Source organism: Polypterus senegalus, chromosome 15, assembly GCF_016835505.1.
Source record: "Polypterus senegalus isolate Bchr_013 chromosome 15, ASM1683550v1, whole genome shotgun sequence".
Taxonomy (NCBI): Eukaryota; Metazoa; Chordata; class Cladistia; order Polypteriformes; family Polypteridae; genus Polypterus; species Polypterus senegalus.
The window spans coordinates 36,735,174-36,807,262 of record NC_053168.1 but is presented as its reverse complement, the minus strand read 5'-3'; the positions used below and the strand labels follow the sequence as shown (position 1 = coordinate 36,807,262).

The 72,089-nt window shown below is 38.7% G+C and overlaps 1 protein-coding gene across 2 annotated transcripts; it reads left to right on the top strand.

The window, feature by feature from the left end:
• Window positions 1-12,171: 12,171 nt before the first annotated feature.
• LOC120515878 (fatty acid 2-hydroxylase-like) lies at window positions 12,172-69,576 on the top strand. 2 transcript variants are annotated; one of them, XM_039737232.1, is made up of 6 exons: window positions 12,172-12,634; window positions 53,809-53,951; window positions 57,867-57,973; window positions 62,496-62,668; window positions 67,384-67,636; window positions 69,374-69,576. In XM_039737232.1, exons 1-6 carry the CDS (start codon window positions 12,185-12,187, stop codon window positions 69,436-69,438), a joined length of 1,191 nt encoding a protein of 396 aa, XP_039593166.1. In that variant the 5' UTR covers window positions 12,172-12,184; the 3' UTR covers window positions 69,439-69,576. The 2 variants fall into 2 exon arrangements, with proteins under 2 accessions (XP_039593166.1, XP_039593165.1); XM_039737231.1 differs by having other exon boundaries at window positions 12,172-12,655.
• Window positions 69,577-72,089: the final 2,513 nt, after the last annotated feature.

Here is a 72,089-nt window from a genome sequence, read left to right as displayed (position 1 = left end):
CTTTACATGACTTAATTTTAAAATGACAATGCTAATTCTGTTTATTTACTGTAAAAGATAATATAATATTACATTTTGGTCATTGTGAATGACTCCATCTTCTCACAACCATGATATTAGGTTTGTAATAAACCTTGCAACTTGGACACATCATCAGAGATGAACATGGGGTTTCAGGTCTTTGATCATCAGACAATCTCACCCAGGTGGCACAGCAGGGGATGTTCAAGCCCCTACTGGCGCTTTTCCACTGCATAGTACGGCACAGCACGGTTCAGTACAGCTCACCTTGGTTCAGCTCAGTTCGGCTCGGTTTGTGTTTCGACTGCAGTTTAGTACCGCTTTAGAGTGGGCGGGATTATTCACGTGTCGTTATAGTTGCGCCACGTCGCCCCATCCAGCTCTCGCTGGATCCGCTCCTCGGCTGTACTTCTGTACTTCCTCAATAGACCACGAAACAGCCATTTTTGGTTAAAACAAAATGGTGCGTCCGAACCTTTGCTGGCTGTGCTAAAATCTAGCGGGTCTGTTGTGTCTCGTGTCGCAAGTTCAGTGACGCAGTAATGACGATTTTCTCCGGCCAATCAGTGGCCAGCAGAGTTTACACGGACGCTTTGGTAACGGTTCGGCACGCTTGGAACCTCGGCTGAGGTGGTACTAAAAAAAGGACCAGGTACCAGGTACTGTTCCCAGTGGAAAACCCCCCAAAAGTGAGCTGAACTGAACCGTGTCGTACCGTACTATGCAGTGAAAAAGCGCCATACTTCTTTCCAAGTAGCATGCTTCACAAAGGTTCATTCCTCCTAATCCAAAGCCACCAAGAAGACTTCCAAAACTATTAGAATCTTTTTGATGGCTCTTCTACTGTGAAGTTCAGTGAAGAGACATACCTGTGTAAAATCTGCAGCCTACTTCTATAGGCTGACACCATGCCTTCCATCCCTTGCTCTGACACTCTGGCACCAGTCCTTCATACCTGGCACACTTCCTTTCATGTGCTTTTTCAATCCGGCATTCCTTTGGACTGTTAGCTCCAGCAAAACTATCTGCTCAGTTGATTGAGATATAAGGACCAAACCTGGCTTATACATGGTTGCCACAATGGTATTGGAGAAATCCAACTGTCTGACTACAGCATCCTGGAACTGCCAGTCTTGTGCTGTTGTCAGCAGGTGTCTTGATGCCCTAGGCTGGTGATGTGGCTTCTCTCTAGCTTCAACAAAATCAATAGCCTGCTAAGCTGGCTATTGTTACTTAATTTGGATTCTTCTGCAAATGGCATCTGCCACTGCCCTTAGAACTTGGTTATGATGTAAACAATACCTCCCCTCTACCAATGCCTGTGGGCAGCAGCTAAAGGAATGTTCCAGGGACCCTCTTTTATGGCAGAGTGGGCATATTGGTGAAACTGTCAGACTCCAGCAAATGAGGTTTGAATGGCTAGGCTGGATTTTAAACAATGACTGAATAAGGAACTTAATTAACCTGGTTCAGAAAATGATTAGATGTAAAAATGCACATCCAAGGCATAACTACCTTCATCTCAGTCTGGGCCGGTTCTAGACAGGCATATATGAGGGGGCAGACAGAAATGTGAAGGGGGCACATGGTGGCGACGGAGGCGGAAAAGGGGTGGGGTGGTGGTGGTGGTGGGGGTGCTCTGGATTACTGTTTTTGTCATGTCATTGGACTGCACTTTGTCAGGCCTCTACCCTAAGACCTGTCCAACTTGGGTGTCCCACCTGAAGGCTAAGCTTCTGCTGGTGTAGCTCTTAGGGTCACTGAGGCACGCAAACCCCCTGACCACAATAAGGTGGCAATCCCTCAGGAGGAAAACTGAAAAATAAAACAGCAAAAAATAAAATAAAATATTCCTCATCAGATTATAACAACTAAAAACATAACATTTACCTTAATTGGATGGCCTAATTCTCAAATATATTTGCAAAATAAGGTAAGAATAAAATAAGACCTCTCAATATAACCAATATTTACAAAACTAAAATGGGTTGACATAGTAATTAAAAAAAAAATTCATCATGTCTTTTCCTACAATTCTCAAACTAATTTGTAGAACACAACAGATTTAGAAGAGAACATTTGAACTTTTTCTTGTTTTAAGCTTGTTTGTTTTGTAAGCACTGAACTCTCTGTTTGTAACTGAACAGCTCCGCTCTCCTTTCTCCTCAATCCACTCTACAACAACAGTCTCCTGTTTCCCTTTGCAAACACTCTTCCAAATTCATCATATCCAAGTTATTTGTTATGGACTTCTCATGGGCCAAGATCACCAAATTCCTCTTTCTTTTATGTAACATGGTGTGACGATAGGGGGTTAGGACCCGTGACAAAGTGGAGAAGGAAGTCTCACACGATGCTGAAGACACACCAATTACCAGGGCTGTTACATACAATTTATGCAACTCAGGAAAGGCTTCCTTGTACTCCTGCAGGAGTTTACACACAGTGGACAGGTCTGTTTCCTTTGAACATTTTTGAGCAGCATCTGTTTTGCCACAAGAACTTCATTTTCAGACTTACAACATCTGCTACAGTGCCAGCCATCACAGCCAGAGGGTGCAACAGGGTGGGATCTAGAAATGCTAGATTTGGGTGCAAGACTAGATATGGCTCTCATCAGGTCAATATTCTTGTGTGAAAATCTAGTTTCCATTTCTGAAATGGCCCTGTCAAGGATGTTGAGCAGGGATCTTTTCAGAGACTGATGGGGGGAAATGGTAGGGTCACCAGAGTCTGTATGGCCCAAAGTTGAGAGCACAACACTTTGACCCAGGTGTTTGCTCATTGTTCTCCTTCTCTTTGTTGGATGTGACTCATCCTCAGCAGGAGATGACACTCCCAACAGTCATCCTCACGGATGTTTTAAGGAGTCCAGTGCTGCACTAACAACCTCAGAAGCACTGCACAGATCAACTGACTGAGACTGTAGAATAGCATTTGCTGGTTTCAAGACACCAAGCACCCGCACTGGGAACTTTCCAATCTCAAAGAAGTGATGCCTCTTAATTTGGCATAGCAGGCCTGATGCCTCGGTGCACAGGTCAACTGCAGCATCATCATCCTCTGTCATCTCAGAGGATACTAAGGATTTGTTCTTGATTGTCCACAGTGCACCTTGTCACCTCATAGTGGCTTGTCCATCTGATCTCAAGCAGCCTTTTTAGACAAGGTGCATCATGTTTATTGAGCACATAGTGGTGGTGAAAAAGTTGTAGAGTGAACTAGATAGGCTAAAAATCTTTTTGCACATGGGTCACTCTGCATGGCATGCACAAGCACTAAGTGCAGTTGGTGGTTGTAGCAGTGGATGTATGGGACATATCTGTCAAGCTCTTTTGGAGCAGAGCTTGTACCCACCTCTAACCCCACTCATCACAGAAGCCCATCATAACACTGGCTAAGTATACTGTCAGCACTGTAGCCAGCATCAGAAAGGTGTAACAGGATCTCAGAGGTGATGTACTCTGCATCAAGTTGTTGCAAGTCAAGCAACCCAATAAGATGCTCCTCTGGCATGGAATTTCTGACAAACCGTATTATCACAGACACATTTTCCACATTGCACCTATCCCTGGTCCCATCACTTTTGAGGCAAAACCCTGCGGAATCAGCACTTTCATATTTTTCCTGACCTCTCCAAGCACCATGTCAGCCAGTGTTTGGATAATTTCATTTTGGATATCCTTAGATGTGTATTTTGCATTTTTGGGATACCCTTAGCAATGCTTGCTAGCTTCTCATCCTTCTCTAAGGTATATTCCATCAGTTTTAGAAAAATACCTGAAGCAATGTCATCATCATTACCCACTGCATCATGTCTCAAGGTTTCTGCAGTCCCACGGAGCCCCAACTCATTTACACAGAGAAACCTTATAGCACTACCAATACTCTTGACATAGTAATGTTTTTTCAAGTTGTGTTTTACCAACCAACATTGAATCCACAGTCCCCTGTGGCCTCTCTGCTTTATGCTCAGTCCAGATGGTTGAAGCATGCACATGGTTGTGGCTGGACACATGCCTCTGTAGCCCCTTGTCTCGATCAAGTGCTGCTTTCCAGTTGTTAAAACCAGTTAAGGTAAAACTACATCCCTCTCATTAACAGTGCTGCCATATTTCGACAGGGGAAACAGAAGCATGCATCCCGCACAACAGAGTACTCCAGCCATGGTCGTGTGCGGTACCAGGCAGGATTGAATGATCTTAATGTTGTACCACCAAATACACGTTTGGGGTAACTACCCAGTATTGGCTGGGATGGTGTATTGCCATTTAAGTCACTGGGTAGCTGAGTGGGTTGCTTTGGGGCAGCAATTGTTGGCAGAGGTACAGGAGAAGCAGTGCCTGTTGATGCCACAGGAGTAGACATGCTAGCTGCTGTCTCTGATGTACCAGCAGCAGCATCATTGCTACTGCTATTGGTACAGGCAGGAGCAGCCACACTTTTAAAAGCTTGGAAAAAAGGATGCATCTCACAGCATTAACTTTCCCTTTGTGAGCTGCTGGAAGCTGGGGAGGAAAGTGAATAATCTTTACTAAAATCGCTGGGATTACATCAGTATATGAAACGAGAAAACTGTTGAGTGCAGAGTTGAAAGCTGGGGTGGGGCTTTGTGTCAGGGTCTGACAGACAGACACAGGTCATCCAGTCGGCTCTATGTAGCAGACAGGCTCAGAGTGGTGCTTGTGGGATCGAGAAAGAAACACTTCTCTACCAGACTGAAATTGTGAGAAGAACACTGGACTAGTCCCCCATTGACTGTACAAATATAGATGTATTTTTTAGTTGTTGTTAATTATCTCACGAGTCGCTATGATTGATGACAGAGATTTGCTGCTTCCTCAAAGCCTCCGCCGTTGCGCAGCTCATTTTGCTCTGCCCTGCCTACTGAGAAACCTGACACCGGGTCATTTGCATACTAACAGTGATTGGATGTTTAGCTGGGGGGAGGGTGAGTGGGGGATCTCTGCCGAGTTCTGTGTGAGCCTGCAGACAAAAAAAGCACGGAGGGTATGGCGTTATTTCAGTGCCACTATTCTGAGCGCACGTAAAAAAATATTGCAAGTGCAAGTGTTGCATTTTGAGGAGAAATTTATTTTGAGCGTACAAAAGCTGAATTTGAGTGAACAAAATTCATTGCTGCGTGCAAAAAATGTATTTCAGTGTTTGCGCTTATCCATACACACACACACAATAGCACCCCTCTCGCTCAGTTTTTCATTTTCGCTTGCTGCAATGTGTTCTAACTCACAACATTCTCTGCTGCAAGCGCTCAACTCTCTGTACACCGTTATAAGTGTGCCACAAAACCAACCAATCACAGACTTGGTTTCAAAAATTCTGATTGGCTCTTACGGTCTCCAATCAGCTCGCTAGCTGCTGCATTCCGGAAACAGTCCGAAATGTAGCTAAATCCAGCTAAACTCAATTAAACCCCAATTTTAAAATAAAATAATTAAAGATATTATCCGCAAATTGGGGTTTTAATTGGGGAATAATCCGGACAAAGAGCTAACAAGAGGTGAAACCTATCATCTCATTTGTGCCTTTTCCAGTGGATTTTTCAGCTACTGTAGTAAATCTTGTCCATATTCAGTTTGTGGCAATCTATTATTTTCTTTCTAAACCTCTAAAAGTTTGATTTAAGGGGGCAGGACGTTTATTTAAAGGGGCATTGCCCCCTTTTGCCCCAGTGTAGAGCCGGCCCTGATCTCAGTAATCTTTGTTATCAAATTCATGTTCCCTGTGTTCCACTGAAACTCAAGCATTTATTGTAATTCTACTATTGCTTCTGACAGTACTGCAACAACTGGACTTTTATTCACAACTATATTAATTTCCTATGCAATTTATATATAAAAACAAGCCACAAACATCTGTTTAATGATTTGATTTTATGTATGTTATGTATTATATTTTAGTATACAGTATGTTATATTATACAATGTTTAATTAAAATATTTTTTGATCAAGTCTTTGTCTTTTATTACCACATTTACTCTTTTGCACAATCTATCAAAAGCATTTTGGGCTGCATTTTAATTTATGAAAAGTGCTGTATAAATAGTTATTATTATTAAAGCATTTGTTAATTTCTATTCTGCTGCAAAATGAATTCATATTTACCCTTCTTATAATCATACAATGTTCATATTTTATTTATTTCTAGAACTCAATGTTATAATGATCTTACCCTCTATGGTATTACAAGAATGCTCAGGCTGAGTAATTCTGCATTGTTGTGGTTATATTTTTGTTAACGAAATAAACAAAAATAAGATTTCCGCTTGTTCCATTTAGTGCAATAGCCAAGTTAAATCTGACCCTAAACCCTACACCTTAGGAAGGCAATCAGCTGGGTTGTTAATTTACTTAACTCCCCTGATGCTCAACTGAAAGTTTTAAACATACCCAGTTATTCATAAAACAGGCTAATGTTATGTCAATACTTTTCCTACAAAAACCTTAGATACAAAGGATTCAGAAAGTATTCAGACTGATTAACTTTCAGCACAGTTTACTGTGTTATAGATTTTATTTTAAACAGATAAATATGCCTTTTTTGCCCATTAATCTATGCTCGATAATCCATAATGACAAATCAAAACACATTTTCAGAAAATGTATTCAACTCTATTAGAAATTAAAAACTGAAATCCCTCATTAATGTATGTATCATTATGATAGTAGAGAGTTCCCAAGCCTACATTTATGAAAAATTCCAAAATTGCCCACTAGAAGGAGAAAACTGTCAAACCCAGTTAATAATATTGGCAAATATGGTTTCTTTATTAAAAAAAATATTTATTTTTCACAAAAATGCTATGAATAAAAAGTAAGTGCAGTGGAGCACAAAAGACAAAAAGGAGATGTCTAAAACACAAGGCAATCTAAGCGAACAAAATCCCAACACAGAATCCAGAAAGTGAAGCCACAAACACGCCATGAAATCAAAAATAAATCACAAAAAGCACAAGAAAATCTCAAAGAAACACTTACCAACTCCCAAGTGCATTTGAATGAGCCACAAGGGACTGTAGGCTGCCTCTGCCTTTATAGGGCTGAGGGCAGTCCTTTGTGGTGATGGGCTGGTGGCTCTGCCTCTTAGGGATCCACCCACAAAACACATGGCACATAACACAAGATACATAAACACAAATAAACTAAAGAGTCAATCTACTATATAATGAAACTCTAAGATCTGTGTGTGTATCCTGTCCCTTAGAGCACTATGATTGGTCAGTATGGCTTTGGTGACACAATCAAAAGAGCAAAATCAAGTGTTACATACATGAGGATGAGACACAACATAGGAGGCATGGTGAAAGAGTTGCCTTCAAAGACCGGTTGTTTAAAAGTGGACAGGAGGCAAGAGTCAGGTCAGGTCAGGTTGGAGAGCATGCAATAGTAAAGCGTGTTGCCAGACCCACCACACAACAAAACAGCTTAGGATCCCAGTTGGCGCACCCCCCAGACAGATACGGGGTCCACTCCTACCCTCTGGAAATAACTATCTATCTGCCGCAGCCAGGTGTTACATGGGCGTCCCGTGGACTGTTCCAGCCACTCGGGTTCTCAGCAATAAGGATTCTGTGAGACGGACCACCCTTGGTGAATCATGCTACATGTGGTTGTAGTGCCATAACTTATGCTCCCTCATAATGCAGGTAATGTGCATCATTTTGACTCTGTAAGCAACTGCTTGTTTGACACAAGGTCAAACCAGCACTACCCAAGGATAATCCAAAGTGACACAGAACCAAAGGAGTCCAGTCCAGTCTCAGGTCACTGGATAGCATCCATGTCTCATAACCATATACCAAAACATGAAGCACCAGGACTCTGAAGTCTTGGACCTTTGTCCTTTTGCAAAGATATTGAGAGTGCCACAAACCCCTTTTCAGTGACCTCATGACCCCCCACGCTCTCTCAATCTATTTGATGACTTCATGGGAAAAGTCACCAGAGACGTGAATGTTGCTACCGAGGTAAGTAAACGTTTGACATGGCCGACTCTCACTCATCACAGAGATCAAGAGATCATTAAAGACCTGGATCTTGGTTTTTATCCAGGGCACTTGCAAGCCCAGACCCTCTGACTCCTCACTTAGTCTCTTGAGAACCCCGATCAGAGTCTCCATTGACTCCACAAAGATCACAGCATCGTCTGTAAAGTCAAGATCACTGAATCTTTCTTCACCAACAGACGCCCCACAGCTGCTGGACCCCATGACCCTGCCCAAATTACTAAATACAGAATAATACACATACAAACTGTCACGCATGTGCTTTGGAAAATCTCCTTATGGGCTCTGTCGAGGTACGTAACAGGATGTGAGGGGGTGCTATCACTAACATTGTCCTTATCTCCCTGCAGCACAAAGAAAAACGCTAAGTGAGGGCACCTAGCTAGCCCTGCCCCTTCTAGTTCCCCGGCCATAAAAACCCTGGCTGGAGCTCCTGCACAAACTGACCTTAATCCACAGCTAGAGCCGAGCCTTATAATTTGTTGTTGGAAGCCTGACCACAAGGGCAATAATGCCTGTGAACAAATCAGCTCTGGTACAGACAGACTCACAAGTCCCCAAAGCACACACTGTTTATTTTTCTTCTTATTTCCAGCTCCACATACAATGCCCACAATGCTCTCACAAATAATATTCAGTCCTTTTCTCTTTCTCTATTCTTCTCTTCCGCCACCTCCACTCCTCCCGCACAAACTCTGTCCTCTGCCTCCTGACATCTTCCAGCATTACTTCCGGGTGTGGTGGAAGTGCTGCTTGGGAACTCAGATCTTCTTCTGGCAGCATTTCCGGGTGTGGTGGAAGTGCTGCAGACGAAGGCTGTGAAGCTGTCTAAGGTCCCCCTGTCAGTGGCCATGGGCTCCAGCAGGGTTGAACTTCCAAGCTTCAAGCCCATGGCCCTGATGCCATTTAGGGGGGCTGTCCTCTAGTGTTCCGGGGGAGGTACTACTGTTGACATGTTCTCTCCCCCGGTCCTCTCATCAGAAAGACGTCCTGACTGGGCAAGGCCCCCAGCCACATTGCCTCTCCATCAGCTGAGGCTTGTAGGGCGAAGCGGCCCGTCATGCGAGGGCTGTCTCTCGAGAAGGAGCGCCAATAAAGCCCAGTCCATGGTTCTGCCCAGAAAAACAAATGCAAGAAGCTCTGTTTGTAATCTAATCTAACAGTTCATGCTAGCAGGCTTAATTAACACTCTGTTTTACAGGTATAGCTAAGAAAGTTCTATTTCATGTTAACTTACAGGAGGTAAAAGACTATATCATAATCTAAGTAACTATGAAAAACTGACATTCTATTGAAATTAAACAGACACTTAAGTGGATTTAACATTAACATTAACTTTCTAAGATTGACTTTAACACTACCTGTCTATTCATTAGATAGCACCTTTCCTATCTATCTATCTATCTATCTATCTATCTATCTATCTATCTATCTATCTATCTATCTATCTATCTATCTTTCTAAAAGGGTCAACATTTAAAAAAATAACATTTGCTTTCTTATCTTAACCCACTATACATAAATACCTGGGCAGTGCCAGGTATCTCAGCCAGTACTTTATATGCAGGAAAAATAAAAAAAATAAAAAATAAAATGAAGATAAAGTGCATTTGCTGATATTCAGTCTCTAGTAACTGACTAGTGTCCCACCCAGTTTTGGTTCCTGATGCTGTCAGAAAAGGCCCCAATTCTACAACCATATGGTTTAAGATACAGGATGTGTGGACATATATGTCCAAGGCAACATATAAGTCATATGTCATGAACTGAAACATTTAAGAAGTTTGTAACACTATATACACCAAATTAGTTGTAGATGGAGATATGGTACAGTATATTCTGTGTTTGAAAACCACCAAGAACTAGATGGGATGTGAAAAATGTTGATAGTGTTCCCATTAGAACATGAGAACATTAGGAAACTGTGACAAGAACAGGCCATTTAGCACAATATGCTCATCCAATCTATTCACCAAGATTGTCCAGAGTAACATCAAGTAGAGATCTGAAGATCCGTAAAGTCTTGCTCTCCACCACAATACGTAGTAATTTATTCCATGTGCCTCTTATTCTTTGCTTGAAGAAAAACTTTCTAACATTTGTACAATGTCTGCCCTTAACAAGTTTCTAACTGTAGTTTCCATGTTCTTGCTGCAAAATGTATTTTAAAGTAATGACTGGAATCAATTCTAGTAATTCCTTTCATAATTTTAAAAACCTCAGTCATTTCCCCTTTTAATCTCCATTTGCTTAAACTGACAAGATTCAACTCCTTCAATCTCTCCTCATAGCTCATACCTCTTACTGCTGTAATCACCCCAGTTGTTCTACCGAGGACTTTCTCTACCACTGTCTTTTTGTGTAATATGGAAACCAAAACTACATTTATAAAACTGGTCTAACCTCCCTTGACTTGTACTCTACACATTGTGATGTATGACCTAACATCTTGCAATTCCTCTTGAACGCTCCTGTCCACTGTCTGGATGTAGGTAGTGATGGATCCTCTATGAATTTCAGGTCCTTCTCATTAAGTGTGCTTTCAAGTTTCAAACCTCCCATTCTGTATTCAAATCTAACATTTTATTTTGTACGTGTAATATTTTACACTTACTTATATTAAATTTCACTTGCCACAAATCTGTCCAAGCTTGTATGCTGTCTAAGTCCCTTAGTAACCATTTAACTAATTCTACATTATCTGCCCTTCCATCTAGTTTGGTATCCTCTGCAAACGTAACCAGCTTTTTGATTATGTTCATGTCCAGATCATTTATGTATATGAAAAAGAGAAGCAGCAACAGCACTGATTTCTGAGAAACACTACTAACCTAATTCTGAAATATTTCCCCTCATCATAACCCACTGGTTCCTAAGTATGAACAATTTTCTGCCCACTTATAGATAACACCCTGAATTCCCCCTTCTTTTAGGTTGATCACTAACCTTGTACCATCACCCACTGCTTCCTGTGTTTAAGCCAATTCTGCGCCCATCTATACTCTACACCCTGAACTCCCACTTCATTTAGTTTGGTGTCCAACCTCTCATGTGGAAGCTCATCAAAAGCCTTCTGGAAGTTAAGATAAATAATATCATATGCCCCTCTCTATTCATATTCTTTTATTGCTTCCATCCATCCATTATCCAACCCGCTATAATCCTAACTACAAGGTCACAGGGTCTGCTGGAGCCAATCCCAGCCAACACAGGACGCAAGGCAGGAAACAAACCCTGGGCAGGGTGCCAGCCCACCGCTGTCTTTTATTGCTTCCGCTCAGAATTCCAGCATATTAATGAAATATGAATATTAATATATTAATGAAACACCATCTTCCTCATCTGAACCCATGTTAACTATTTGCGTACATCATTAACTAACTGGATTTCTGTGGCAGAAGGTATATAGCTAACGCCATTATGAAAAAAGTCAGGATTCAGTTTATTCCCATTTTTGTCGAATTTATGTCTTTTTGACAATTATTATAACAAATGGTTTCCTAAAAATAATTATTCTGAACTAATGTATACATAAGTTTGAAGGAATTCAAAATCCATTCGGACAAAGCACAAAGCAGGCAAGGCGCAGCCCTAAAAGGAACGCCAGTTCTCCGTCAAAGCTTCCTCGTGCACACATCCACACTTATTTAAAGATAAACAGGTAAAAATATAATCCAGTTCTGGTCGCTGAGTGTTGGGGCATAACCCCAAATCCATCGCAATTCGCATTAGCACTTGCAAGTACTGTAATGATTTCACTACACTGCACATGTGACAGCAATGACTCTACACACCTATTACAGTATATCTACAGTCATACCAGTCCGAATACGAATTACAGATTTTTGTATTACCTATCTGTAAAATGTAAGTTTGAATCCTAGGAGTAGACTTGTAGTAGTTTTACAGACCCCAAACCTTCTGTTTCGGATGGATGTGTCCAGAATTGTACAATATAAAACTAAATGAACGCCTTTAGCGGCTGAAGAAAAGTTGGGCGCAGTGCCCGTTGCAAAGCGCGTGAGACGCAGAGAAGCGCACTGAAGGTGACTCGAGGGGCGGGGAGATAGACAGAGAGACAGAGAGAGAGAGAGAGAGAGAGAGAGAGAGAGAGAGAGAGAGAGATAGAGATAGAGATGGGCAGCAAAGGTGACGGCGAACAGGTCAAAAGCGTCAGCTCGGAGGTGACTCGGCAAAACACGTCCGAGACGTGGAAGCTGGTGTGCCACCGTCAAGTGTCTGACGTAACTCCTTTAGTACGGCTCCAAGTTTCTGGAGAGGATGTAAGTGGTGTCCAACAAAGTGGAGCGCCTCACCATCAAAGCAGAAATGCCCTAACCTACCTGGGCAGCTACTGCATCGGGGAACTGGAAGAGAGTTGTGAAGACGATTCTCCACACCGTGCCATGCAAGAGGCGGCAGGGGTGCAGCTGAAGGCGATGCATATAACGGACCAAGAGCAGCGGGGAGAAGAGCCAAACTGCGGCGTGGAGGGAGCACAGGACAGAGGACGGAGTTTGATGTCAAACTTGGGGCACAGGACGCGGAGTGTAAACCGGCGTCTCCCTGAGGCCGAAGGCTTGCGGGTAACGAAGGATGACAACCCGGTACCGTTTTAAGTATTGCACCTGCACGCGTCTGTTCTTTTTTGTGCCTGGTTTACTTTTTTGAGTGTTAGAGCACAGGCTTCTGTACTCGTGGGATGTAAGCTATAAAGGATGTCACTTTACCAATTTATTTATTAAACAAATATTTTTTTATTAAATGCTTTGCATATTCCAAAAATATATAACATAGACATTCTTACATTTTTATATAAAGACTGAAAAAGTATAAGAGTCAATACCAAACATATTTAAAACAAATGAAGCTGAAATCCTTAACAGAACAATAGCCTTGTTTTAACTTTTTTGTTTTGTCGAGATTGCTAACTTATAAATGTAATTTTTTAATTCAGTAAATCAGTGCGTTTAGGTCACTTTATGGAAATGCTTAATGATTTAGTTTGCCAGCAGCCAATGTGCCCTGTGCAGGTCATTTCATCTTTTTCTTAAATATCGTGCAGCGAGCGCCTTTCAAAACTAGATTACAGGATGCTGCATAAAATAACTCGGGCTACTTGAAATATAAGGCGTTCAGTTAATTATTTAAATGTCACCTGTCGTTGTATTTAATTATATACATTTTATTTTTTTTTCTGTTAGGTAGCTTACTATAGTTGAAACGTTTTAAACCAAAGTGTTATCCAAGATTTTTCTTGAGTCGGGATTATGCCTTTCATCCGGTAACATTACGCATAGTTTGGATATGTGTGCAAGTGCAATCGCCTATGAATTTGAATTAAAGCGGCGCAAACGAAATATTTGTACGTGAATGCATATGTTCTATGGCAAGATGTTGAGGTTAGGTAAAGTTACCACGTTGACATGAGGAGGTTACTATTACAGAGCAGAGAGTGTTATGTTAACACCTGACTGTGTATAATATAAAAGCAGTGTTCCCATACTGTACACAGAGGGTTTAATTTGCCTGGTAGCTTCTAGTTCTACACCTACAGTATATCAGATCTAAACAAAGTCATTAATGATGTTTAGTGGTCTCTATTACCTGCTGCTTTCCATACTTTTGAGCAGACTGCAAACTTTAAATTTATTGTATGTTGTCACCTGTTTTAAGTCTGTTGAGAAACAGAATTGTTTGAATCAGTTGCACACTTGTTGAGATCAGGGAGTGGATCAAGGTTATTATAGTTTTGCCTTTTTATATTAGTTTTTATTTCTATATTTTTTCTGACCTTTCTTGGAAATTCAGTTTAGTTTTAGTTTTCCTTCATTGTGTATTTTAGTTTTAGTTTAGTTTTTATTTCACAAATGTATTTCTATTTTATTTTTATATATATAAGTTTCAGTTTTAGTTTTATTAATTATGGTATGGAGCGCCTACGGAGTTACTTTTGTGTCACAATCAGACAGAACTGCACACTTAACAGATTTGGATACGAGTTTAATGTTAGTGGAAGCTTACTACACTGCCTAGTTTACTATCTGGTTTTGTTTTTGTCTAATAAAAACAAACATAATCAAAACTAGACATTGAATATGAACAATTTTACACAATTTTATAATTTTTTAAATATTTTCTCATGAAAATCACAAGGGCTTAGGAAGAACAGGACTCTTAGGCTTGAGTCAGTGTGCAGACCCCACCGAGCTGTATTGAGGGAAACAAAGAACAACAAGCATGTAGTGTCAAGGTTAGGGGTGGTAAGTCTTGAATAGCCCACCATAAGAACAGTAAACCCATAATGAGCAGAGCAGGAGCAGGTAATAGGAGTATGGACAGGCACAAAACAACAAAGACAGCGTCTGAGAGTAAGAAAACATATACATTATCTAAACCTGTTTATCTAGAGTAGGATTGCAGAACTTACAAGGGTTAAAGACTAACGGCAAGAATATTCATTCAAAAACTAAAACTAAAAATATTTTAGTAAATGATTATTTTATTTCAGTTTGCCTTTCCAGCTACTTTAATAGTTTTGTTTAGTTTTAGTTTTTAATTTTGGTTTTGTTAATTATTTTATTTCAGTTTACGAAAATGTTTTTTTAATAATAGTTTCAGTTTTGATTTTAGTTCTTGTTAACTATAATAACCTTGGAGTGGATTGGGCTCTACCAGCCCCGTCACCTTACCTAATAAAGTAAATTTAACAGCAAAAACAAAAGAAAAATGGGTTTAATTTGACGGAATCTGAGTTAATTTAACATGCTTCTTGATTTTCTAAACAAGCTTCTTCTAATATGCAAGGAACAGAACTGTGGGATTGTAGATTATAGCAGCAGGGCATACACAGCCGTCTGAGCAACCTTTTTAAAGTCCAAATAGAATCAGGACATTCACCTCAGAGGCCATGAGAAGAATTTGTGAACTCTCTCAAACTCTGAAAGATTAATACATGAGTGGTCCATAAAATACGATTGATTTTTTTAAGGAGTAATAATAAATAAGGAATGTTTGGGGGGATCGAACCAGTAGCTCACACACAATTGAAAGTTGTCACAATTTAATGTAATTGTTTAAATGTTCAAGGTCAACAGTGACTCTTAGATTTAGTAACTGATTAAGCGTTCTTTAATAGCAAGAATAACCTTCACCAAAAACTTCTTATAGTTGCCGAACAGGGGCCTCATTTATAAAGCTTGTTTATGTACAAAAAGAGGTTTGAAATGTGTGTATATAACTTTCCACGCAAATGTTGGGATAAACTGGGAAGTGACGACACCCTTGATCAAGTAGAGAAATGCAGCAAACCAGCAAAAGGCAACTAGCATGCATAATAATTCATATCACAAAGTCGTTATTATTATTATGAGCATTGATGTGACAAACATATTACACCTCAGACGTGTTGTATGTGATGTTCAGACTGCATTTTAGTTGCCCTTTAAATGGGGTCAATGCTGTGTATCTGCACCAGTGAACTTTTTTGGTTATTCGTCAGTTTATATTGACTATCTGTTGTCAATTCTCAGGTGACTGACTGACGCATGACGAATATCTCAGACATGTTCATCTCCATTTTGCCTGCTATGCTGGAAACCATTAACCCACAGACAAAGTGCTACATCCAGTTTTCGCATGGTGTGGGTGTGCATACATAAGACATAACATGTTTTTGCCAACAAAAAAGGCAATTTATACCTGTGTATGGTTCTCCTAACATATTCAGAGCAATTTAGTGCTCTCATATTGCAATAAGGGAACCTAATGAGAATGAAGTTACTTTTGTTAAGAGTGAGCAGTTTCATTGCATTAATGCACAAGTTATCTGTAATGCCAAGATGTGGCTGAGAAATGCTGTGTCTCCATGGTCTGGGTTAGCCTCTGATTAATTTATTTTGTGGCAAAGTAGTTTTGGCAGGTGGGAAGGTTCTGTTTGTGATGGCTGGCGTGTTGGTAAGGTAACTGGCTGAACCCTCAGTGCTTCATATGGTCTGTACTATTCATTGTAACAGCAATCACATCATTACATATGCCAGGTAATAATGGATAACTGCTCAGACGCTGGTGCCTTCTGCCTTTTTCGAAACCCCAGAACACAGAGGAAAGGCGCTATAATGCCATGCATAATCTTGTGTTCTTAGTTGTGGAGCACAGCCTGATACTCTTGAATGCAGGTGGGGTGGTCTTGATGCCTCAGGAAGTTCTGTGGCATTGTGATTGCATATGTATTAGGTTGATTAGCATGCTGCATAAAGTATATGGATATTTCAGGGCAGCGCGCGACATGAGTTCACATATGCATACTTACAAGATAATCTGATTTTTAAACTGTAGATTGCGTAGAAATGTGCGTATGTCAGGTTTTATAAATCAAAAAATTTTTGGCTTATGCATTTTCCTGTTTTTTAGTGTGCGCATGTTTTAACACTTGAATCCACGCAGAGTTTTATAAATGAGAACCCAGAGCTGGACATCGTTTATTAGGTGTTTTGTCCGATTCATATTTACAGAACTCTTTCATTTCATTTATAATTCCAAAATATCTTGCAATATGTTGCTTTAAGCATGTCAAAGCATTTCAGTTGGACTGAGGTCAAGACTCTGACTTTGCCATTTTCAAAATGTGGAATTGTTTTGATTAAAATACCCTGCTGCTGATTTATTTCCAATTTTCCCACCCACATATTATAGACAAACTGTTATTCTCCTCTGGAATTTCTTGATAAAACCAGGAATCTTTGGTTTTCTTAATGACAGCAAATTACCCAGGCCAAAATGGCAAAACAGCCCCTCACCACGATGCTCACTCCACTAGTCTTCACAGCAGAGAATAGGTTTCAGTGCTGATATGCAATGTCATGTTTTATTTAGACATAATATTGTGTATTTACCCAAGAGCTCGTCTGATCCTTCTATAGAATTATGTTGCATTATTGTTGTGATGTTTAGCAAACTTGAAAACTAAAAAGGGGCCTCAAAGGTTTTTCTTTTTTTTTGGAGAACTGTAGTTTCGTTCTTTTCAGGGCACTTCAAACCCATACCTGAATGGAACACTAATCTCTCCACGCAAATAAGCCCATTTTCTAGAGAGCTCCACACTTTTTCCATCCTTTTCCTTGAACATTGAAAAAATATACATCAAACCTTCCATCTTCCAAACTCGCTTATCTAGAGACTCATGGGGTAGCTGGAGCTTATTCAGGCAAGTGTTAAGTACAAAACTGAAATATCATCTGGATATGGGAAGAACATGCAAGCTGCAAGCAGGGAGCGCCCGGGACACAAACCCTGGTCTCCTTGCTGCGACTCAGTGGCTCTAACATTATGCCACCATATCGCCCCATTTAAACCATAAGTCTATTAAAATATGACAATGTATGCTGTTTTTGTTTAACCAGTTTTTTTCAAATGGTCAGTCTTTATCTGTTTATAATTAAGATTAAAATCGGAAAGATCTGATCACATTTCAGCAGCCATTTAAGAAGATACTCAGAAAATGCCTAAGGCAACATATTGTGTATATTGTAATCAAAAAGTTCTAATATGAAATTGAACAGATTTAGTATATTATACTACAAATGCCTAAAATACTCCAAAATACTCAATGATTACAAATATCTTTAGAAGAAGAAATATTTTTGAGAAACTCTACTGTTTCTGCAGTTATGATGCTTGTATATATTTTAATATTTCTGTGTGTGTGTATGTATATATATATATATATATATACTGTATATATATATATATACTGCTCAAAAAAATTAAAGGAACACTTTTTAATCAGAGTATAGTATCAAGTCAATGAAACTTATAGGATATTAATCTGGTCAGTTAAGTAGCAGAGGGGGCTGTTAATCAGTTTCTTTGGTGTTAATGGAATTAACAACAGATGCACTAGAGGGGCAACAATGAGATGACCCCCAAAACAGGAATGGTTTAACAGGTGGAGGCCACTGACATTTTTCCCTCCTCATCTTTTCTGACTGTTTCTTCACTAGTTTTGCATTTGGCTACAGTCAGTGTCACTAGTGGTAGCATGAGGCGATACCTGGACCCTACAGAGATTGCACAGGTAGTCCAACTTCTCCAGGATGGCACATCAATACGTGTCATTGCCAGAAGGTTTGCTGTGTCTCCCAGCACAGTCTCAAGGGCTTGGAGGAGATTCCAGGAGACAGGCAGTTACTCCAGGAGAGCTAGACAGGGCTGTAGAAGGTCCTTAACCCATCAGCAGGACTGGTATCTGCTCCTTTGGGCAAGGAGGAACAGGATGAGCACTGCCAGAACCCTACAAAATGACCTCCAGCAGGCCACTGGTGTGAATGTCTCTGAGAAAACAATCAGAAACAGACTTCATGAGGGTGGCCTGAGGGCCTGACACTGCCTGGCACCGTGGAGCTCAATTGTCATTTGCCATAGAATACCAGAATTGGCAGGTCCACCACTGGCACCCTGTGCTTTTCACAGTTAAGAGAAGGTTCACCCTGAGCACATGTGACAGACATGAAAGGATCTGGAGAAGCCGTGGAGAACGTTATACTGCCTGTAACATCATTCAGCATGACCGGTTTGGTGGTGGGTCAGTGATGGTCTGGGGTGTCATATCCATGGAGGGATGCACAGACCTCTACAGGCTAAACAACAGCACCTTGACTGCCATTAGGTATCAGGATGAAATCCTTGGACCCATTGTCAGACTCTGTGCTGGTACAATGGGTCTTGGGTTCCTCCTGGTGCACGACAATGCCCAGCCTCATGTGGTGAGAGTATGCAGGCAGTTCCTGGAGGATGAAGGAATTGATACCATTGACTGGCCTCCACGCTCACCTGACTTAAATCCAACAGAACACCTCTGGGACTTTATGTTTCGGTCCATACGACACCACCAGGTTACACCTCAGACTGTCCAGTAGCTCAATGATGCCCTGGTCCAGATCTGGGAGAAGATCCCCCGGGACACCATCCATCGTCTCATTAGGAGCATGCCATGATGTTGTCAGGAATGCATACAAGCACGTGGGGGCCATACAAACTACTGAGTACAATTTTGAGTTGTTGCAATGAAATTTCGGCAAAATGGACTAGCCTGCCGCATCATTTTTTCACTTTGATTTTTGGGTGTCTTTGAATTCAGTCCTCTGTAGGTTGATAATGTTCATTTCCATCAAACGATGTGGCATCCTTTCATTCCTAGCACATTACCCAGTCCATATCAGTATGGATATCCAGCAAGATTTTTTTCCCATTGAACTCTGATGTGTTGTCAAAGTGTTCCTTTAATTTTTTTGAGCAGTTTATATATTTATATAAAGTACTAACTGTGTAAGCCCATGCTGTAAAAAGCCCAGGGTCCTAGAAACTATTGAAATCGTCAGAAAAAAAACTGAAATATAGAGATGTCAGGTAATTGAAAGGGACTACTCTGGGCATCTCTATCCAAGGAGGATTCGTTTTGCCGACGTGCTCACATCGCTTGTGCATTAACGGCGGGAAGAAAAGTAAAAGGGATACCATTTTGCCAATGTTAGTGGTTAAGCGACTTTGTCTGACTTTGTCTTTCTTCGGTGGTTTCATTTTGCTGATGTGCTCGCCTCGCTTGTGTTATTAGCGGCTAAGTGAGTTTTCTGTTTCCTCGGAGGCGGAGCCCTTACCCCGACTCCACCTCTCACTTCCAGGCCGGACAGTCACACACAGTTCCACACTTAGACGTTTATATATACAGTGCATCCGGAACGTATTCACAGTGCATCACTTTTTCCACATTTTGTTATGTTACAGCCTTATTCCAAAATGGATTAAATTAATTTTTTTCCTCAGAATTCTACACACAACACCCCATAATGACAACGTGAAAAAAGTTTACTTGAGGTTTTTGCAAATTTATTAAAAATAAAAAAACTGAGAAATCACATGTACATAAGTATTCACAGCCTTTGCTCAATACTTTGTCGATGCACCTTTGTCAGCAATTACAGCCTCAAGTCTTTTTGAATATTATGCCATATTTTGTTTCTCATGGTCTGAGAGTCCTTCAGGTGCCTTTCGGCAAACTCCAGGCAGGCTGCCATGTGCCTTTTACTAAGGAGTGGCTTCCGTCTGGCCACTCTACCATACAGGCCTGATTGGTGGATCGCTGCAGAGATGGTTGTCCTTCTGGAAGGTTCTCCTCTCTCCACAGAGGACCTCTGGAGCTCTGACAGATTGACCATCGGGTTCTTGGTCACCTCCCTGACTAAGGCCCTTCACCCCCGATCGCTCAGTTTAGATGGCCGGCCAGCTCTAGGAAGAGTCCTGGTGGTTTCGAACTTCTTCCACTTACGGATGATGGAGGCCACTGTGCTCATTGGGACCTTCAAAGCAGCAGAAATTTTTGTGTAACCTTCCCCAGATTTGTGTCTAGAGACAATCCTGTCTCGGAGGTCAACAGACAATTCCTTTGACTTCATGCTTGGTTTGTGCTCTGACATGAACTGTCAACTGTGGGACCTTATATAGACAGGTGTGTGCCTATCCAAATCATGTCCAATTAACTGAATTTACCACAGGTGGACTCCAATGAAGCTGCAGAAACATCTCAAGGATGATCAGGGGAAACAGGATGCACCTGAGCTCAATTTTGAGCTTCATGGCAAAGGCTGTGAATACTTATGTACATGTGCTTTCTCAATTTTTTTACTTTTAATAAATTTGCAAATATCTCACCTAAACTTTTTTCATGTTGTCATTATGGGGTGTTGTGTGTAGAATTATGAGGAAAAAAATGAATTTAATCCATTTTGGAATAAGGCTGTAACATAAGAAAATGTGGAACAAGTGATGCGCTGTGAATACTTTCTGGATGCACTGTAAGATAATGCAAAGCTGGCTGATTCATTCACTCACTCACTCATCAACAAAAACACCTTTTCCCATTTAGTTAGAAAACTGAAATTTGTTAGGATTGTGCATTTATGTTAGTTGGTATTCGTTAAGAAAGGACATTTCACTATATCAATATTTACCCCCCCCCAATAGAAAAACTAAATGCTGTATGCTAAAATGCTTTACTTAACATAATTAAATGTTTGTGAGGTTATCGAAAATTAGCCAATCCATGTTTTTTTATTTGTCAATAATTACTACTGTTACACCAATGTATATGCCCAGTGCTGTGCTTTGAGGTGGCCTTATGCAAACGAAGAGCACAGAAGAAGTGCTTGATGGGTATGTGAATAGCAGCATTAGCGAATAGAGTGGATGGATAACTGTAAAGGATAAAAGAGTCATGATAATATTTGCCGTGTATTGTCAGGTATGAAATGGAACGAGAAAGTCTGGTGAGGCTCAAAGAAGTTGCAAACCGTAATGGTTAGCAAGTGTGCTATGAAGCTGCCAGTGAGGCTGCCAGCCGCTGTGGCTGCGAGTGTTGGCACTGCCTCACTTGAAGCATAGGTGAAGGAGAGAGAAGCAGAGGCAGAAGCGGTATCTTTGGATCTAACACAAGCTAGGACCAACAGCTTAAGTTAAACTTAAAGGGATCCCCACAAGTTACTCCATTGTAATATGCAGCACATCTAAGGGGTAACCCTGTATGTTTAGTAAGCCTTATAGTACAGACAGCTATTTTCTTCCACTTCAAGCACTACAGAAAACAACCTCAAAAAAAAGTTCATTGCATGGGCTGTCTAAATGTGCAGCCAGTAAACGTCATTGCTGTTTGTAATAAGTTAAAGTACAACACTATTTAGTATTTGCACTTCATTGTCTGCCTATGGCTATACCAAAAATAAACAAATACAAGCTTGAACATACAACTGATGAAAAACACTAAATACTTGTGTGAACAACATAAACAAGTGAAAAACATACATAATTATAATACTAATTGTACTGATTACCCATTTCAATTCAAAAGAATAGCTTCCTGTAAAATCGTGTTTTGAAATGACCACCAACAAAAGCAAGTCACTAGAAAAAACAGAAACTGATCTAATGCAGGAATACTTTAATCATTCCCAATTGTGTATAGCATGTTTAAGAGTAATCAGGTCAAGTGAGCTAATCCATCCATCCATTATCCAACCCGCTATATCCTAACTACAGGGTTACGGGGTGTTATTATTTAATATTTGACTGACATTTTTATCCAAGGCAACTTACAACATTTGGGAGATACAATTGACTGCATTTCTTTTGATGTTCCAATTGATGCACAGACAGGTGAAGTGGCTTCTCTTGGTCACTCTGTGCCAATAGCAGGACCTGAACCCACAACCTCAAGTTTTGGAGTAATAGGTCCAAAGCCTTAATCACTACACCACACTGTCTTCCAATAATATTAGCCCTTGGAAGCAAAAAAAAAAAAGTAAAAACCTACAAATATTGTATACAGAAAATTACTTAGTTACATAGAGTTCTGATACATTAACTGATGTATGATGTAACTGATGTTAACTAAAGTTAGCTGATGTTACAATAACTGAGGCCCATTTCCCGACTGGAGCTAAGCAACACAGCAGTATGTTTATAAGTTCGATTTTCATTGTGACCTTTCTTATGTAAATATCAAATAGAGCTTTGCTTATGTTATGATGCAGTATTATTTGTTGAGTTATTGATTTTTTTGAGCTTCAATAATTTCACTTACCAGTTTCTCTAATTTCCCTCCACCTTCTGAATGTCATATTTGTTGCTGCTCAAATGCTGTAGCTGCTTGCTCTTTTGCAAGATCATAAGGAGATAGAACCAATTCCTGGAGTTTAGGTACAAGATATCAATCAACACTGGACCATGTAAAAAATGAATTTACATAAACATTCTCAGCTCTTTATTTTTATCCTATTTACTTATTCATACAATTCTACCAGAAGAAGGTATCTTAAAAGGGTTATGTAGATTTGAGTCATTAAACATACTACCTAATTCAAAAGAGAAACATTTCACAATTTCCCCACAGATCTGATTACCTTGCCTAATGCGGTTATACTAATAAAATTCATTGGCACACTTCCACAATGGCAGCAAAGCATGAAGTATGAAGTATAAGGTCTGTGCTGATTTCACTTTTAATTGTGAATTTACTTATTTGGAGCTTTATCAGTAGTCTTCTTCTCTATAATTCAAATTTCAGTATGGAGTTGCACTGTGGCATAGAGGTAAAGTTGCAGGAGACAGGGCTTGAATAATGGCATTGTCATGGTTTGCATGAGGTTTGCACATTCTTCTTGTGTCTGCATGAATTTTTGTTTGTGTACTTCATTTTTCCTCCTACATAAGAAAAACATGCGGATTAGGTTGGTTAGCAAATCGTCATAGGTCTGCTGTAACTGAATACATCTGATAATGGACTGCTCCTCCCTATTTCTCCTTGGGATTAATAAAGTATCTATCTATCTATCTATCTATCTATCTATCTATCTATCTATCTATCTATCTATCTATCTATCTATCATATAGTGCCTTTCATATCTATCTATCTATCTATCTATCTATCTATCTATCTATCTATTATATAGTGCCTTTCATATCTATCTATCTATCTATCTATCTATCTATCTATCTATCTATCTATCTATCTATCTATCTATCATATAGTGCCTTTCATATCTATCTATCTATCTATCTATCTATCTATCTATCTATCTATCTATCTATCTATCTATCTATCTATTATATAGTGCCTTTCATATCTATCTATCTATCTATCTATCTATCTATCTATCTATCTATCTATCTATTAGGATTGAAGTTAGACTTGAGCCTAATGTCAGAATAAGGCATGGCTCCCAGACCTTGAAATGTAATTAGCAAGGATGAGCGACTTGATAGATTAATTTATTTACGAAGAAGATATGATTGTTGGGGCATTCTCTATGTGACAAAAGTTATGACCATTTGCTATGTAGGTAAAGTTGTTACTAAAGGTAGAACGTTATTATGATGACATGTTATACTAAAATGGTTTGTGGAAATTGTCAAGACTAAAGTTGAATGTTTTTGTTGCCTAAAATCTAAATTGTCTTGAAAACCTGTTTTGTTGTATTCTGCATTTTTACATGTCACAGTACATTTTATAACTTCATAAATCAACTCTGATATTACTGTGATAGGAAGAAGTATCTGTTTCCTTCCTGATTTCCTCTACCTATAAATGTTTGACACTAAATTTTGATTGATATTCAACCAAAGTCTAATATTAGATAAATATACCTGAATGAGCAAAAAACGTTTCTTCTATGTTATTTTTTGTTTGAAGAAAAGTATCCAACACCAAGTGGCACTGTGTGAGAAAGTTATTTCTCCCTTACACTAAATAACTTGTTGCATCATCTTTACCTGCAGTGACTGCAATCAGTATAATGAATATCAGTATTTCACATCGCAAAGAAGGAACTTTAGTTTACTCTTCCTTGCAGAACTGCTTTACTTTAGAAACAATGGTAGGTTTTTAAGGATGAATTGCCAGTTTCAGGTTCTGCCACAGCATCTGTATTGGGTATGGAGTAAACTTTGACCAGGACAGTCCAAAGTTAATTTTGCTTCTTTTTATCCACTCTGTTGTTGACTAGATTTGTCTTTTGCATCCTTGTCTTGCTACATGTCTTAACTATGATCCAACATTAGCTTATAGACAGGTGACTGAACGTTCTTTTTAGGGATTTTCTGATGTTGAATTTTCTTACAAACTTCATTGTTCCTTTAGTTATAAAAAGTCATCTAGGTCCTTAGGCAGCAAAGCGTCCCCACAGTTACACAAAACCCCTTTCCATATTTCACTATTGGCATGATTGTCTGTGAAATTATACTGTGGAATAATATTTTGCTTTACATTGAAAAAATAGAATCCATGTTGTCCAAAAAGTAGGGATGCTCTCATTAATCGGCCACCAATCGAAATCGGATGATTTTCATTAAAAAAAAGACTTGATCAGTAAAAAGGCAGATCACAAACGTCAATATATTCAGCCCCTGCGTCTCTAAGCTTTACGGTAGCTTATTTGTAGTGCTCTTTTATGCAAAGTGGTACGGTACTTGAGCCAGTGCACACGTTTTGTATTTTTTTTCTTTAACAGCAAATTTCCTGCAGTGTAAACAAAGAGCAGCAAGTGGAAACTTGTTTTATCAGTGAACAAAAGGTGGTGATTGGTATATTAGCCAATACGTTAAAAAAAATGAAATAATAAACTGAAGAAAAAAAAATCAGAAAAGTTGTCCTGTGCAACTAGCCAAACGGCAAGTAAAGCTGCTTTAAGGAATTCAGACCTTTTTTTTGTCCTTTAAATTAAAACGGACACCACTTGAGTTTGGACAGCAGGCTTTTTTCAAATGCAGCAACTGCCACCTTTAATTGGAAAAAGATAAGATAAAGACAAATTTGAAATCGCTTCTTAGTAAACAATAGATTTGTACTGTGTTCATTATTTGTTGCTGTGTGTTATACAACATATGTTTAAATAGATAGATAGATAGATAGATAGATAGATAGATAGATAGATAGATAGATAGATAGATAGATAGATAGATATGAAAGGCACTATATAATAGATAGATAGATAGATAGATAGATAGATAGATAGATAGATAGATAGATAGATATGACAGGCACTATATAATAGATAGATAGATAGATAGATAGATAGATAGATAGATAGATAGATAGATAGACAGATAGAGAGATGTAAGGCACTATAGAATAGATAGATAGATAGATAGATAGATAGATAGATAGATAGATAGACATGAAAGGCACTATATAATAGATAGATAGATAGATAGATAGATAGATAGATAGATAGATAGATAGATAGTTTATTAATCCTAAGGGGAAATTCAATTTGGTAAGAAACAAGCACTACATAATTGAAATGGTAATCAGTAATTTATAATTACACCTCAAGAATTACTAAGAAGCATTTTTTTCTTTATGCCATATGTATTATGGATAAGTATTTTTGTACATATTTTATTAAAGTATGTATTTTAAGGAAATTGTATTTATTTTAGTATTTTATGGTCACTGAACAATAAGCCTACAGAATTTCATTTTGTTAATAGAAAGGATCAGTTAACACCTGTGGTCTATAGTTTCATCATAAAAATATTAGTATAGGATATAAAATTTCAATTTGTCTGGTTATGTGGGAGATTAGTGTGTAAAGTTTTTTAAAGGGATAAAGAAATAAGAAATTGGTATGGGAATCAGCTGATCAAGTAACATGAAATCGGAGTTTAGAGCATCCCTACTAAAAAGTTCAACTTTTGTCTAATCCATTCATAGAATATACTCCCAAAGGCTCAGGGATCATCCAGGCGCTTCCTATTAAATGATACAGTATTTATGGTCTATATGTTTCCCTGCCTTACTGCTCTCCAGTTAAGCCCATGTTTGCCCAGTTCTTTCTTATTGTTCAGCCACGAACACTGAACTTTGCTGAGGCAAAAGAAGCCTGCAGTTCTTTGGATGGTTTTAAGAATTCTTTGTGATTTCCAGGATGATTTTATTTTGCATCTTTGGAGTACTTTTTACCGGCTAATCATTCCTTGGAAGATTCATTACTGTTACAAGCATTTCTGTTTGGAGATTATGGTTCTCAGTGAGACTCGGTGAAGTCACTGTGCCTCAGAAATACTGTTGTAGCTCTTTTCTGACAAATACGTATCAAACTTTTTTCCCTAATCTGTTCAAGAACTTATTTTTATTGTGTCATTACATGCTTATTGAATCTTGTGCTTGCATTTTGACTCTGATGGTAATTTAAGTGTCAAAATAAAGTGTCTGGCTGTGTTCATTCTGCTGACTGTAATTAACTAGGGATGTAACTAGGGTGAAGTTACTTTTTCACAGTTAGAGTTGAATAACTTTGTCCAATAGATAAATTAAATAAGTAAAAAATGTCATGTGCAGTTTCAAGTACCCTGTATCTAATATTAGGTTTTGGTTGAAGAGGAAACCAAGAAGAAGGAAATACTTTTCCACAGGACTGTTGGACCCTGTGTTAGGATATAGCAGGTTGGAAAATGACTGACTGGCTGTTGATAAAAAAGGCAGAGAGTGAACTATATTTTTAAAAGATATATTTTAATTGTGATGTTTCCTAATGAGTATTAACTTATAAAGAACTCTAATTGCTCTGAATTCATCATGTAGACAATGTCTCTTTTTTAAGTTTCATTCCTATTCGTAGTACCTGAAAGCTTCACCATACAGACTTGCCCTCCATCCATTTTCACAAGCAGTTTGTTTTCACTAGTCCGTATCCCTCGTTCATAAGTCAGGCGAGGGATATTTGTCTTGTGGCTGTGCTCATTCATATGACATGTTTGAAATTTGCCTACTGTCCTTTTTACTCTCAAGGAGCAGTTGGTGTCTTTGGAGGTTGCTTGATATCTATAGATTTCCCACAGTACCACAAGAATTAACCCCCAAAATCTTGCAGAGAAACCTAATGTATGTCAGTTTTTATTCATTCAGGTAAAAGAAAGATACAGATTTTCTGATATAAGATGCTGATATTCTAAAGGATCTTGCTATTATTTCATGAGTGTTTAATGGAATCATTCTAGCCGACTATATCACTTCAGGTCACAGTCAAATTACTACTGTGTGTGGTTTCAGGGATCTGGAAAAGGTTGTTTTTCAAAATTGGCATGTTCAGCATAGAAGTGCAGTGCAATAACTTGGCACTGTAATTAGAGATTTAAATGGATGACTTAGCATCATTTTCCAAGTGACTTTGAAGGAGAATATGTTAAAGGAATATTTCACCCAAAATTCAAAATTTCATACTTGTTTTCTTGCCTTGAAACACCTCTCTGAATGCAGGAACCTGTGCTTTTCTGTTTCTTGTTAGGCTTTTCATTATTTTGAACATGAAGGTTTAAGGGTGCATAATGTAGCTTAGGGGTCCCAGTGCAAAAAAAAAGAAGAATTTGCTTTCAAAAGAGAAGAACAATTACACTTTACAAAGTGTTATATGTAGTTACAATCAGTTTTATAATTTGTTTATTGTATATAAAAAAACAAATTAATGCATTTTTTTCTTCGTCTTCTTCTTCTTCTTTCAGCTGCTCCCGTTAGGGGTTGCCACAGCAGGTCATCTTCTTCCATATCTTCCTGTCCTCTGCATCTTGCTCTGTTACACCCATCACCAGCATGTCCTCTCTCACCACATCCCTAAAGCTTCTCTTAGGCCTTCCTATTTTCCTTTTCCCTGGCAGCTCTATCCTTAGCATCCTTCTCACAATACAGTATACCCCGTATCCCTAACCCTGCACATATCCAAACCAACGCAATCTTGGCTCTCTGACTTTGTCTCCAAACCATCCAACCTGAGCTGACCCTCTAATGTATTCATTTTTAATTCTGTCCATCCTCATCACACCCAATGCAAATCTTAACATCTTTAACTCTGCCACCTCCAGCTCTGTCTCCTGCTTTCTGGCCAGTGCCACCGTCTCCAGCCCATATAACATAGCTGGTCTCACTACCGTCCTGTAGACGTTCCCTTTCACTTTTGCTGATACCCGTTTGTCACAAATCACTCCTGACACTTTTCTCCACCCATTCCACCCTGCCTGCACTCTCTTTTTCACCTCCCTCTCTTCCACAGTCCCCATTACTCTGTACTGTTGATTCCAAGTATTTATACTCATCTACATTCGCCATCTCTACTCCCCGCATCCTCAGCATTGCAGTGATCTCCCTCTCATTTACACATATGAATTCTGTCTTGTTCCTACTGATCTTTATTCCTCTCCTTTCTAGAGCATATCTCCATCTCTCCAGGGTTTTCTCGGCTTGCTCCCTACTCTCACTACAGATCACAATGTCATCACTAAACATCATAGTCCATGGGGACTTCTGTCTAATCTCATATGTCAACCTGTCCATCGCCATTGCAAATAATCCTACCTCCACGCTGAATGCATCTGTCATTCCTACCGCAGACCTCACCACTGTCACACTTCCCTCAAACATATCCTGTACAACTCTTACATATTTCTTTGCTACTCTTGACTTCCTCATACAGTATCACAAGTCCTCTCGAGGCACCCTGTCATATGCTTTCTCCAGGTCCAAAAAGATGCAGTGCAGCTCCTTCTGGCCTTCTCTATACTTCTCCATCAATGCCCCCAGTGCAAACATCACATCTTTGGTGCTCTTTCCTGGCATGAAATCATATCTTATTCTTAAATATTGGCACCAGGGCACTTCTTCTCCACTCCTCAGGCATCCTCTCACTTTCCAAGATTCTATTAAGCAATCTGGTTAAAACCTCCACTGCCATCTCTCCTAAACACCTCCAAGCTTCCACAGGTATGTCATCTGGACCAACAGCCTTTCAATTCTTCATCCTCTTCATAGCTGTCCTTACTTCCTTCTTGCTAATCCATTGCACTTCCTGATTCAGTATAGCCACATCATCCAACCTTCTCTCTCGCTTATCCTCTTCATTATTAGCCTCTCAAAAGTACTCTTTCCACCTGCTCAATACACTCTCCTCACTTGTGAGTATATTTCCATCTTTATCCTTTATCACCCTAACTTGCTGCACATCTTTCTTAACTCGATCCCTCTGTAGGTCCTTTTCTCCCTCCTTAGTGTCCAGCCTCTCATACAACTCATCACATGCCTTTTCTTTAGCCTTCGCCACCTCTCTCTTCACCTTGCACTTTATCTCCTTGTATTCTTGTCTTCTTTCTGCATCTCTCTGACTATCCCACTTCTTCTTTTCCATCCCCTTCCTCTGTGTACTCTCCTGTACTTCCCCATTTCACCACCATGTTTCCTTTTCCTCCTTCCTCTGTCCAAATGTCATGCCAAGTACCCTTCTTGTTGTCAACCTTACTACATCTGCTGTAGTTGCCCAGCTATCTGGCAACTCTTCACTGTCACCCAGTGCCTGTCTTACCTCCTCCCTCAACCTTGCAGTCTTCCTTTTTCAACTTCTACCATTTGATCCTTGGCTCTGCTCTCACTCGCCTCCTGCTGCCAAAACTTTGCAGTCTTCAATCTACTTCAGAGTGATGCTCCTGCATATGATATAATCTACCCTTATGTACTCACTCTGTCTGACACTTTTTTCATCTCCAAAACACTCTTGACATACTGTTCCTTAAGAATAACTCCTACCCCATTTCTCCTCCCATCCACATCATAACAGTGCAATTTGAATCCACCGCTGATCCACCTGGCCGTACTCCCCTTCCATTTAGTCACTTGCACACACAATATATCAACCTTCCTTCCTTCTTTCCATCATATCGGCTAACTCTGTCCCTTTACCAGTCATACTGCCAACATTCAAAGTTCCTACCCTCAGTTCCACTCTCTTTACCCTCCTTCTCTCCTCCTGCCTTTTTTCTCCTTCTTCAGCCAACAGTAGCCCAATTTCCGCCAGCACCCTGTTGGCTAACAGTACTGGTGGTGGCTGTTGTTACTCCAGGCCTTGACCGATCTGATATGGAAATCTGTATTGTTGTCTGCATATTGATCTGGCAAAGTATTACACCAGATGCCCTTACTGATGTAACCCTCCCCATTTATCCGGGTTTGGGACCGACACTAAGAAACACACTGGTTTGCGCAACCACAATGGCTGGGTTAAATGACTGCATTATTATGAAGAAAAATACCAGCCAACTCAAAGTGTGTATATAGTGAGAAATGGTTGGCAATATAATTACATACTTTTATATTACAGTTGAGCAATATCAATTGTTATGGGTAAAGAAGTTACCGTTCTTACTGTTTTGTAGGTCAGGGAATCAAAATCCCATTGCTGAATCATTGCAGACTTGTGTTTCTCTTTTTTGCATTATTCTGCTCTCTTTGAATATGCAAGTTTATATAAGATTAAGAATAAATGTTTGCCTCAAGGGATTTCTGCAAAGGTAGACATTTATGCAATTACTTATGCTGCAGCTGTGAACATAGAAAAGCTTATCATGCTATATTGGTTAATTATTTGCTAAGTTGACCCAGGAACTCTATTAATTAGTTTTTATAAGGCAATCAGGGCTTTTGCTTCATTTCGATGACCCAATAACTTGTTTTGAGTCCCACAACGTTGGTAAGAAGAAAGTACTTTGTCATTCAGTATTTAATGAAAATGTTCATTTGACAATGCATTTAATGTCTTTGAGCATTTTGTACACCTTAAATAGATTCCTGTTTAGCCTTCTCTGTTGATGATTATTTATCAGTTTTTCCATTTTCTAAACCTGTTTTTTCTAGTGCAGGGTTGTTAGAGACTTGTGTCTCTCCTGGAAGAATCGAGCACATGACAGGAGACAGCCTTGATGGAACTTCATACCCACATACACCCACTAGCATTAGAGCAACTCAGAGATGTTAGTTAACTCTACCCGCTGAGAAAACATTTAGTGGTAGTCATCATATTTTCAAATCTGAAGAGAGTTGCCCTATCCTTCATCACTTGTTATCTGTCTAATATGACTTTTTTTGTCCAGTGGTTACCAGAAGTGAGTGATACAGTCTCAGTGGAACACACTAGAATCTGAGCTCAATGTCCTTGATGTTGTTTAATTCATATTGAATAGTTTTATAATGTAACAAAACATATTATTCTGTTTTTTATTTGGAACTGCACATTGCTTGGAGGATAAAAACAACATAAACCTGCAAATTCTCTGTTGTCTACCTTTTATTCATTCTGTAATAAGAAGAGACTCGAGGCAGGGCAAGGTTTGGGGCAGCCACCTGTTTAATGTGGTTTCCTGGCTGCAAAAGCAAATGATTCATGTAGTCAAGTTTACACGACAGAGTCCAAAACAGAACTGCCTTCCAGAGGAAAGGCGGGAGGCTTTATAGGACGTTGGCCGGAAGTGACGTCGTCCTCGGGCCTGGGACCGGAAGTGATGTGTCCCGCTTCGAGGTGGTGGCTCCTGGTGGGATTTCCCGGGAAAGACCTGTAGGGAACTTAGAAAGAGCGCCAGTGTACAGGCAGATATAAAATCAGTCCTCTCTAAGCCCTTCAGCTACGTCCTATGCACACGTGTGTGCATAAAGTCTATATTCATTTATTAATTATCTACTGCTAATAAATTAATATATTAGTTCTCTGTATATAACGCTTTGCACTTTACTACATTCAAATTATTTTTTTCAAGTGTTTGCCAAATTTTGAAGATTGTCCATTTTTACTTGGTATGTTAAAAAGTGATGTTGCTTGACTACCAAATTGAAGCCATAGGGGCATACTGTACATATGACAAGCTGTCTCATTATGTCATTCCTGTTTTACCTGAGGCAGTTCCTATTTTCAAAATCATCTCTGGTCCTTCTCTTTTTGCCCTGTGACTTGATGATTTCAAACTTGTGGCAGAACAGATACACAGCGGTCCAACAACCCAGAGGAGCTGTTCTGATTAGTTATTACTTATTTTCTCCCTTTTGTTTGTCCCTGCCTTATGCTTAATTTTACCTAAGAAACATATTCATTGGTTTTATATTTTCTTTGGCTTTATTCTGTGGTTCAGTGATGCTTCAAAAGCATACACTTGCATCTTTAATGTGTTGTTGACCCAAAGGATAACCCTGTTTAATTGCCACAGGTCAAAGGTATTGATTTTCAAAAAGGTTGTGAAATACACATCTGTTCTGCCTTTCTCCTTTTTGTTTCCTCCTACTGCTTAAACATCTACAGTCCCTGAAGAAAATATTCAGACTCCTTTACTTTTATATGTTTTGTTATGTAGCAGTCTTCTGCTAAAAGCTTCTAAAGTCTGTTTTTACCCTTGTCAAGCAACACTTAATACAAACAAATGACAAAGCAAAAACAAGAATTTAGAAAGATTTCCAACTATATTAAAACTAAATGGATGTTGGGTAGATTTAATATCCTTAAAATCTCTTCTAAAACAATCAAGTCGTAGATTTGCCCCTTAGAGCACTACAGTAGACTTGATCCATTTCTCACAAAGATACTAAAGCCTTTTCCTTGCCTATATATTGCTTTTCGTATCATAAACCTAGTTGACCAAAATCAAATCTAATAAATCTAAACGTAGGTCTCAAACTTTTGCAGATTGGTCATTTTTAATTTACCATAGCCACAAATGCTGTATTTTTCACCTTTTTTATCTAATTATAACAATGAGAGGAGGTCTGTAAGATATCATAATATGATGCAGGTGCTGGCCAGTGAAGGACTCGTGATTACTTGTTTTAATGGCTTTCATATGTGAGAATGCTAGAGCTTGCATATATAAGTTGAACCAAATAGCACTAAGGTAAGCAGCCCCAACCTCCTTGATTGAGGAAATTTCCCTCTTGCCTAACTCCTGAATTTTCAGTGAGCATCAGGGCTCATTGGAAAGTCTATATGAAAATTAAGAGAGAACTTTACTTATCCCCAGAGGGAAATGTGTTTTTTTAGAGAAGCACATTAAATTTATATATACATAAATAGGTAGATAAGTAAGTCAGTAAATAAAAATATATACTCACTTTGGTCTGAACATATGTTAAGAAAAGAAATTTAAAAAGAAAGAAAACTTCTGACTTGGCAGTCCCAGCTCCAGTGAGGAATTATGCAGACATATTGCCATAGGTATAAAGGAGCCTCAGTGGTGTTAATTGACACACTTTTGCTGAATATTTTGTTGGCTGAAAGTCCTCGGTGTTAGTGTGTCAGAGAGAGGATGTGCAGTTTATTCATAATGGCACAAAGTTTTGCTTTAACTCCCTCCTTTGCTACGACCCCCAGGGAGTCCAGAGTGTGTCCTATAACTGTGCTAGCCCTTTTAATTAGACTGTTGACTCAGTGGGTCTTTCTTGAAGGGATGTTACCAGCTCAGCCCTCCACAGCGTAAAAAACTGCACTGGCCATCACAGAGAGATGTCACTTCCCATATCAAAAGAACACAGTCTCTTAAGGAAGAAGAGCCTGCTCTGGCCTTTCTTATATAGTTCATCTGTGTTCCAAGACCAGTCCAACCTGTTATCAATGTGGACCACCAAGTGTGGACCACCTCAACTTTCACTCCCCGAATCGTGACTGAAAATAGAGGCTCTTTGGTGCGATGAAATGTCAAAAACCAGTTCCTTGGATTTGCTGATGTTAAGATGCAGATAATTCTCTTTGCACTAAGAAACGAAGTTTTCAACCTGGGTTGTCTTGAAATGCAAATGACTATTCCTTTGTCACTGACAGGCCGCCATTGTTTAATAAACATCCATCCATCCTCTTCCTCTTATCTAAGGTCGGAACGCGGGAGCAGCAGCTTAAGCAGAGAAGCCCAGACTTCCCTCTCCCCAGCCACTTCTTCTAGCTCTTCCGGGAGAATCCCAAGGTGTTCCCAGGCCAGCCGGGAGACCTAGTCCCTCCAGCGTGTCCTGGGTCTTCCCCGGGGCCTCCTCCCGGTTGGACTTGCCCGGAACACCTGACCAGGGAGGCGTCCAGAAGGCATCCTGATCAGATGCCCGAGCCACCTCATCTGACTCCTCTCGATGCGGAGGAGCAGCGGCTCTACTCTGAGCCCCTCCCGGATGACTGAACTTCTCACCCTATCTTTAAGGGAAAGCCCAGACACCCTGCAGAGGAAACTCATTTCAGCTGCTTGTATTCGTGATCTTGTTCTTTTGGTCACTACCCATAGCTCATGACCATAGGTGAGGGTAGGAACGTAGATCGACTGGTAAATTGAGAGCTTTGCCTTATGGCTCAGCTCTTTTTTCACCACAACAGACCGATGCAGAGACCGCATCACTGCGGATGCCGCACTAATCTGCCTATCGATCTCACGCTCCATTCTACCCTCACTCGTGAGTAAGACCCCGAGATACTTAAACTCCTCCACTTGGGGCAGGATCTCTCCCCCAACCCTGAGAGGGCACTCCACCCTTTTCCGGCTGAGGACCATGCTCTCGGACTTGGAGGAGCTGATTCTCATCCCAGCCGCTTCACACTCAGCTGCGAACCGATCCAGAGAGAGCTGAAGATCACGGCCTGATGAAGCAAACAGGACATCATCTGCAAAAAGCAGTTTAATAAACACATGAGCTTCATTTCATCTGGTACAAAAATGCATCTTTCAGGCCATTCACTGTTAAATTGTCCACTCTGTGTTGATTTTTCCCTCTTTTAATTTAGAAAGTGAATTTTGTTATTATAACCAGGACCCTAAGCTACCGAATCAAAATGCAGACAGAATGGTATACAGGGTCACAGAGTGGCAAAATTTACCCTGCATTCAAGGCAGGAACCATCTGTGGATGCGGTGCCAGACCATTGCAGTGCACACTCATGTACAGTACACACCAGCACCGATACAAACAGGTATAATTTAGAATCAAAAATTAATGTAACATGTGCCTTTTTATAATTGGACGAGGAAAGTGGAAAGCGCTAAGTAAAATCACAAGGAGAACATGCAAGCCCCACCTAAATGGGTTCCTGGAATTATGAGGCCTGACTCCAATATCTGTGCCACTTTGTATCCTTGCTATAAGGAAAATGCAATTTTAAAGTAAGTATTTTTTTTTCTAGTGAGAATAATAAGAGAATATAAAGTTACTCACACAAAATTATTTATATATGTTTAGCCAGCTCTTTTATCAAAAATATTCTGATTGTTTTTCTTTTTTTTCTAAAGCTGGAGCACTGACTGTGATACTAGAAATCATTTGTTCAGGATCACATAATAAGTCGCTGGTGGAGACTGAACTGAAGACATTTTTGGTGGTAGTCTAGCTCCTTAGCCAGTAGGTCAAAGTGCCAGTATATAATGCCAGTTGATTTGTTAGGAGAATGGCACTGCCTGACTTTAAAGGCGATTCTCAGTTGCACATTATTCTCTGCTTGTCCTGGTACGGATGTAGGAGGCCTTGAATTCCTTCTTGTGTTTTAAACTGGCAAATAGTGAACGAAACTGTCTATTGTTACAAAAACAGACAGTATGGGGCCATTGTATATCTTCTGTAGGCCAGTGGGCAGATGTTCCCACTGCTGATTAAACTGGTGCAGACTGGATGGAGATACAAGCATTGCATTATGTCTTCAAGCACAACTTAACATTTCTAGCCTCTTTTGAGGAGAGAAAAACACTTTAGTAACAATGCTGCATTTTCAAAATTAAATTATAACCCAATTTACTCAAATTTAACAGTTTACCCGTCAGGCCAATGGAAAATCTTCCAGTTATACACTAAAAATCACAAGCCTTGTCTTACCTCATAATATTCTTTACTAACTGCTAAGTAATTTTAACTGTTTCTATCCCTACCTACATCCTAAAAACAAAGATTTAAGGAATGTATAATAACCATTCCTAAATTGTGAAAGTTTTAACTGTAGTTATTAAGGGCACAGTGTATGCCCGTTGGTAGACAATAATTTAAATAGTACATATATTAAAACGGAACAGATTTTAGCTGGCACTGGGACATTATATTGAAGCTGAAACTTGGGAAAGAAATTGGTGTTGCTGATTTATGAGAATTTTTAAAATCAGGTTTCTTTATAAAAAAAATATTTTTTTTCGTACTAAGTGCACTACTACTTAACAACCCTGCGTGCTATAAAGTAATTTCAGATATTTGCTTTTGGCACTCATCTGACTTGAGATAATGAAGTTCTGTGCCTGGATCAGCCTGTTGCGACTCTGTAGCACCTGCTGAGACAATATAGTTTAGTTAAAAGACATGCAACATCAGTGATGTGCAGACATTTTGGTGGGCAGTGGCTCTGAAGAGGAGGGTTTTACAGGACATGATTTGTTATATTTTAATCTTACACACAAATTAGTGCCCACTTTTTATTTGGAAATATAAGCATAACTTTAGGGTCATTATAATAATCACAAACATGACACAACTGTTTGATTATGTCCGATTATCAGAAAAGATATAAAATATAAAGAGTCCATTCCAATGTTTGAGTTTATGAGTGACATCTTTCAAAACAATGTCAAAAGTTATCATTGTTGTGCAGATCACTTCAGTTTACTATGAATTCTTGATTTTTGCTCCCGTACATGGAGGACACAATAGTCACTGTTATTAGTAGTCATATCCTCAAAAGGTGAGCCTGTTCATGGTGGTCAAGCAACAGTCCAGTCAAAAATCTCATTTGTATTGTGATCGAGTCAAGAGATCAGTGCTGACTTCTCAATGGTAAGTTATTTGCCACAGAGGATGAAGTTCAAGATACCAATGGTTCAAATACATAACATGTGTCTCATCATAAATTTGATGGCAATGGCTCTATAATCAGGACTTTTTAGTTTAGTTTTTATGCTTCCCAGTACTGCACATCAATAAAGATAACAAAAGAAGCTGTAAAGATATTAATACCTTAAAGGTTAAAAACAACATATGTTAAATTATAATCTGCAAGGCTACCATTTAACTGATATTAAACTGGTGCGCTGGTTTCCTGCCACAGTCCAAAGACATGCAGGTTAGGTACATTGGCAATCCTAAATTGTGTGCTTGGAGTGTGGGTATGTGTGTGTGTGTGTGCCCTGCGGTGGTCTGGCGCCCTGTCCGGGGTTTGTTCCTGCCTTGCGCTGTGTGTTGGCTGGGATTGGCTCCGGCAGACCCCCATGACCCTGTGTTAGGATGTAGCAGGTTGGACAATGACTGACTGACTAAAATAAAAACACATTATCTTGCCTGCGTACACCTTTTTTAGCCTTGACTAAACAGCTCATGTTTTACTGACAGCTGAAAGTTTTGTTCCTGGTGAATGATAAAAAACTGAATTCAGACTGGCATTTTTGCAGAAGATGCCTACAGTTGTTATGCTTTATTCTTGGGCTGTGCCTCCTTTCTTGCTCTTTCCACTTTAAAACAGTGTTACCCTGAGAACATTTAACAAAGCCAGTTAAAGCACAATCCAATGTTACACAAACAAAACAGTTGCCCACCTCATTAGTAGTAGTAAAAGTAGAGCTGAGCCATAGTTATGCCAGTGTAAAATGAGCACCTCTCACGATCTGACAAGAACTTGACTGTATGCGTTTAATATAAATCTTACTGTAAATATATGGGCATTCGGCTGGCAGTACAATGCATACAATGCTCCAAAACAAGGAAAGTGGGTGTTTGGACTACACAAAAAGAATAAACTCCTGTCTGTGTCGGAAAGGAAAAGGAAAAAGTCGGTCTGAGACTGCGTCTGAACTCATATACATGTAAAACATTTGTACATCTTCCAGTGCTGTCAATCAGCACTTTAATTGGCTGCCAAAATTAGAGGAGCATAAAGCACTTAGAAAATTTTAAAACATTTAAAAGAGTTATGTAATCTGTCTTCTTCGATGATTTCTAATCATGTAATCTGATATCCTTCAGGTGATGAGATCCAGAAACTGCTGTCATTAAGTTTGACATGCTTCTCTGACTTTACAGTTGTGAAGTATACTGCCGGCCTTACCTAAACTTGTCTTTTGGTTCTTTCTAATCTGCTGGAATTAGTTAATGCCTAGTCAATGCTAAGGATTAATTGATTATGATACTTAGGCTTAGAAGGAAACGTGGATCAGGTTTTTATTTTCTAGCAGCGACTTGACAGCAGTGAAAACCTGCCTGAAGGGCCTTGAGTTTAACACACCGGTGTCTCCATGAACCAGTTAATACCACAATAATCCTCCTGCTTCTTAAGACCTTTTCTGACAGAGTGTTCCATATACTGTTCTCCTCTAGTCTTTTCCCCTACTAACAGTGGTAGTTATTGACATTCCAATGCAGGTACTGACTGATAAAGGAGTCATAAAAATGTGTTTTCCTAACTATTAACAGTTCAAACTCTCAATCCATTCTGTTTTCCTCCACAAACACTTAAAGGGCCAATACATTTTTCCTTGTGCAGGGACAAAAGCCTCACTAGCCAGTTAACATAACTGTGAATATTTGGGTTCAGCAAGTTAAATGGCAATGTGTCACAATGTATAAAAATTATGCACCAAATTGTTATGAGTATACATTTTTTGAACAATTTGTTCTTTAATATCTCATGATTAAAAGCAACATGAGGAACCCGGTGGGCTGGAATATTGTAGGGGCCGTTGGCTGCAACACAGGACATGGGAGCTCCCTCTAACCCTCGTGTCTTGTGTTGCAGCCAGTGGAACCAAAGCTGATTATCTACTTAAAAGATCGACAGGTAAGTGAAGGTCTGAATCTGTCATTTTGAAAAGTTATGTGTATTGATAAAGTTAAACTAAACTTGTTTTTAAAAGGCTGCAGTATAATCATGTATTTTGTACTAGACTTTTAATATAAAACTGGCTATGCTGTTTGATACTCAAAAGGAATGGACTCTAAAATTATGTTTAGAATTTGACAAACAAAACACTGATTATGCAGTGTACTTCAGCATATGGATACATAGACATTTAAGACGTGCTGATATTAATAACACATAACAAACAATGTGTGATAGCATGGGTAACTCAGTAATCCAAGCCTTAAGTTCACAGAGTAGGTTTCTCAAACTGGACTTGCTGTCTTTTTATATCAGCTTTCAGTTAACAGTGGGGCTCATAAATGCTGAATGTACCTAGAAGCTAGTAGTGTATTATTGCTTTTGGAAGCGTTCTTTTCTTTGTATTGCTTTTAGATTCTTTCAGGACAAACGTGTCAGAGAAGGACAGTCTTCTAGCCTTCTTGCAATTTTCCTGGGCTGAGTTGGCTTCCTTCTGGGATATGTACTTCATGATGCATTTCCAGTCCTAAACAGAAAAGAGTGAATTACAGACTCTGAGGCATCCTGAATCCCTACTCTTAGTAGATAGATAGATAGATAGATAGATATGAAAGGCACTATATAATAGATAGATAGATAGATAGATAGATAGACAGATAAATAGATAGATAGATAGATAGATAGATAGATAGATAGATAGATAGATATGAAAGGCACTATATAATAGACAGATAGATAGATAGATAGATAGATAGATAGATAGATAGATAGATAGATAGATAGATATGAAAGGCACTATATAATAGATAGATAGATAGATAGATAGATAGATAGATAGATAGATAGATAGATACTTTATTAATCCCGAGGGAAAATTCACATAATCCAGCAGCAGTATACTGATACAAAAAAAAAAAAATTAAATTAAAGAGTAATAAAAATGCATGTAAAAACAGACAATAACTTTGTATAATGTTAGCATTTACTCCCCCGGGTGGAATTGAAGAGTCGCATAGTGTGGGGGAGGAACGATCTCTTTAGTCTGTCAGTGGAGCTACTCCTCTGCCTGAAGATGACGCTGTTAAATGGATGCAGTGGATTATTCAGGATTGACAGGAGTTTGCTTAGTGCCCGTCTCTCTGCCACAGATGTTAAACTGTCCAACTTTATTCCTACAATAGAGCCTGCCTTCCTAACAAGTTTGTCCAGGCGTGAGACGTCCTTCTTCTTTATGCTGCCTCCCCAGCACGCCACCGCGTAGAAGAGGGCACTCGCCACAACTAGTAATGGTTTTTTCATGTAGCTCTGTGTTTCAAGAGAGGACACAGACTTTTGTGACATATATGTAAAGGGAGAAAGACTCAAGTTCTATGTGGTACATGGCTAAAAAGAAGAATGAGGCCTTTGGTACTTAGCTAGTGGCTATAGGGCCAATAAACCAGATAGTGGCGGCATGAGCTTCTAAACTGGGAAAAGGAAGAAGCAAATTATTATTACTTATTATTTGGCTGATGCCTTTTTCCAAGGCAACTTACAACATTTGGGAGATACAATTTATTACATTTCTTTTGGTGTTCCAATTGGAGCACAGGCAGGTGAAGTAACTTGATCCTGATCACACACTGTGAGCAATGGGATTTGAACCCACAATCCCAAGGCCTGAGGTCCAAAGCTATAATCACTACACCACACTGTCTGCATTGGACTGGAAAACCACACTGTTTGCTGCCTGAAGACTGCCATTCCTTGAACTCAATTAACCCAGCTTAGGGCTATAGTAAGCCTTAGTAACATTTTACAAGAAGATGGAACAAACCTTGCACAGCGATTCAATGATTCAGCCAAATACACTCAGTCACATTTAGTCAACAATTAAACTGACCTGCTCGGAGGTTAAAAAAAATCTCCCTGTATTGTTCTGTCATGTAAGCAGGTCTGCAATGTAACAAGTTCCATCAACTAGGAAAAATGGGGTTTACACTTTAAATTCTGCCTACAGTACAATTTTATAATGTAAATATACAATCTCAAAAAGATTTATACAGTTAGAAATTTGAAAACATCCATGATTATGTTGACATTTACTTATGACAAAACATAAAGAAATGTCATTACTGTATACAACAGAAAAGAATAAGGAAATGCAGCATTATTTTCAACTGTGTAATAGGGCCTTCAGGCCTGATTTGTGCCTTTTTCTGAAATATCCTAAATGAATGTATTATGGAAGGCTACATGCACAGTGAAGTTATAAGGATTTAGTGAATGAACTTGAATTTATAGTGATATACAGACGTTTTGAAAAAGAAGTCCAGCATTTTTAACAAAAGTGAAACTGATTTTAAACAACGTGCTAAAATAAACTACAGTCAAGATCTGACAGATGAGACCTTTTTACTTTAGTCAGGAGAGACCTTTTCGTAAATTTCTGCTGTCTAATCTGAATCTGCAAATCTTTACGTCACTTTCTAACTTAACAGAAACTTAATTACCATGCAAATAGTTTCCAGAAATTAGCTTTGTTGTTTCAGGTGCAAATATAAAAAGAGTAACATAAAATAGTTACAGCATTCAACATATAGCTTCGGCAAAAAAACAAATTAACAATATAAAGCCACAGACTTTTTACCCAATAAATACCTAATAATTATATCAGTACCACAGCTGGTATATCCACATATGATTTATACCTATTTAGTCCTACCAAATTAAAAATAAAGTTATTGGGATTGGGGATTTGAACTGTGGAGGAGACAGGCGTGTATTATACCATGAAGACATGATTAGTGGTTCTAGTGTGAAGTTTTCTGTAACGATTTCTTCATGGCAGTAACTATACAGTGGATTCAGAAACCATTCTGAACTCTTCATTATATTATGTTGTAGATTTTATTTTTAATGTGGATAATTTGCAATATTTTCCCCATCAACCTATACTCAATAACCTATAACAAGAAAGTGAAAACATGATTTCAGAATAGTTTATTAAAAATCAACAACTGAAATCTTTCATTTATGCAAGTATTCAAACCCTTTGCTTTGGCACTACAAATTGTGCCCATGTCAGTCTGAGTTTGTTTTACTTCATCTTGAGAGGTTTTGAGAACATGATTGAAGTCCACTAATAGCACATTAGATTGTGAAATTGTGGTGATGCACAGATTGTGGAAAGATATAAAACCATCTCTAAAGATTGGAGTGTTCCTTGGAGTACAGTGATCTCAGTACCTGTGAAAAGGAAGAAGTTGTGGAACCACCAAGACTTCTTTGAGTTTACTAGGGCCTTGGTCAAAAATGTAACCAAGACCCAAGTGGAAAGTCTAAGAAAGCAAAGGTAGTCCTCTGCTGAGATAGGAGAACATGTCGGAAGGATAACCATCTCAGAGCACTCCTTCAATCAGGTGTGGCTATCTCCCACTTGGAGTTTGCTAAACAGCATTTAAATGACTTGGACGAAATGAGGAAAACAATTTTCTGGCATGATGGGACAAAAATGTAACTCTTTTGACAGAACTCCAAGCCCTATGTCTGCTGAAGACCAAGCACTGCTCACCAAATTAGTAATTAACCTACCACCCCTGCAGTGAAGGATGGTGGTGACAGCATCATGTTGTGGTGGTGATTATCAGCTCAGCCAAAGCCCAGATTTAAATCTACAGAACATCTGTGGAGAGACCTACAAATGGTGGCTTACAGATGGTTTCCATCCAATCTAATAGAGCTTGAGAGAATCTCTCAAGAAGAATGGGATAAAATCCTGAAAACCAGGTGTGCAAAGCTATAATACTGCCAAAGGGGCTTCTAGAAAGTACTGAATTAAGGGTCTGAGTAATTGTACGAGTAAGAGAACACCGTTTTTTAGTGTTAATTAATTTGAAAACATTTCTGAAAACATGCTTTCACTTTGTCATTATGGGTTATTGGGTGTAGAATGACTGGTAAAAATGAAAAAGATATCAACTTTAAATTAAAGCTGCAACACAATAAAGTACAGAAAGTGAGGGGGTCTGAATACTTTCTTTATCCACTATAAATAATAGTGTCAGGTTTAATGTGACTTTTGAGCATATTGTCTACACATTTTTTGATCACTTGCTATATGGAGTGCAGTTTAGGATGTACAGTCCTAAATAATCTTATTTTTCTTTAATTCAGTTTTAATCTTTCAGCTTCTAGTTACGCTACATTTCTGATCAGTTCAATTTCCTGAGGTCATTAATTAAAGAGTCAAGGCTAGGGGGCTGTCAAGAGGCAGGGCCTGTTAAAGCCCACTGCGGCACTTCTTGTGTGATTTTGGGCTATACAAAAATAAATTGTATTGTATTGTATATATGTTATAAGAGTTCATTTTCAAAACCTTCTAAGTTTTCTAAGGTTCACCTCAATAATTGTACAGCACTTTTAGTCTTTATCGTGTCGTCTATTTTACTGGCATTTTCCTTTAATATCATCTTAATAGCAAAATGTCCTCTGCTTCTGGTGATTAGTGTAACTGTCCTTCTTCCTGGAAAGTGACAGACATTTGACCTGTCAGGTGTCAGAGAGAGTTTTGGCAGAATCAACAGCATAAATTATTTTGAATATATTTAAGCACTGACAGATATTACTTCATCACTAAAATGAGAAGACAAGTTATGTTTTTAGATCAAATTACTTTTTTTTTGCACCACAGTTATGTCAGAACAGGGTGGGAGTCTTCTGGAAATCTGAGCATATATCCTAACGTTAAAGAAGAAACAAAACACTCCATCGATTTTCATTTGGCGAATATGATGCATACACAACTATTTCCATAAAACATAATTTTAGCAAGCAAAAACATAAAGCCTGTAATATGAAGGCAGTGGCAGAGCTGGGTCTGTCTGAGGGTGGTAGTGGTTAGCCATACCAATCTTGCTTTGAGGATTGGTGAATGTGTATCTCATACATCCTTCGAGTAGGACAACCATGCATAGCTTCATTATGATTCAACAAGTAGATATTCCACCTTTCAGGTGGTAGAATGGGATCGACTGTGTTCAGAAGTGTACAGCCTCAGCACCACACGCTGCACAGAGCCATCTGTGCTCATCACTGACACTAAGATGTCATTGTCGATATTTTCTGGCACCCCTTGTGTTTTTATACAGTGCTAGATGTATGAACAACTTCTGCAATCAGGTACCACAAAAATGAAAAACTTTAAACTTGTTATTAAATGTTAGCCATAATGTATATCAGTGTTTTTGTATTAATACAAATATTACTATGCCAGAGACTTAGGCAACCAAAGATAGCTGTTTTTAAAGCCTGTTATCTTGGACGGTGTTTATTTGATTGTGAACAAATAATCAAATAACAATTTGAACAAATAAGGTGAAAAATCACTGCTTTTAATCATGAAAATACCTTTTTATGTGAGTTATTTGTGTTATTAAAAGAAATGCACAGGAGGATATTTTCAAATTTTCTGAACTGCCTGTAGTTTTGTTATCTCCAAATCCAACAAATCTGACATTAGAGCCATCAATGACTAATGCTGAACGGACTATATCTTTTGTTACTGATGTGGATCTTGGCTGATATTTTATCTTTTCCACCATCTGCTTTTTCTGTACTAAAGCATCTTATAGTGATACAGTAGACTATGTACAGTCTGCTGTCATCAAAAATTAATGGTAAAACTTGTGCCATCATTGTTAAGATGTTTGTGAAGCAGCAATGTACCTTCTGTCACAAATTCTAAAAGTGTCTGCTCTCTTCTGGGTCTGTTGTCTTGCTCTTAACTGATATTTAATCTCCCGATCAGCCTCCTTGTCACTTTTACAGTCAGTATTACAAAGCCTGCAGTTAAGGGGGGATCTGAAAATAAAACCCTACTTATTTTGAGGAAAAAGAACACAAATTTAATATTTTGATAAAGAATGTTCTACATGTTAACAAATAATTTACTAATTCAACATCTCCCCCTTTGCTGCTATTCATTCATGGTTAATGTAAGTACAAGTTTCTGCAAACCATAACTAATTGATTAAAGAATATTCCAATAGGAAGGTTCCCAGAAAAGTCAACAGACAAACTTAGTGACCAGTAGACTTACATGTTACAATGAAACTTTGCCTCATCTATTTGATTGTCATACCAAACATTTCTCAATATTAAATGAATGGACTAGTGATGCTCAGATTGGTTCTTTGACATCAAAGACAATTTGCATTGAAGGGCTTGATTTTGTTTGCTCAGGTTTTGTTTTGTCAATGACCTTAACAGGTGTCGCAGATGGTTGGGGGGCGACCCGGCCGGGATGCCTTGGAGGACCAGAGGAGGGCTTACGCCTCCCTCAGACCATGTGGGGGTGACCACCCTGGTGCCTTTGATGGCCACGGGTACAGGGCTTTGAAGCTCAACCCTGTAGGGGGCGCCTGGATGCCTTGGGAGCCCTGGACCTCGACACTTCCACCACACCCGGAAGTGCCGGGGGGAAGACGAGCAGGGACACCCGGAGTGCTTCCGGGGATGCAGCTGGCACTTCCGCCACACTGGGGCGTGTCGGTGGGAGATTGCCGGAACACACCTGGAGCACATCCGGGTGCTTATAAAAGGGGCCGTCCCCCTTCATGTGATGACTTGAGTCGGGTGGAAGAAGGACGAGGTCTCTGGAGGAGGCAAGGAGGCGGCCTAAAGAAGCAAGGCAAGAGTGTGAGGCCTGGACTTTGGGATGAAGTGGGTTGTGTGCACTTTGATTCTTTGTAAATAATAGACTGTAAATAAACGTGTGGTGGTGCTTTGCAACATGTCTACCTGTCTGTGCCCGGGGCTCATTCCACACAGGATATTTTATTAACCTCAGGGACATTTGAACAAGTGGTCTGCTTTCTTTTTTTTTCTATTGCTGTTTGTGAAAACCATACTATATTCACATATTTCAATGCTCTGTGAGTCTTATTGAAGAAGCGAGCATGTCCAGACTTTGTAAATTGCCACAGGAGTTTAAGTTAAGTGGATGATTCATGGAAAGGGGTCAGTGCTCCACTGCTATTTTTAATATATGTAAATGATTTGGATAGAAATATAAATAACAAGTTGGTTAAGTTTGCAGATGATATCAAGCTTGGCAGATTAGTAGTTTCTGTAGAATCTGTTGGACCTTTACAGATGGGCATAGATAGATAGATAGATAGATAGATAGATAGATAGATAGATAGATAGATAGATAGATAGATAGATAGATAGATACTTTATTAATCCCAAGGGGAAATTCACATAATCCAGCAGCAGTATACTGATACAAAGAAACAATATTAAATTAAATAGTAATAAAAATGAAAAGAATTAAAATAAAATTAATGTTTGCATTTACTCCCCCGGGTGGAATTGAAGAGTCGCATAGTGTGGGGAGGAACGATCTCCTCAGTCTGTCAGTGGAGCAGGACAGTGACAAAAATCTGTCACTGAAGCTACTCCTCTGTCTGGAGATGACACTGTTAAGTGGATGCAGTGGATTCTTCATCATTGACAGGAGTTTGCTTAGTGCCCATCGCTCTGCCACAGATGTTAAACTGTCCAACTTTAATCCTACAATGGAGCCTGCCTTCTTAACATATATACGGCGCCGCATCTGAGTGGCACATGAAATTTAATGTAAGTAAATGTAAAGTATTGTATGTAGGAAGTAAAAATGTTAGGTTTGAATACACAATGGGAGGTCTGAAAATCGAAACTACACCTTATGAGAAAGATTTAGGAGTCATAGCAGACTTATCACTATTAACTGCCAGACATTGTTTAGAAGCCATTACGAAAGCTAATAGAATGGGTCTGTAGAGTATAAGTCAAAGGAGGCTATGTTCAAGTTTTTTGACACACTGGTGAGACCTAATTTGCAGTACCATGTGCATTTTTGGTCTCCAGGCTACAAAAAAAGACATAGCAGTGCTAGAAAAAGTCCAGAGAACAATGACTAGGCTGATTCTGGGACTGAGGAATGATTAAAAGAACTAGGCCTTTTCAGTTTAAGTAAAAGGAGATTAAGAGGACATGACTGAAGTATTTAAAATTATAAAAAGAATTAGTACAGTGAATCAAGATGGTTACTTTAAAAAGAGTTTATCAAGAACAATACAATAAAAGATTTGAAAATTTCCCACAAATATTATGAAATTTTTCTTCACACAGAGAACCGCAGACACATGGGATAAGTTACCAAGTAGTGTGGTAGACAGTACGACTTTAAGAACCTTCAAAATTAGACTTCATAATATTTTGGAACAATTAAGTGGATAGATTCTGATGTTCTAATGAGTGGGATGAGTTGAGGACTTGAAGCATTCTTGGTAAAGTTAGTAAAGTAAGTAAGCACCAATTGCAACATTACTTAAATATTGTTCATGCTTATCTCTGTTTATTTTCAGATCCGCCTCTATGAAAAGGGCATTTTGTTTAGAATGTTTTCATGTATAATTTATTAGTGTAGTGATGTAGTAACACAAAATAGTGAAGTGTGAGAAGGATTACACATACCATCAGCCAAATCAGGACATCACTGAGTGTGACCCTAAATTAGTCCTCACCTCAGGGAGCCTGGCCCCAAAGTCTGCTCAGGTCCAAAATGGGGCACTAGCTTTGAAAGTCCAAAAACAGTCTAAATATTCAAAAACACACAAAAATGCTCTTCAGGGGAGAGGATGATCATATACCAATGTCCTGAAATGACAATGATGGACAAATAATTATTATAAAAGAAGAGTTTATTTATAGTAATTTAAAGAGAATAGATCATGAGAAAATGCAAAATAAGTCAAAAAGGGTATGCCTAAAAAGGAAACTCAAGGCAAACAAGACCAAATCCACAATCCACTAGTCAGAATCTAAGAACATGAAGCAAAAACCCAAATTCCGTAAGAATCAAATACAATACTTGTTGAAGAAATGCACTCCATCACAATCAAGGAACATCTAAGTGATTATGTTTCAACCTGAAATACTGTAGGAAGGCTGAGAGTCATCCCTCAGCAGTGACAAAATGTGGGCCCCCGTTGAGGTCCCACCCACAGAAAAGAAAGAAACATATGGTAGGTACACAGCATAAATACAAACTATAGGAATACATAACCATAAATAAATATAACAGTATTTGCAAAAATTGCATAACATAAGCTATAGAATATTAATTAAATGCAAATAAAATATACTATATTTTATAATTATATATAATTAATTATCTATATATATAATTCACTAAGGCAAGACAACCATGGAAAGCACGCCGGAAGGGGCGTGGATTCACTAAGCCGACAAGTGAGACACCTATGGCGCACGCAGGAAAGAGCTACGCCCACCAACTCCAAGACCATTGGATACGACAACAACTTGCAGGGCCACACCCACCAACTCGGACGCGACGACACAGAAAAATGGCGTCATTTATATTCGTCTATCGTAGAGGCCACATGCAGTGCAGGTCAGGTTAATGTCATGCACCTCCGAGCTACATTGACTGTTCATAGAGGCATGTTTCTCGCGGAGGTGAATCGCCATATGCGGCGTGTAAAACTGTTTGCGAGCGGTATCCCATGGGATCCTTAAAACATTCCTTTACAACTGAGGTTAAAACACACCGTAGTAGGCAGTCTTTAAAAACCGAGTTTTCAGTTACGACGCACGCCTGCATGCACCATAGCAAACTGTTTTACATGCTACATGCAGCAATTCGCATCCGTGACAAACATGCGTCTTCTTAGATGCTCCTGCACTTTGTTCACACCCCCCTCGCTACTACTGTGATCGGGTGTCTTGGTTGGATTATATATATAAAAGCAGCCAAAACCGCACAGAGCAATGAAAAGCCTACACTTCCATCTTTTCATTCTCTTTCTGTTGTATCCTCAAACCCTCCCTTTTTAGACAACAGTGTCTTTCCAGAAGTGTTCAACCATCAATAAATACCGGTAATTATGCTGCGTTTGTTATGCCGCGGGTTCACTAGTGTTTGTATTTTGCTCTCTCCAGAGTTCCATCTTTTCATTCACTTACTGTTGTATTCTCACATCAACCCGTTTTACACAACCGTGTCTTTCCAGAAGTGTTTAGCATTCAATAAATAGTTATGCATGACATTGAGTGTGTGTCTACCCGGCGTGGGTTTGCCGTTGAACCCCATTCGGGCTGCAGACTGTGGAATTCCCACTAAGTGCGACTCATACGCTCCCACTGGTGCATCCCAACCCTTTGTACACACCCCCCTCCTACCTCGCTACTACCATGGTCGGGTGTCTTGGTGGATTATACTGTATATACTGTAGAATAGCTGCCAAAACCGCACAGAGCAATGAAAAGTCTACGTCACTCACAGGTACATCTGGACTATGTAAAGACGACGACTCAAGTGACGAGTTGGCGGTGGACAAATGAGCGGGCAGTGCATACTGAACGAGAAATCAGCAGACTAGCATGACGGACGGAGCTGAATGGACATCATTCTCCTCTCCTCCCGTTCCACCCCATACCTCCGTCTGGCAGGAGAAAGAGCGAGGACAGTGCGCCAGTTTTCAGTCACGGACGATTGTGTGTTGGTTCGTTCCGTGCATTGTTACAATGTTGCTTTTCTTGCTGATTTATTACATTACCGATTTTTCAAGAGTTAATTTTCTCCCTCTGCTTAAAAATCATTAAAAACCGTTCTGATTATGCGGCGTATGGTACGCCGCAGGTTGGCTAGTAATTATTAATTAAATATTATATAATATAATCTTTCTTGATGCTTGCAGACAGTACTGTACCTTGAAATTAGCAAGTATAATCAGAGTGTGATAATTTTCATTTAAGAATTTGGGAATTTACTGTAAAGATCATGAGAATGAACAAAAACAAGAAAACCATATGATGAAATTTCTGTTCTACAAATCTTAACAATACCATGCAAAAAGCAAAAAACTTCTGTCAGCTTTAAGTAGTCATCAGTAAGTTGTGCTTCTAAAGTTCTTTATTGCATTGGCCTTTTGTTATGAGAAAAACAACACTAGCAGACAGTACAGTGTGAAGGAAAACAAGGTGAAGTTTTTGTGCCATGTGGCGGCTGGCCTGTGCCCTTACTGGGCCAGATGCCTCTATAATGGAAGGACCAGGGGAGAGAACACATGTACAGGTGGGAAACAGGGGAAGGCGTTTTCCACATGGAAAAAGAAAAAGAAATAAAAGCGTGTGTTGAACTTGTGTCCTGTGTCTCCTGTGTCGGGTTTGGGCCACAGGTATCACAACAAGAAGGAGGCATAAACCCTGGTTCCAGGTATCTTTCCATTACAAGCTGAATCTTTAAAAGAAGTGTTACTAGCATTACATTAAACACAAAATGCAAATCTTTTTTCTTACCCACATATAACAGCAGTGATAGTTACAGCATTTTTATATTTTTGCTTTTTTGCTGTTGTTTTTACACTGGGCACAATGCCCCTTTCTGTAAACGTATTTCACATTTGCCTAAATGTAGTGCTTTAATATGGAGTAGTTTCCAAATATAATTAGATACTGTTGTTAAGTGCTTGGAATTTGCCAGCGGTCCAGGATACTTGTTGCTCCACTTATCACAAAAGTGATTCAGATAATTAAAAGAAGGCTGTGTGGAGTAATGGCTGTGGCTTTGAATTTTAAACCCTGAGGTTGTGGATTCCAATCCTGCTACTGACACTGAGTGACCATGAGCAAGTCAGTTGACCCGCCTGTGCTGTAATTGGTAAAACAAAAGAAATGTTATCAATTGTATCTCAGTGTTCTAAGGTGAAGGTGTCTGACAAATAAGTAAGTAAAGTAAAGTAAAAAAAGGCCTACAGGACATGAGCTGCAAGCAGTCAGTGACGTTGATAGCCTTGATCTGACGGGTAGGTACAGGCTCCATTACAGAGCAGGAACCAACCATGCAGAATACAATATATGAAAATTTGTTTCAAGAACATTTGTGAGAAAAAAATATAAAAAAAAAAAAACACGAGGAAGAATTGGCCTGATTCTGCCTAGTTTCTTGGAAATACAGATCTGCTGGAAATCTCTGCATTTTGTTATTTATGTATTAAAAAAAGTTTTTTTCATTCCTACAGATGGTATATCATAAGCCTTATACATTCCTCCATAGGTTGTTATATTTATTTATTGTGCAAAAAATGCAAAAAAAAGAATGTGTTATTTCTCACGGGCTTATCAATGAAATATCACCACACAAATACTGTAATACAATTGCAAATTTTGTTCTTTAGCCTGTCTTTCATTCTATAACTAAAGGCCATGTCACATTAAACAACTTTTCGTCACTAATCGTCATATACGTACATAATCTTAGAATGTCAGAGGCAGTCTGCAGCATGCTCACATAAAGGGGGGTTGCCTAGTGTGACAAACCCAGTGTCTTGCTCCAAAAAAAAAACATCTTTAGTCATAGGAGTAGGCTTGTGAGAGGCAGGCCTGGGAGCTGACAACCATTGAATGTTCATGCAGAAGTAGAATGCACCTAATGCAGTGATGAGGAGTAAGCAACACGTATGTGTGATATCTTGTGTTTTACATACAACAACAGAATGGAAAAAAGGCAAAAGGGCAGAGTTTGTGCCCGTTAACCCATTGTACAGCACTGTACACATATTATTGGCTGTCACAAAAAGGGGCGAGCAAACGTTTGCGGGAAGGTCAACATGCAGTTGCCAAATATAAAATGGCCAGCAGTTTTCAGCTGTGTAAATTGACATGGTCTGGTGAAGAGATCAGCAACTGCAGTCGGAAAGTCAGACATACTCAGCGACTAGAAGTTGCATAATGTGACAACAGCTTTAGTAAGGTTTTGTTTCAAAGAATGTACATTTTGATGTCAGTGTCCTGTGTGCCTTTCAGTTCTAAGGTTTAAATCATTTGGTAAAACAAAGTTTCGCGTGGCAGGTTTTTCAAAAAGGTGATAATCTAGTTACAGTCCTAGTCTTCAAGGATATTGAAAATCTGAATGGTATTTGGATGTGGTCTTCTAGTTTCAATCATCATAGAGTAGTTTGGCACTGCAGATACTGACTCTATCTTTAAGACCCTTGATTTTACCGTGTTCATCTGTCCCTGAGCTTGTTTTGTTCAGCTTATGTTTGTTCAGTGTAATCAAGTCATTCACAGACACACATGCAGACAAGATGCCAGTTATGAGGCTGAACTTAACTCGGCATAGAATTTTTGACAGAATCACCAAATTTCCATTTACATGGAAGTAATAAGAATGGCCAAGAAATTGCACACTAAAGAGGAGATACAGAAGATGTTCACATTGACTACATGTAAAGCAGAAATAAGAATAGCAAGTATTAGTGTTTAATTGTGTTTTTGCCAGGACTTTTATTGCTGTTAAGTGGATTGAAGCACATAATAGAGGCCTGCAGATGGTAAACTCAGTGTAACACTGAACCATGACCGAGTAACAGCCGAAAGACTAAGGGCAGAAAGATAGCTGGCTCTGATAACTAGCTGACTTTTAAAGTACTACATTGGGGCTGATACTTTCAAAAGAAAGTCATTTATTTTTAATTTATTTATTTTTAATTGGATAGATTAATTTAACCTTAAGCATTATATAGAGATTAAGTGGAATGAAAATAAGTGGATATTACAGCATGCTAGCTAAAAGCTTGTTAACCCATGATACTGTATACGGGAGGAGTGGTGAAAGTAATACAGAGAATTTGATTTATTAATGTACTAAAACTGAGGAAGAGTATCTGTACATCCTGGTGAGCAGGTGGATTAATTAATTATTGACATTCTAAATTAATTAATCTAGAGATATACACATTTAGTAAATAAACCAATCAATATACTGTACACTGATAACAATTGATTGCATTTTTTTTTCTTCAAGATTTTGTGGTAACTAGCTGTGCCACTTGAAGGGGACTATTTTGGAAGAGATGGCAGTTGACAAAGCCTCTTGTTTTTCAGGCATTCCCTTTTAGTATTTGAAAATTAAAAATACTGCTCATGGTGACATAAACCATTAGCAGTGCTACCTAAAAGCTCCTGGAGACTAAGTTTAAAACTTAGGGCTGGCTACTGAATTTGTAGAGTTTGTATATACTCTGTGTCCCTGTTCACATTTTGAATATGCACTCGTTACAGTAGGGTCACTAATGACTCTGTTGGCCCTGTAAGAGTGAGTGTTAGTGTATGTGTGAGTGTCCCAATGCAGTGAATTTGTCCCCTATCCATGGTTGCTGTGTCATACTTCTAGGATAGGCTTCAGTCCCTGAAGACCCTGAAATGGACAAATAGGATTGTAGAAATGGACTGATGGATGGACAGATACTTGTACTTACAAACTGGTAAAGTGTTAGCCCATTTCAAACTTAGCATTGCTTATCCTCCATTTGGACACAGGGTTTGCAATAGCATCATGCTTTCTCTTTTATTTCATGGTTGTTTAATTGATTACATTCTGTTTTAAGATATTCATCCAACTCCATTGCTACCAAAAAGAGTACATTTCTGCATGTATTCTTTTCGTTGGTGTAACAAAATTTACTGTTCAAAAATTAAATGTATCAGTGTGAGTGAAATGTTTCTTTAAATAAGTTAAATAGTCAACCTACTGATGTACATTCATCTTCCATCAGGATCTTGTGGATTTTGATAAACCACTGTTATGGCAAGTTGGCCATCTTGGAGAGCGTTACACTGATTGGGTGCATCAGCCAACGAAAAAAAATATTCGCCTTTTTCATTCAGACCTCATGGAATATTGCTCAAAGACTGTCTGGTATGTTTTATTTATCTTCAGTAGTAATCTTGTGTCATTTTTGTTCATTTTGAATGAAAGGTTTTTGGAATCCAGTAGTGGTAGTAGCTTTAAAGGGTACTATTTGCTTTTAACCTAAAGTAATGAATAAAAGAGAAATCCAGTCTGCAAGATAAAGGAAATTTACAGAAGGCTTTCTGCACAAAATGAAGACAGTGTTTTACCACAGCAGAATGTTTACAAATAAGTTTAAAAATGGTTGGGCAAATGCTAAGTAAAAAGAAGTGGGACACCAGTCCACATCCACTACCAACACTGAGCAGGTTCATACTATGATTCTGGCGAAAAGCAGCAAGAACATTAACTTCTATAGCACATTTTCATACACAGGATGTACAGGGCATCCGGAAAGTATTCACAGCGCATCACTTTTTCCACATTTTGTTGTTACAGCCTTATTCCAAAATGGATTAAATTCATTTTTCTCCTCAGAATTCTACACACAACACCCCATAATGACAATGTGAAAAAAGGTTTACTTGAGATTTTTGCAAATTTATTAAAAATAAAAAAATTGAGAAAGCACATGTACATAAATATTCACAGTCTTTGCCATGAAGCTCCAAATTGAGCTCAGGTGCATCCTGTTTCCCCTGATCATCCTTGAGATGTTTCTGCAGCTTCATTGGAGTCCACCTGTGGTAAATTCAGTTGATTGGACATGATTTGGAAAGGCACACACCTGTCTATATAAGGCCCCACAGTTGACAGTTCATGTCAGAGCACAAACCAAGCATGAAGTCAAAGGAATTGTCTGTTGACCTCCGAGACAGGATTGTCTCGAGGCACAAATCTTGGGAAGGTTACAGAAAAATTTCTGCTGCTTTGAAGGTCCCAATGAGCACAGTGGCCTCCATCACCCGTAAGTGGAAGAAGTTCGAAACCATCAGGACTCTTCCTAGAGCTGGCCGGCCATCTAAACTGAGCGATCAGGGGAGAAGGGCCTTAGTCAGGGAGGTGACCAAGAAAGAACCTGATGGTCACTCTGTCAGAGCTCCAGAGGTCCTCTGTGGAGAAAGGAGAACCTTCTTGAAGGACAACCATCTCTACAGCAATCCACAAATCAGGCCTGTATGGTAGAGTGGCCAGACGGAAGCCACTCCTTAGTAAAAGGCACATGGCAGCCCACCTGGAGTTTGCCAAAAGACACCTGAAGGACTCTCCGACCATGAGAAACAAAATTTTTTGGTCTAATGAGTTTGGTGTGAATGCCAGGCGTCACGTTTGGAGGAAACCAGGCACCGCTCATCACCAGGCCAATACCATCCCTACAGTGAAGCATGGTGGTGGCAGCATCATGCTGTGGGGATGTTTTTCAGCGGCAGGAACTGGGAGACTAGTCAGGATAAAGGGAAAGATGACTGCAGCAATGTACAGAGACATCCTGGATGAAAACCTGCTCCAGAGCGCTCTTAACCTCAGACTGGGGCGACGGTTCATCTTTCAGCAGGACAATGACCTTAAGCACACAGCCAAGATATCAAAGGAGTGGCTTCAGGACAACTCTGTGAATGTCCTTGAGTGGCCCAGCCAGAGCCCAGACTTGAATCTGATTGACTATCTCTGGAGAGATCTTAAAATGGCTGTGCACCGACGCTTCCCATCCAACCTGATGGAGCTTGAGAGGTGCTGCAAAGAGGGATGGGCGAAACTGGCCAAAGATAGGTGTGCCAAGCTTGTGGCATCATATTCAAAAAGACTTGAGGCTGTAATTGCTGCCAAAGGTGCATCGACAAAGTATTGAGCAAAGGCTGTGAATACTTATGTACATGTGATTTCTCAGTTTTTTTATTTTTAATAAATTTGTAAAAACCTCAAGTAAACTTTTTTCATGTTGTCATTATGGGGTGTTGTGTGTAGAATTCTGAGGAAAAAATGAATTTAATCCATTTTGGAATAAGGCTGTAACATAACAAAATGTGGAAAAAGTGATGCACTGTAGGTAAAAGTCAAAGTGCTTCACAAAATGTCAAAGAAATAATTACAAGAAATAAAAAACAAGGTAAAAAAATGATGAATAAATAACAAAAAATAAATGAACACAGAAATGAATAAAGAAATCGATCAATAAAAAACGGATGAGGATTTTGGCCCCTGGTATATGTTCAGCCAGTTCAGCCCATAAAAAGCAGTTGTTGTTCTTTGGTGCAAATGGAGTGTCTGTGTTTACTCCTAGAAAACAACAAGAGAAACTAACTGATCAAGGTCCAGGCTTTACCATCATGACCACATGTGCACAAGGAAAGCTGCACCTTTAGCAAAAGCAACCAATATCAGAATATTCATGACCAAATAATGTTGCATAATCTAAATGTTAGGTATCCAGATGCATGCTGACAATGTCCTAAATGTCTATTTTAGCTAAAATATTGTTAAATAAACCATTTCTAGATAATCAATGTGTGCATGACAGAAAAGCAAGTTCAAAAAGCAATCAAGCTTTTGAACTGGAGATGTTTTCAATTTGGCATAATATGACCCAGTGGTTAGATATGCCACCTCAAAGATCCAACATCCTTGATTCAAATCCCACGTCTAGTTGCTCTTTGTGTGGGTCTTTCCCCAGGTAGTCCACGTTTACTTCTGCATACAAAACACTTGGAAATTTGGTCAATTTTCAGTTCCAAATTGGCCCAGTGTGTGCTTTTGGGTGTTTGTGCCTTAATGGGCCCTGCAGTGGACCAGTGCCTCATCCAGTGTTTGCTCCTGCCTTGTACTTAATACTTTTGGGATAGGCACTGGATCTCTTTGACTGTTAACTGGATTAAGCTGGTTTGAGAATGTTATGTTACAATTTTATTAGTCATTTTAACATAAAGCATGCTGCCTGAAGACAAACATATCCTGAACACTCACTTGACAGGAAAATGTAGAGTGTGCTGTGCTTGTGTACGAGGGCTGGTGTACCTCTTAATTAGTACACATGGAGACATGTCAGAAATATCATATTGGATTATACCGTTACAGTGTAAGCAGACTATAAATTCAGGAAAGTGGCTGATTGAAATGTCGTGAAGGAACACTGAGGTTCTGAGGAGAATAAGGTAGAGACATAAAAGTAGGTGTTAATTGAAAGCAAAAGAGAAGTACTGTAAATGAGCCAAAAAAAGACTGTTTGCTGCTATTATGTTATATCATTTAAAATAATCTGAGTGATTTAAGTCACTTGTGTTTGTTAACGTGCATCAGCATCTTGAAAACTATCTGAGAATAGCAGTGCGGTAGCATTAGAAGTGGGGGGGCATTAATTCATTAGGGCTCATAGTTATAACTATACTTTTTATATCCATGCCAGAAATGAGATTTTTTCAAGATAACAAAAAAATATTTTTTTATTTCAATTAAGAGCTGCCATATTCTTAGAATATTTTCTACTTTTTTTTTTTTGACATTTTTGGATATCATGTTATATGTCTGTGACGTGTTCCTGTTGGAGTGCTGCAGTGGCATAGTGTCTTCACAAAGCAGAGTAACCCACTGTCCCACAGGTTATTCATTTTTAAAATATGATGATGACTCAATTTGGAATTACAGTCCAGTAGAAAAACAGCTGACTCTTTTGTTTACACATAAGCACTTTGAGACAGTCTTCTGTAGCATCAGTCACTAATGTGATCAAACAATGTCTGGAAAGGTTTCTAGAAACACAGTAAAAACACGGCAACTTTTATCTGGAAGGTAGTACAACTCCGGTACAAGCTTCCATTTCAAATATTCCCAGGCAGCAAAACCAACTGTCCTACTGATCATTACATACTGTATAATATGGAATCATATGAAAATGCTTCAAGAAACCCAATTTGTTTGTCAGTAAGCTGGCAGTTTAAATATAAACTGATATCATAGTAATTAAAAAACTGTGCTTTGAAATTTCAGGTATGTCATACCAGCTGTCTGGATTCCCATAGGCATCTGTTGTAGCTACATTTGCTTCAAAGAACTTGAGAAAAGAGAGACAAAATTGTTTGCAAGCATGACAGAAGGTAAGGAGTGCAGTTTCTGTTTTGATTACAAATTTTGGGAATCATTAAGGCCTTTCTGGTGTTACATTTGTAACTGTTTTTACAGCATGTCTTGGATATTGCTTATTAATTTATAACTCCAGAATCCTGGGTTCAAGTCCCATAGCAGTCACTAACTTTGTGGAATTTTAGTTTGGATTTTCTCCCACATCCTAAGATTGGCTGAACAGTCTAACACTCTTTGGGGACTTCTCTGCTGTGCAAAAATGAGACATCAGTTTTAAAATGTTGCTTGTGATGCAGAATTCATCACTAACTATTGAAAGTGGTTGCCAGGCTAGGTTGCAAAAGTGAAAAAATGGTGCTAATTTTAAAAGCTTATATTTGAAAAATTTAAGATCCAATGCAATTTTATGTAAGCTTGCTTTACCTACTACTTTACTTTACAGCATTTCACTCTGAAGTATTTATCACTTAATGCGCTCTGTGCACTCCTTCATTGTGTCATATGGCTTATTCAGACCTAGCGAACAAGGATTGGGGCAGTGTAATTCAGTTTATTTAGCAATTGTTTAAAAATAGTTTCACAGCTAAAAGCATTTCTTAATTAGCAGTTTAAGTTTGAAGTGCAAGGTGGTTATTTGTAAAAGACGACAAGTTGCAATGAAATACACCCTTCATTTACTTGTTAATCCTTCTGTCTTATATTTGAATGAAAAAAGAAATCTAATTATTACAAAATATATACTGGTGTTTTTAACGGTTCTATTAACTTTGCAGTGCTTTAAAGAAACAATCAAAAAGAAGTGAACAAATTTGTAAGAAGAACGATGTTTGAGTGAAAGTTGTTGAAAGTTTGCCTATTCTGCCCAAATCAACTTTGTAGCAGTTAGTGTATCTTTCGTCTTCACATAATTTAACTTACTTAGACACAGAAGACATATTGGGATCTTTTCAGCTCTTCACATTTGCCTCTCCAAAGGAACTAAAGCAGACTTTTAACATTCCTGTTACATGCACACCTTTGTGTTGAGCCCAGTTGTGACAGTATTTTACACCTTGTTTCACTTCCATAATAGAAAGCCAGTAAGCACAGTGCGCATGTTAACATTTTATTTTTATCATAAAACAGACTAGTGATTGGCAAGTTATGTGCTGATCCAGGCCCGTCGCAACAAGGCAGGCAAACCAAGCAATTGCTTGGGGCCCCGAGCTGGCCTGGGGCCCCAAGACAACGACTGGTTAAGAATACAATGCAGCGACAAACTGTGTGAGCGCCCCATTGATAGTGAATGCAGTAAAGTGCAATGACACTGTTATCGGGATCCCCTCCAAGGGGGCCCCTCGCTGACAGCAGCCAGCCAACCACGCGATCTCTGCTGCCGGCAAAATACAAAACTTCCTCGGCAGTCATGAAGCGGAATTATGCTTCAGGAAGCCAAAAAAGAAAGAAGAGAAAGGAAGAGGAGGATAAGAAAAAACAAGACAGTGGTAAGTGATAAATTACACACATAAAATAGCTCTACTTGTCTTGTACAAATGGTGCAATTTTGCAGCAGGTAGGCTAGCAGAAATATGTACAGTATGGCTATGCTGTGGTTCCTTTGCCTGCGTGCGTGCGTGCGGGGGGCCCCCAAATTCCTTCAAACGGCCCTGTGCTGATCAGCCAATTATGCATTTTGAGCAAAACCCAAAAAAAAATGGTGCATCGCTTAATTGCCTGACATTCTTGGCAACCAAGGGCCAAAAAGTGGTTGCCAATTGCCTCACAATGCTTGCCAGTGGCAACCTGGCAACTATTAATGTCAAAACACATGGTGTAAATCAGTCAGTTATTTTGGGAGCAAGCATTCTTGGAGAGGAGGCAATTTTTGTAACTCTGATCACAGGTTTTTGGTTGTATGGCATCGGTTTTGTGTGCTGACCAAAAAGGTTTGAACGAATGGAAAATGATTTGTCAATGTTTTTACTTTTGGGTTCATAGTTGCAATAATTCCATACAGTCAAAATGTTAGTAGTTAAAAAATTAAACATTCCCATATTCAACTAGATTTTTTTATGGGTGTAGGTAGTAAACCAAAAGGTTTGATCGTCAATAAGGTATTTTCTGAAACAACAATTTCAGTTTGAGCTGAATTTCAAAAACATCTTTCTGTTAGTAGAGTCAGGCTAAAAATTCTGGGTGCTACATGTGTGATTGTGTTGTGTGTGTGACACTGATGACTATATCTTATATTTAATATTTATTAAACTTTCATATTTGATGTTAAACAGGCAAAGCATGTTGAATTGTTCAAATAAGTGGCTGCTATTCCTTGTGTTTATAAAGCCTTCTATTAACAGCATAACCAAGGGCCTTCTTCACATGTCCTAATTAAGAAGTTTTCATCTCTCTAAGGTTTTCTTTTTATACACCACTTGTAATGTTTGTTTAGTATTTTAAAAGTATTATCATGATTTTTTTCATAATGCATACTAGAATTTCTAAGGCCATAGTTGCAACCAAGAATTGGATTTAAGGAAGAAGAGAAGGATATGTTATGTTAGAGTTTTTAAGCAGAAAATGTCTTTTTACTCGAGGTGATGCAGTTTTCTGCTGCTTTCCAAATAAATTCTACTGATACATTATGCTTGGGATTAAACATTTGAATAATAAGGACTGAATATTTAATGTTTTTCTAATGGTTTTGAATGTTTCCATTGATTTTAGAAATTGTGCTCCATTTCTGGGATGTTCAACTTTTTGTAAAACACAGGAGCACGAGGCAGGCTGTTGAAATTTAATATATGTTGGCATAATAATGATTTGCTTAAATGATCAACCCAAAGTCCATCTTGAAGAATGAGTAATCCCTCTACTAAATCAAAAGTAATCCTGAAAGTTGAGAATGTCCCACCTGCTCAAGCCCAGCTCAATATGAGTGTGAGCAGCTTCTTTGAATTTGAGCTTATCTTCTGTTTTCATATAATCTACACAGTATTTTGTTAGACGTTGTCTTGTTTTTTATTTAGAAAAACAATAAAAGGAACAGGGTGGCGCAGTGGTAGCGCTGCTGCCTCGCAGTTAGGAGACCCGGGTTCGCATGGGTTGCATGTTCTCTCCGTGTCTGTGTGGGTTTCCTCCGGGCGCTCCAGTTTCCTCCCACAATCCAAAGATGTGCAGGTTAGGTGGATTGGCGATTCTAAATTGGCGTGTGTGTTCTGCGGTGGGTTGGCACCCTGCCCAGGATTTGTTCGTGTCCTGTGTTGGCTGGGATTGGCTCCAGCAGACCCCTGTGTTCGGATTCAGCAGGTTGGAAAATGGATGGATAAAAGGAATATATTACTTTTGCAATAATGACAACAGTTATCTGACAATTCAAATTTATAAGTTTAGTGCGAAAGTTGAAATCACACTGTACCTTGAAAAGCTTGTTTTACCTAAAAATATCAAATTACTGCTGAAATTGGCGTGAGAGCTTTTGTTTCCTGAAGACCTTTGTTACTGACATTAGCATTAAAGGGAAAGCAAATTTATTGAACAGATTCATATGTTCATTCTTTAAATTCTAAATGGAGCACTGCATGTGAATTAACTGACTGATGTTTTTAATTGGGGCAGCACGGTGGTGCTGCTGCCTCGCAGTTAGGAGACCCGGGTTCGCTTCCTGGGTCCTCCCTGCGTGGAGTTTGCATGTTCTCCCCGTGTCTGCGTGGGTTTCCTCCCACAATCCAAAGACATGCAGGTTAGGTGGATTGGCGATTCTAAATTGGCCCTAGTGTGTGCTTGGTGTGTGCTTGGTGTGTTTGTGTGTGTCCTGCGGTGGGTTGGCACCCTGCCCGGGATTGGTTCCTGTGTTGGCTGGGATTGGCAGCAGACCCCCGTGACCCTGTGTTCGGATTCAGCGGGTTGGAGAATGGATGGATGTTTTTAATTGTCAACACATACAAGAATACAGCAATAGGAACAAGGTTAAATTATTGTCAAGAAAATGAAAACTTATAAAAGGAAAAACCTACAACACATACTTGTTTTCAGGGCTGCTATTTATAAGGAGAAAGAGAAAACAGCTGTGAGGAGAGTAGACACAAAACTAAAGGGAAAGGAGGAACCTGGTGGTGACTGAAGCAGAGAACATAAAGGCTTAGGACAGTACAGAACAGCAATTGTTAATCTGTTAACAGAGCTTTTACTCTGTTTGTTCTGATGCAGAAAGGGGATTCCAGAAGTCACAAGTATGCAAACAGTCCGGCTTTACTCTTAAATGTATATATTGTTCTAATTACTTTTAATAGTTTTCTTTCTCACTGTGAACCCTTGGCAACTTTGAGACTTATGCATCCACAAATAAGGAAGAAAATCTTTAATATGATTTGTTAACTGGCACACCTGTTTTAGAAAAGCAATTTGTTTCATTATATGTATGATAAGAAACATATTAGTACATTTTGGAAAGCATGTGGTATAAATCCGGCTTAACTCAACTTAGACAAACCTATATCAACTTATTTTTTAATGTATGAACTTATGAAAACACTTTTCCTGATGTTGCTGTTGTTTCAGCATGGTCAGTGCCAGTGCAGGAATACTGGTTCCCTTTTCTCTTCCTACTGGGAATGTTCACATGGTCCTTAATGGAATACCTCATCCACCGCTTTCTATTTCATACCATGCCACCTTCAAACAGCTACTTTCTGATAACGCTACACTTTCTTCTGCATGGCCAGCACCACAAGGTATGGAAATTACAATGTTATATACACTTTGTGCCACTGTATAACATTTACAAAAATGTATTTTACACTGATAGTATAAATTTCCCTGAAACATTTAAAGCCAATATTATTTTATCTTGATTTTGTGTTTGGAGCAGACTCTAGATAAACTATACGACAATTAGTAAATTGTTTTGCCTTCAATTTTTACACTGTTTTTCCTAAGGTAAAAAGAAAACTTTCAAAGAAGCCCACCAAGGTGCCTAAATCCTATTAGACCTGGAAAGTTGTGAACAATGCCGAGCCATGTTGTTTAGAATAACATGATTACAGTGCCTATAAAAACTGATAACCCTCTTAGACGTCTTCACACAGACTTCTTTGACAGACACCATTGACTCACAATGGATGGAATTTGGCTTGTTTGACACCAATCAGCAGGAAACGACACTTTAAAGTCAAAGTTGAAACAGATCTCTGCAAAACAGTCTTAATTATTTGCAAAACAAATTACACAAGTGATTTATCCTCTTGAAGTCACTACTTAGTAGATGCATTTTTGACAGCCATTATAACCTTGATTCTGTGTCTCTATGAAGATTACACATCTAAACACTACAGTTTTTTTTTCCATTCTCCTTTGTAAATTTAGTTAAGCTTTGTCATTAGTGAACTACCTCTTTCAAGTCCAGCCACAAATTCTCAGTTGGATTGAGATCTGGACTCATGAGTTGGCCACTAACCTTGCTGTTTTCAATACCATTCCTGTGAACTTTGGCTTTATACTTAGGGTCATTGTCTTGAAGGAAAATAAATCTTCTCCCAAGGAAAAGGTTTCTTGCTGACTGCATCAGGTTTTCCTCCAGGATGATTTCTCTGTATTTTGCTGCATTTGTTGTAACCTCTACCTTCACAAGCTTTCCAGGGCCTCCTGCAGAAAAGATTTCCCACAACAAAATGCTGCCACCACCGAGGTTCACAGTAAGGAAGGCTGAGTTTTTCATAATGTGGACTGTTTAGCTTTCTCCAAACATGGGATTTTAGTCTGATGGTCAAAAGGCTCAATTGTTGCCTCATCAGACCATAGAACCTTCTTCTGGTTGACTTTAGAGTCTTCCATGTGCTTTCTGGCAAACTCTAGCTGAGATGTCATGGTCATGTGCATTTGTTTCCTAAACAGTGGCTTACCCTTTGCCAATGTCCACTAAAGGTGCCACTGGTGAATCACCAGTCTGCACAATCTGTACCATCTGAGCCACTATAGCTTGTCATTCTTTCAGAGTTATCATAGGTCTCTTGGTGTAATCTGCTTCTTGCATGATTATGGGCGGCCTGTCCTACCAGATTTACAGCTGTGTCATACTCTGTCCATTTCTTAATAACTGATTTAACTGAACTCCAAGGGATAGTCGGTGATTTTCTTGTCTCCATCCCTTGACTTGTTCTTTTTATTCAGCTAGGAGTGTTTTTTTGTCTTCATTGTGTAGATTAGGCCATCATACTGACTCATCAAAACCTGGAACTTTCAGATAAGGAGCATTTATACCACCATTATTTGAAACCCTTTGACTACAGACAGGTGATCTCCATTGCAAATCCAATGTGTATAACAATAAAAATCTGAAAACTTCAAAGGGGAATAAATATATTTTATAGGCTCTGTAGATGTTAAACATGTACTATGTAAAAGTTAGTTTAATTAATTTTATTAAAAATATATTAATAAATTACAATTAAATATTGTATTCACATAGTTTAGTTTTACAAAAAAGAAAATTTACAAACATACGTGCTTAAAATTTGCTCAATCTAATTCAGAGCTGTGGGAGGACTGGGGCCTATCCTAGCAACATTGAAAACTAAACAGGAAGCAGCTCCGAACAAGGAGCCAGACAATGGCACTTACCCACACTCACATGGTGCAAGTTTACAGTTGACAATTAGGCTGACAGAAACAATGTGGGAGGCCATTTTTGAATTTTAAATGAAATTCCAGTAATTCACCAAATATTTTTAAAAAATCTTGTTAAGGGTGTGGCATGCTAAAAAAATTGCCTATATAAAATAGTATAGAAGGGCGGCACAGTGGCGCAGTGGCTAGTGCTGCTGCCTCGCAGGTAGGAGACCCAGGTTCGCTTCCCAGGTCCTCCCTGCATGGAGTTTGCATGTTCTCCCCGTGTCTGCCTGGGTTTCCTTCCACAGTCCAAAAACTGGCAGGTTAGGTGCATTGGTGATTCTAAATTGTCCCTAGTGTGTGTGCCCTGCAATGGGCTGGCACCCTGCCCGGGGTTTGTTTCCTGCCTTGAACCCTGTGTTGGCTGGGATTGGCTCCAGCAGACCCCTGTGAAGCTCTAGTTAGGATATAGCAGGTTGGATAATGGATGGATGAAAATAGTATAGAAACCAAGACACATACTATATAAAAAAGCAATTCAGTTGTTATTTTCTACAGTTTGAAATCTTACAGCCAGTCCAAAATACAGTATATTTTTTACTAGCCAAAGTACTCAGCATTGCCCAGGTATATTTGTTAAGGAAAGGAAGCAAAGTTTTATGTTTTTTTCTTTTTTAAATAGTGACCGTATTGTTATTGCTAGCTGTCCTAACCATCATCCGTACTGACTCTTTATTAATGTCTCTGCTCTCATGAGTCAAGAATGTCTCTTTTTGGGTCTGATTGAATCCCAGCATTGTGGTAACTCCTTGCTGGGCTGTAACCACAAACGCTGTCATGTCCTTGCTGTTCAAGGTGGACAGTTCATAGTGCTTCAGTTATGAAGAAAATGTGAAAAAGCAGCAGTTAAAACAACACCCCCTTTGATCCTCCCTTGTGTTGTGCTGCACCTCCACTCTCGATCAAGCCTTACTTACCAGTCCACTGCAAAAGCACATAATGTTACATAAGGTTAAACTCTGGTCATTTTGACTTCTAGTCTGTTTGGGTGCTTCACTTGTTCTGAGGCAGCAAACTGTAGCACATATTGAAGAATAAACCCACTGGGACTCCCCCCAGGGTAAAGAATTTGGGTTCCGAAGTAGTCTGTCTTGTCTGTATGGTCCTAGAACGCAACTATGTAAAATGTGGTCCAGATCGGTCAAAGGGTGTAGGACTGTACAGGGAACAGACAGACATTCTATTTTATATATAGACCAGGCTGACCCGCCTTTTAAGGCGACCGACTTTTAAGTTGACCACTTCTTAAGGCAATTCAATATGTAGATCAATTTGGTATTTTATACAAACTCATTAATTTGGTTATATTGCATTTGAGCGGTATTACTTTAATACTCGTAGTTTCTGTTATTTTTGTGATGAAATGTAAACTTTTTTTCTATATTGAGGTTGCCCTTTGGAACCCCCCTGATATTTATTACGCGGTGTGGCATTTGTACTCCATCCCCAGAGGGGACTGGGCGGTCTTGTGGTCTGGAACCCCTACAGATTTTATTTTTTTTCTCCAGCCTTTGGAGTTTTTTTATGTTTTTTCTGTCCACCCTGGCCATCGGACCTTACTTATTCTATGTTAATTAATGTTAACTTATGTTTATTTTTTATTGTGTCTTCTATTTTTCTATTCTTCATTTTGTAAAGCACTTTGAGCTACATTTTTTTTGTATGAAAATGTGCTATATAAATAAATGTTGATTGATTGATTGATTGATCAACATTAATTATTTCCAGAGACATAATTTTGTCTATTTTTCCATCGCATTGCGCACAAAAGCAAGGGAACGATGGGAGCACCAGAACTCTGCTCACATCATGTCACTTCGTACCGCAAGCTGCAAGTAGTAAGTCTGTGATAAGCTGAATACCGCTACGCTTTCCACTCACGGGACGGAAGGACAATCCTGATCGCTTTTATATAGTAAGAAAGAAGACGAAATCGCACAGTCTGGAGTAGAAAATATCTTTTACCTAGAAAAACGAAACTACAAATCCCATCGTGCATTGCAAAATGGACGGGCGTGTGAAACTCAGCCTGCGTAGCACTCACGGGACGGAAGAACAATCCCGACCGCTTTTATATAGAAGGATTATCTAACATGAACATAACATTTTAATTTGAACTATCCAGAAATTAAAAATTGTAGTTGATACGTAAATGGATTCATGAAAGAGTGAGCTTATCAGATATAAGCATATGTACAGCTATAAATGTTAATGCTGTAATGGTTGCCATCTAGCTCCCCTAACCATAAGCAGAAAATGACAGCATGCTTTGCTTGTTTTTTTTCCCATAGGTCTCCTAAAATACACTGTTCTGTACAGCAAAAAAGAGATGAAAAAAAGACTGATACACAGGCTTAATAAAGTTGTATTTTTTAAAAATCAGCACCACAGTTTACCTACTACTGAATCTCATGTGATCTTCAGTTTTAAAATGTATTTGTTATTCATCACTGGATCATTCTTAGCTTTCCTTGATATATAAATTTACTGAGCAAGAGATGGGAGACTGGGTTTTAAAAGTTGGGGCCACATTATTGTATAAGCCCCTACATTTCCTAGTGTATATATTAAAAAACATGAAGTCATTAAGTCATCTTGAGGTGGCTGGCAATTATTTTAGAAAGATTACAACTTTTAACTCTGACAGAATTGAGACCTCAGTCTTTGCATGTTTTGTCAGAGCTACAGTTGGTCTGATTTCATGATTTCAAAGAATGATACGTAATTGTATGCTGTATACCATTACAGTATTAAAAACTCATTTTCTTTACTTTCATTCCAGGCTCCATTTGACAGATCCCGGCTCGTCTTTCCTCCAGTACCAGCCTCAGTTTTTGCTCTTTGCTTCTACTTGATATTTCGGTTGCTCCTTCCACCGGCAGTTGGCCTGAACATTTTTGTTGGGGGCTTGTTTGGCTACATTATTTATGATTTGACTCACTATTACCTGCACTATGGCTCGCCAAAGAAAGACAACTACTTCTACAAGCTGAAGATATACCATATAAAACATCACTTTAAATATCAGAAATCAGGTATGTTAAACCAGGAATAATTTGGCTTTTTATGTTTGTGTGTGTCCTGCGGTGGGTTGGCACCCTGCCCAGGATTGGTTCCTGCCTTGTGCCCTGTGTTGGCTGGGATTGGCTCCAGCAGACCCCCGTGACCCTATTCGGATTCAGCGGGTTAGAAAATGGATGGATGTTTATTAAAATTAATTTAATGAATTTACAAACATATATTGCAGTCATGAACTGTATTGGTAGCTGCAAAAAATGCTTACATTTCATTTAGTATTAAAATATTTTCTTTGGAGGTATATTTAAAAACGTAGCCTTTGTTTTCCTGTTTAAAATCTGTTTAATGCTGTTAGCTTTACATTTCTGTATTGCTTGATCCGAGTCAAGCTTGTGAATCCACTTTAATTTCCTTCAGTTTTACAGATGGTTGTTTTATGCATCTGTCTTTCAATTTGGCAAGTACAACAAAACCATTCCTTAAACCTAAAACAAAAAAGGCTGGATATATTTTCTGACATACCCATTGTGTGCGTTTTTTTTTGTTTTTTTTTACTTACTTGTAAATGGAAGTTTGACGATGGCTTCAAAAATTGTCTATTGATTCAAGATCAAACGATAAACAAAAAAGAGAAAAATATCCCGAACAATATGCAAACAGAAATGCAAAAAAGCAAAGTTTATAGAATGTAAGTTGGAGGATGAAGTAATTAATAACATTCTTTGCATAAATTACAGAAGATACTGGAAACTGCAGTAATGGGTAGGGATAGTCATCGTACTTCTATTTTGTAGAATTTTGTCATTATATTGGGGCAGTCAGCACTGCAAACTACCTGACAGGCTGGCAAGTTAAATAGTTAAAGTACAGAGGTACTAGAGACTTATTTTGTTTTAGTGCCACTCAAAGATAGGTTTGCGCTTAGGTAGCATAACATTGATTAAATCTTCTTACAGAAACGTGAAATGAAAAAAAAAGAGCACAATTTTTATCTTTGCCATTTTTATCTAGCATTGCACCAGGACTGCCATAACCACCAAAAGCCCCGGCCTACCCCGTTTCTTCCCATTCCCCTGGATCTGTGTCATTATGTATAACTCAAGAAAATGAACACCAGTATGAGGTGACTGCCTCGTTGCCTGCCCTGGATGCAACAATATTTTTAACACGTTAAACTGGCCACATTAATTGCAAAAATTAACATGTTAACTTTCCCAGGCCTACTTATAAGCAATTGAAATTTTAAATGTTTTATTCTTTTTTGTCATACTTTTCCAGAATATTAATACTTCAAAAAATATTCCATTGGAGTTAAGTGTAAATAGCACTAGATGGAGCCATTGAGAAGAACAAATCAAAGGCAGTGAAGTTCATTTTTACATAAGCATAATTCACCAAGAAAAAGCCTTTCATGTACTGCATTAGTAATCTATGCACACAGCTTTATCTCTAGAAAAGTGAAGACAGGCCTAGGTTTCCACTCAGAGTACACATCCACTTGTTTTATTTTCTGAAAAGGATCCTCTCTAAAATTAAGCAAACATTTATTGAGACATACCTGATGAAGTGGCCAAACCCTCAACAGGTAGGTCAACAGTAAAAGCAACCAGTCCTCTTCTCTGTCATTTCACAGTCTTCTGTCAAGTCAATCTCTGTATTTTCTGTAAAGAAATAAGACATATGTAATAAAGAAACAGAAGTATCTTTGAGAAGTCTCAATAGTTGTTTCTTTATATTTCTATTTTCACCATTAGGATTTGGAATAACAAGTCAGTTTTGGGACTACCCCTTCAACACTCTGATACCAGAAACATCCTGAGCAGTTCACGAGAGGCCTTGTCAGACTGATCTTAAATCACTAACCTATTCCACCTTGGAGCACAAAATCCAGCTTTGATTCCCGAAGTGGTAATTTTTTTTCAAGCTAACTGTTTAAAACTTAGTTTTTATTTATATATTTAAAAAAAATTGTATTAAAAAACAATATTTATGTTGTATTATTATTTCAAATTAGTGGATAAATAGCATTCTACATGAAGGGAAGTTTGACCTTAAAACACTTAAACCATAAAGACTTTTTGTAAAGATGTTACGGGATGAACAACTTCTTAATATCATATTATTTAACTAGTGGCCACAGGTGCATTACTAATAATGTTAGATGCTGCAAAAAATAAATGAATATGTTTACAAATAATTGAGTCTGTACATATTTTCACTTTTTGTTTTAAATGGGAAATATTACACTGTGTTTAGTCAGGTTTTCAATTACTGTACATTTTCTTAATCAAAGAGAAGAATTAAGAAGAGGAAAATCTAATGTAGCCGAATATGAAAGGTAACAGCTGTCAGCACAATGCAATATTCGGGAAGACTAGAGTCATGTCAGTTCTACTTGGATGATTTAAAAGGATACCTCTTTATTCAACGTACTTTTGATATCTGATTCAGAATACTCTTTGCTGCATTATATATTATTGATTTGGACATTTCAAAACTTCCATGCATCCATTGTATTCCACTTAATCCAGTTGCAGGTTTGATGGTAAGTAAGCCTGACCAGTATGTGTCTGAGGAGTCTGGAGTCCACGCAGGCTGTGTATGGCCCAGGACTCAGACTGAGGCGTCTGGTGGTATGAGGCAGCACCACTGTACTCTGGCCTACTCTATTTCAAATCTGTTCACTTTATTTACATTTCTATAATTTAAAAAGGCAATGTTTTGTCCAAGAAAACTGTAAAGTGTTAGGAAAAAGAAATTAGTACAACATTTTTAAGGTTGCATTTTTAAACTGAATTAAAATTGAAAGAACAGAATAAACTAATTGCTGTATTTGGCAGCAAAGTGATAAACTTGATAACATACTTAGTGAAAGATGGAGAATATGCTAAAGCTGGCATGTGTGGAATATAATTACATTCAAGTGTTTTTAACAAGTGGCATCACTTTCATGTACATGCAATGATAATAATGTCTAAAAACAACGAAGAAATGAATGAACACTGACCTACACACACTAAATGTTTACCGTGCTTAACAAAAACAAATAAGAAGTTTTTGGTGAATAAATTGTCTTTAAGGATGTATTAACCCAAAAGCCATAATGTTTTGCTTAAAAACTGTGTTGACTGCTTATTACTGATGATCCAGGCAAAAATGCTTACAGGGTAAGTTTGGTATTTTTCAAGACAAATTTGTTTTTTAACAGTTATGGTGTGTATAAGTTAATTTGCCGTATAAAATTGTGTTCTAAGATGAAACATTATTTTACAGATTTTTTAACTACTTGGGTCACAATCTTGTCAAATATGTCCATCTGGAATCAGTAAAGTTTTCAATTTAACAAAACGTGGCTTACATGATTCTAAAGTACGCTTGTGACAACAAAAGTAAACTGGAAGTAATAAACTTTACGAGAGATTCTTGGTAACATTTTCTTAACCGAAGCATACATATCATGTTTGCCTCTCTACTTGCAACAGCTATTTTGAGATTTTCCACAGGTACACCCTCAGTTCGCCAAATGTTTGTAGCTTTAGGCCGCAAATCTTTCTACTTTTTTCTTTGTGGCTCAGTTTCTTTAATGGTTATTATTATGTTTTGGCCAGGTTTCCTTCCCTGGCTTATGCGTATGCTCCCTTTCTTTGTCATTTTCTTTAATTCTTCAGTCTGAATTATTTAGTTTTTGTTATTCACATTAATATTATTATCTCTCTATTTTAAAAAAATCTTGGGAGGGAGACAAGGGAGACGAGACGTGATCTTTTTGGAAGACACTTTGATGTCCCTCGAGACAAAAAGACAGCCACTCTACAGGCTTGTAAATGATCGATACGCAGAATGAAAAGAAGAAAACGCAGCTCGCAAGAAGCAGGAGAAAGACAGCAGCTGATCCGACCGCATCTCCTTAGCGTGCATTCAGCCTCCCCTTCACAACGCGAGCAGCGTAATACGACCCGCGAGAAAGAGATTTAACCATTCCTGGGGCCAGAAATAAAGGACAAAGAGTAGATGACAAAGTAGAACATCATAAAGAATTCAGAAATGTTGGCGTGGTACACATGCACAGCAGGTTAGAGATAATGGAAGTACAAAAATTCCAAAGTCTCAAAAAAAGATAGGAAAGATTGAATTAGCACAAAACAAACGGAAATTATTACTTGGTGAAATAACGGAACAGCGAAAAGACATTGAATATAAACTTTAAGTCAGAGACTTGTAGATCGTCTAATTCGTGTTGCCAGCGAGAATTAAAAGATTCCAAAAATGTTGTTGCGGTATGAAGTCCAGTTAGATGGAGACTTTTAACATGAGATTCTTTCAAGTCATGCCCTGCTTACAACTGTTTTCAAACAAGACCACGGTCATCTAACCTCAGTCGTGTGAATGCTTTTGTCAGACACGTTTCCTGCGCTCTCAGCTCTTATAAATTTTAACAGGACAATAATTTTATTTGTTCAAGATGACACG

What these genes read in the sequence shown, in the direction of transcription:
- LOC120515878 (XM_039737231.1), top strand. Translation starts at nt 12,185, where the DNA reads ATGGGCAGCAAAGGTGACGGCGAACAGGTCAAAAGCGTCAGCTCGGAG. An exon ending in GTTTGCAAGCATGACAGAAG is followed by an intron (nt 57,974 to 62,495) that starts GTAAGGAGTGCA and finishes CTGTTGTTTCAG; the next exon opens with CATGGTCAGTGCCAGTGCAG. An exon ending in CTTTAAATATCAGAAATCAG is followed by an intron (nt 67,637 to 69,373) that starts GTATGTTAAACC and finishes TTTCACCATTAG; the next exon opens with GATTTGGAATAACAAGTCAG.